The sequence below is a fragment of the Macaca mulatta genome, chromosome 2 (genome assembly GCF_049350105.2).
Source record: "Macaca mulatta isolate MMU2019108-1 chromosome 2, T2T-MMU8v2.0, whole genome shotgun sequence".
In the NCBI taxonomy this organism is placed as follows: Eukaryota; Metazoa; Chordata; class Mammalia; order Primates; family Cercopithecidae; genus Macaca; species Macaca mulatta.
Window position 1 is genome coordinate 49,469,141 of NC_133407.1, and position 65,251 is coordinate 49,534,391.

At 37.4% G+C, this 65,251-nt stretch overlaps 1 protein-coding gene and 1 long non-coding RNA gene across 6 annotated transcripts; one reads left to right on the plus strand and one right to left on the minus strand.

Annotated features, from left to right (window-relative positions):
• The first annotated feature begins 18,670 nt into the window (after positions 1–18,670).
• On the plus strand, positions 18,671–25,455 carry LOC144339508 (uncharacterized). The gene is made up of 2 exons (XR_013414519.1): positions 18,671–19,948; positions 23,900–25,455. It is a non-coding gene; the product is annotated as an uncharacterized LOC144339508 (long non-coding RNA).
• A 6,385-nt stretch (positions 25,456–31,840) lies between these two features.
• Positions 31,841–60,455, minus strand: PLSCR1 (phospholipid scramblase 1). 5 transcript variants are annotated; one of them, XM_077990826.1, is made up of 11 exons: positions 60,306–60,446; positions 54,803–54,878; positions 52,104–52,209; positions 51,942–51,967; positions 48,867–48,947; positions 44,375–44,592; positions 41,047–41,089; positions 38,260–38,480; positions 37,972–38,133; positions 33,446–33,607; positions 31,841–32,543 (listed from the first exon to the last, which is right to left on the minus strand). In XM_077990826.1, exons 3-11 carry the CDS (start codon positions 52,109–52,111, stop codon positions 32,487–32,489), a joined length of 978 nt encoding a protein of 325 aa, XP_077846952.1. In that variant the 5' UTR covers positions 52,112–52,209; positions 54,803–54,878; positions 60,306–60,446; the 3' UTR covers positions 31,841–32,486.
• Between the last annotated feature and the right edge of the window lie 4,796 nt (positions 60,456–65,251).

Genomic DNA, 65,251 nt, shown 5'->3' on the forward strand with positions numbered 1-65,251 from the left:
CCAAGGTTGACACAGACATTTGAAGACATACTAAGAGGTGGGAGGAGGGAAGAAAAAAGGGAATGGAAGGCAGGAAGGTGGAGAAAGAAATTGAGAAAATAAGATACAAAAGGGAAGAAGGAAAATCAAGCTACCTGAATTTGAATTCTTCCTTTTTTACTTCCTGTGCCTGTGACTTGTGAAAAATTACTTGACAATCTTTGTGCCTGTTTTCTAATAGGTAAAATGAGAGTAGTAATGGTGTCTACCACATAGGATTTTTATGATGATTAAGGAAGTTAAAATATATAAAGAATTTAGAATGATGCCCGCCATAGAGTAAGCGCTCAGTAAATGTTATATACATACAGATATGTATATACACAGCTACACAGTATTTTGTTTGTGTGTTTTTTGTTTGTTTTTTTGTTTTTACACAAAGAGGATTATTTTACACAACTCTTCTCTGATGTGTTTTTCACCTAACTATGCATCTTGGAAATCTCTATCCCTCTAATACAGAACTGTATCATTGATCTAATAATCTAGGTGCTGTTTCTAAGTTTTATCAATTATAAATTATGCTCTAGTCATCATCTTTGCACATATCTTTCTGTATACAATACAAAAAACCATATCATTTTATTCTTTTACCAATAAGTCATGAGATTGATAATTTTTCCACATCTCTTCAATTCTCAAATACCAATTCTAAATGTTTCCTACTGTGAATGGCAAGTATTATATTATTTTTTGTTTGTTGATTCTGATTGTTAATGAGAATGAGGACTTTTTCATATGATTACTAATTATTTTACAGTTTTATTCTGTGATTTGTCTGAAATATAATGCTCATTTGTTGTTGTTATTGGATTGGGATTTTTTTCCCTCTTGCTGATTTGTTAGTGTTCTTTATATATTGTGGGTATGTTAAATAATATACAATTCTTTTTTTTTTTTTTTTTTCTTTTGAGACAGAGTTTCACTCTGTTTCCCTGACTGGAATGCAGTGGCATGATCTCAGCTCACTGTACCCTCCACCCTCTGGGTTCAAGAAATTCTCTTGCCTCAGCCTCCCAAGTAGCTGGGATTACAGGCATATGCCACCATGCCCTGCTAATTTTTGTATTTTTAGTAGAGATGGTGTTTCCCCATGTTGGCCAGGCTGGTCTCAAACTCTTCACCTCAGGTGATCCACCCACCTTGGCCTCCCAAAGTACTGGGATTGCAGGCATGAGCCACCATGCCTGGCCAAGATACAATTCATTTGCCCACTGGGTCTCTGGCTTGAACCTTATTTGAGGTTGCTTTCACCATATAGAAATTTTTATTTTCAGTGATTTTTACTTTGATTTTTTTCATTTTGACTTCTGGTCTTTGAATCTTATTTTAAACTGCCTGCTGTACCCAGGACATTTTTATATTTCTTCCTTGATGTCTGTTCATTTCCTTATTTCCAAGTAGTTGGGAATGTCTAGTTGTCTTTTTATTATTTGTAATTTTATTGTAGTGCACGCACATGCTGTGTATGGTTCCAGTCATTTGAAATTTTTAAGACTTACATTATGACCTTTTGGCACACAGTCAATTTTTATAAATATTTTATATGAGAAATAGGTGTATTCTGCAGTTGTGTATGAGTGATGTATTTTTGTTCTAATGGGCTGGGTCAGTTTATTAATTTTGCTGTTACTTTAACTAAATATTTGGCTTGATTGATCTATCAATTATTCAAAGAAGTATTAAAATTGAGAAAGTATCTATTTATATTTTGACTTCTTTTCATGTAGTTCATTAGGGCAACTAAAAGAAAAAACTATAGCCTGGGTAGCTTATAAACAACAGAAAGTTATTTCTCATAGTCCTGGAGGCTGACAAATCCAACACCAAGGTGCCAGGAGATTCAGTGTCTGCAGAGGGCCTATATTCTGACACATACATGGCATCTTCTTACCGTGTCCTCACAAAGGGGAAGGGACAAGGGGTCTCTCTAAGGTGTTTTATTCTTTCTTTTTTTTTTTTAAAGGGTATTAATCCCATTTATGAGAGTTCCATTCTCTTGACCTAATCTCACAAAGGCCCCATTTCCTAATATATCACATTGGTGATTAGGCTTCAACGTATAAATTTTGAGGGGACAAAAACATTCAGACAATAGCAACATCTGTCTTAGTTCCTGTTGCAAGAGCAAAATAGCATAGTCTGGGTGACTTAAACAACAGACATTTATTTCTCACAGTTCTAGAGTTTGAGAAGTCCAAGGACAGGGAGCCAGTAAAATCACCATCTGTTGAAGGCTCTCCGATTGGCTTGTAGACAGTCCCTTTCTTGCTAGGTCCTCATGTGGCAGAGAGAGGAGGAGCTCTGGTTCTTCCTCTCCTTATAAGAACACTGATCCCATCATAGAATTTTAACCTTTCCTTAATTTGGCATCACCAATCCCTCCTTCTCTCTGGGGTACTGTGGAAATAAATTGGATCTCTTTATTATATCTGTCTAGACACCCTTTGTGACTTCCTGTGTCTTGCAAAATGATTTGCCACATCTACCTTTTTTCATATTCTCAAATTAGTTGAAATCTTATGTCCTGCTATACAATCTCATCTTTCTGTCATACTTGGCTTATTACAGCCTTGGGTTTTGTTTGTTTTGACTTTCATCACTTTCATTGTATTATAATCCTGAAGAAAAGCACTATCTTTTTTTTTTTTTTAAGACAGTGTCTTACTCTATCATCCAGGCTGTAGTGCAATGGTACGATCTTGGCTCACTGCAACCTCTGCCTCCCGGGTTCAAGCAATTCTCCTACCTTAGCCTCCCAGAGCTAGGATAACAGGCTCCTGCCACCATGCCTAACTAATTTTTGTATTTTTAGTAGAGATAGGGTTTCAGCATGTTGGTCAGGCTGGTTTCGAACTCCTGACATCAGGTGATCCACTCATCTTGACCTCCCAAAATGCTGAGATTACAGGTGTGAGCCACTGTGCCTGGCTGAAAAATACTATCTTAAATTAGAACACATCTCGGTATAACATAAACACACTGTTGGTTGACTAACCAAAACTCAGTATCTGCTCTTATGTGGTAAAATACTGGTTTTCAAATTTTAGTATCCCTCAGATTCACCTGGAAATCTTGTTAAAACTTTATATGTGTTCCCCACATTCAGAGTTTCTAATTCAATATATTTGAAATGGGGCTTGAGAATTTCCTTTTCGAATAAATTCCCATGTGACGCTGATGATGGTTTTCCAGGGACTTCACTTTAAGAACCATTGCTAAGTGTTCTATTTTGTTCAGTTCTTGAAGAACAATGTGTTCATAAAAGGAATGTCCTAACCCAAAGAACAAATATTGGTTAGTTGTCAATCATAATGAATCCAAGCTCCTTTCTCTGTTATTGGCATGCATTTGGTTATATTACTTACATTTGGCTAAAGAAGAGTCATATTGGGAATTTCTAGGAGTTTCCTGCTTACTTTTGTATATGTATGTGAATGTATTAATATGTATCTGTGATGTGCGTAAGTACATGTACATGTACAGCCCATATGTACACTTATGTGAAGACTGACTTATGGCTATAGAATCTATGAGGATGTTTATTTTTGTTCTTTCCACAATTTCATACTCAAAACATGCCTTTTTTTTTTTTTTTAACCTGTTGTCCTCTTCTACATGGAGGGTTTTATTTCTTTTCAAAAGCTCCAAGACTTCCACAGCACCGAGGGGTAACTGGTATAACACAGCTTTATGGGAAACAGTAGCAGAGGACGATTTCACTTTGCATCATGGTTCTAACATGTGAGTTAAAACTCTGGGTTGGAAATTCTTTTCTTTAAGAATGTTGAATATTGGCTCCCACTCTCTTCTCACTTGTAGAGTTTCTGCTTAGAGGTCTGTTTTTATCTGATGGGCTTCCTATTGTAGGAGAACAGGCTGTTCTTTCTGGCTGCCCTTAGTAGTTTTTCCTTCATTTCAACCTGGGAGAATCTGATGATTATATGTCTTGGGGTTGATCTTCTCATGGAATATCTTAATGGTGTTCTCTGTATTTCCTGAATTTTCATGTTAGCTTGTTTTGCTAGGTTGGGGAAATTCTCCTGGATGATGATATTGTGAAGTGTGTTTTCCAGCTTGTTTTCATTCTTCCTGTCTTCTCCTGGTACTCCAATCAATTTTAGATTCAGTCTTTTTGTAAAGTCCCATATCTCTTGGAGGCTTTGTTCATTTCTTTTCACTCATTTTTTTCTCTATTCTTGTCTGCATGTCTTATTTCAGTAAGGTGGATTTCAAACTCTGATATCCTTTCTTCTGCTTGGTCGATTTGACTATTGATACTTGTGTATGCTTCATGAAGTTCTCATGCTGTGTTTTTCAGCTCCATCAGGTCATTTTTGTTCCTCTCTAAACTGGTTATTCTAGTTAGCAATTCCTCTAACCTTTTATCAAGGTTCTTAGCTTCTTTGCATTGAGTTAGAACATACTCCTTTAGCTCAGTGTAGTTTTTTATTACTCATCTTCTGAAGCCTACTCCTGTGAATTCATCCATCTGATCCTCCGTCCAGTTTTGTGCCCTTGATGGAGAGATGTTGCAATCATTTTGGGGAGAAGAGGCACTCTGGTCTTTTGGGTTTTCAGTATCTTTTCATTGATTCTTTCTCATCTTCATGAGCTTGCCTAGTTTCAGTCTTTGAGGCTGCTGACCCTTGGATGGGGTTTTTGTGGGGGCCAATTTGTCGGGGCCATTTTTGTGGGGACCATTTTTGTTGTTGTGTCAGGTCCCTCTTCTGTAGGGCTGCTGAAGTTTGCTGGGGGTTCACTTCAGGCCCTATTCATCTTCCATTCCTACTTCTTTACATGCTTCATAACTTGTTGAAAGCCATATATTTAGAATAATATAATATGACAACTCTGGAAACTGTATTTGCCTCTTCCCCAGGCTTTGTTGTTGGTGGGGTCTTTCCTATTGTGCATTTGTTTGGTTACTTTCCTCAACTAATTATATTAATCTATATTCTTCATTATGTGTGACCACTGACATCTCTTCAGTTAGTTTAGTGGTCATTCAATAAATGGATATCGTTTTCCTTAAATATGCTGCATAAGTGTATCTCCCAGCCTTTTCCAAAAGGTCCTTTGTGTGTTTAGGGGCACTATTTCAAAGATCCAATAGATGATTTGCAATACTGGCTTAGCTTTCTCTCATTGCTTGCACAGAAACTTAAGGTCAGCCAGAGGAGAGAGATTATTTCTTTTTCAGGTCTTTTCTGGGTATGTGTACAGTTCTGTACAGGTATATTTCCTTCTAAATTTTCAGGAATATGTCAGAACTTTTAAAAGCCCCTATTAATATCTCATTCTCCAGATTGTCTTTTTAAGAGTTTGGTCAGCTTCTTCTATGCCCCAACTATTATTAAGGCCTCATTCAATTGTCATGTTAAACAATTATCACTAATTATTTCCCAAAACTGTTATATAGCATGGGTAGGGGAGGGCAGGGCCAAGATGGCTGACAAGAAGCAGCTGCAACCAAAGGATCTCACCGAGAAGAACCAAGACAGTGTGTGAATCCTGCACTGGGAACCAAGATACCCCCAGGTTCTATCAGGACTGACTAGGCAGTTGGTGTGACTCACAGGAGCAAGGAAATGCAGGGTGGTGCATTGCCTCACCTGAGAGCTACATGGGGCAAGGGGAGCTCCCATGCCCCAGCCAAGGCAGGCGGTGAGTGATCATGCTACCCAGCCTGGAGATCTGTGCTTTTTCCATTGATCTGTGCAACCCATGGATCATAAGATCCCACTCATGAGCCCATGCTACCAGGGCTTTGGGTCTCAATCACAGAGTTGCATAGATTCTCAACAGCTATTTAGTTGGCATCTGCCTAGGACTGCTAAGTTCCCAGGGGGAGGGGAAGCCTTCTTCCCTGCAGCTGCCTGCTGCCTAAGACAACTGAGCTCCCCAGGAAAAGGACAGCAGCCCACACTGCAGCTGCCAGCCACCTAAGATACTGAACTACTGGGAGGAAAGGGTGGCAGCCATCACTACAGCTCCAGCCCACCGTATTTCCCCTGCTGGTGCCTGGGAGACTCAAAAGGCATTCCCCACAGTGCAGCACACCAGCTGTGACAGATCATGGCCAGATTGCCTCTTTAGGCCACACCCTGATGCATCCTTCCTTACTGGGTGGGGCCTCCCTGCAGAAACTTCAGCAACTCCAGCAAGGGACTTAGGGCCAAAATTCTGGTCTCCCTGGGCCTGAGCCCCTAAGGGGAAGGGTAGCCATGGTCTCCATGGACTAGCTGACTTAGTCTGTCCCCCTGCTAGCTCTGAGGAAACCAGGCAGCCCAGATGATTGAGATTCCCCCTAGAAGAGCACATCTGTTTGACAAAGGGACAGCCAGAGTGCTCTGTTAAGTGGATTTCAGATCCCGTGCCTCCCAACTGGGTGAGAACCACCACCAACAGAGGTCACCAGGCACCTTACACAAGAGTGTTCCTGGAGTTCCGTTCCAAGATGGCCAAATAGGAACAGCTCCAGTCTGCAGCTCTCAGAGTGATTGACACAGAAGGCAGAGGATTTCTGCATTTCCAACTAAAGTACCTGGTTCATCTCACTGGGACTGGTTGGACAGTGGGTGTGGCCCATGGAGGGTGAGCCAAAGCAGGTCAGGGCATCGTCTTACCTGGGAAGCACAAAGGGTCAGGGGATTTCCCTTTCCTGCCAAGGGAAGCCATGACAGACTGTACCTGGGAAAAGGGACACTTCCTCCCAAATACTACACTTTTCCCATGGTCTTAGCAACCAGCTGACTAGGAGATTCTCTCCTGTGCCTGGCTTGGCAGGTTGCACACCCATGGTGCCTTGCTCACTGCTAGCACAACAGTCTGAAATCGACCTGCAAAGCCACAGCCTGGCTAGGGGAAGGGTGTCCACCACTGCTGAGGCTTGACTAGGTAAACAAAGTGGCTGGGAAGCTTGAACTGGACGGAGCCCACCGCAGCTCAGCAAGGCCTACTGCCTCTATAGACTCCACCTCTGTGGGCAAGGCATAGCTGAACAAAAGATAGCAGAAACTTTTGCAGACGTAAATGCCCTGTCTGACAGCTCTGAAGAGAGCAGTGGATCTCCCAGCATGGCATTTGAGCTCTGAGAATAGACAGACTGCCTTTCAAGTGGGTCCCTGAACCCTGTGGAGCCTAACTGGGAGACACCTCCCAGTAGGGGCTGACACACACCTCATACAGGCAGGTGCCCCTCTGGGATGAAGCTTCCAGAGGAAGGATCAGGCAGCAATATTTGCTGTTCTGCAATATTTGCTGTTCTGCAGTCTCCACTGGTGATATCCAGCCAAACAGGGTCTGGAGTGGACCTCGAGCAAACCCCAGCAGACCTGCAGCTGAGGGACCTGACTGTTAGAAGGAAAACTAACAAACAGAAAGGAATAGCATCAACATCAACAAAAAGGACATCTACACTGAAACCACATCTATAGGTCACCAACATCAAAGACCAACACAAAGATGGGGAGAAACCAGAGCAGAAAAGCTGAAAATTCTAAAAACCAGAGCACCTCTTCTACTCCAAAGGATTGCAGCTCCTCATCGGCAATGGAACAAAGCTGGATGGAGAATGATTTCTACAAGTTGACAGAGGTAGGCTTCAGAAGGTCTGTAATAACAAACTTCTCTGACTTAAAGGAGCATGTTCTAACCCATCACAAGGAAGCTAATAAAAACCTTGAAAACCGGTTAGATGAGGTTTGATGCCCTGAAGGATTTGACTGTGTTATAAGTTGGGTTTAGCAATTGGCTTCATTTCTGAATGCTTACATGGTGCCAAGGCTCTGATCAGCACTTCTCAGCTGTATGTTCTGACATTACTGACCTGGAAACAGGCCTTTAGTTTTACGTGCTGGCCCCTTGAGATCAAGTACTCACTGCATTGGAGAGGCTGAGGTGTTCCCAGTCCACTGGCAACAATACTCTGCAGAAAACTAATGAAGCTATTCAGGACTTAAACTCAACACTTGACCAAACAGATGTAACAGACATCTACAGAACACTCCACCCAATAACAACAGAATATACATTCTTCTCATATCCACACAGCACATACTCTAAGATCGACCACATACTTGTGCATAAAGCAATTCACAACAAATTAAAAAAAAATCATACTCACCACAGTCTTGGACTACAGTGCAATAAAAATATAAATCAATACTAAGGAGATACATACAAACCCTACAATTACATGGAAATTAAACAACTTACTCCTGAATGACTTTTGGGTAAAGTATCAAAAAAAAAAAAAAAATTGAAACTAATGAAAACAAAGTTAAAACACACCAGAATCTCTGGGACACAGTTAAAGAAGTGTTAAGGGGAAAGTTTATAGTGCCAAACACATACATCAAGAAGTTAGAAAGTACTCAAATTAACAACCTAACACACCTGAAGGAATTAAAAAAAAAAAAAAAAAAAAAGAGGAAACCAATCCCAAAGCTAGCAGAAGAAAAGAAATAACCAAAAACAGAGCTAACTGAATGAATATGAGATGTGAAAAACCATACCAAAGATTAACTTAGACCAAAACTTGGTTTTTTAAAAGAAAAATCAAGCTTGCTTTGATAGACCACCAGCTAGATGAATAAAGATAAAAAGAGAAAATCTAAATAAACTTAATCATAAATGACAAAGGGGACCTTACTATGGACCCTACAGAAATACAAAAATACTCCAAGACTGTTACAAACACTTCTACATACACATACTAGAAAATCTAGAAGAAATAAAATAAATTCCTGGAAATATATGACCTCCCAACATTAAACCAGGAAGAAATTGAAATCCTGAACAGACCAAAAACAAGATCCAAAACTGAGTCAGTAATAAAAAACCTACCAAGAAGAAAAAGCCTTGGACTAGCCTATTTCTGCAAGATACATGAATAAGAAATAATAACAGTCGTATTGGAACTATTGCAAAAAATTGAGGAAGAGGGCATATCTTCTAACTCATTTTAGGAGGCCAGCATTATTCTCATACCAAAACCTGGCAGAAACACTACAAATGAAAATCTTCAGGCCAATATCCCTGTTGTAAAGCCCCTCAACAAAATAAGCAAACCAAATCCAGCAGCACATCAAAAAACTAATCCACCATGATTGAATAGACTTTAATCCTGGAATGCAAGATTGGTTCAACATATGCAATTCACTAAATGTGATTCATCACATAAACAGAACTAAGAACAAAAACCACATGATCATTTCAATAGACATAGAAAAGGCTTTTGATAAAAATTCAATATTCCTTTGTGTTAAAAACCCTCAACAGCTAGGCAGTGAAAGAATATACCTCAAAATAATAAGAGCCATCTATGACAAACCCACAGTCAACATCCCACTATTAACAAAAGAGCAAATGCTGTAATCATTCCCCTTGAGAACCAGAACAAGACAAGGATGACCATTCTCACCACTCCTGTTCAAAATAATATTGGTGTAATTCCAACAGTTTGGGAAGCTGAGGAATTGCTTGAGCCTAAGAGTTTGAGGCCAGCCTGGGCCGCATGGCAAAACCCCATCTCTACAGAAAATGCAAAAATTAGCTATTATTGTGGCATACACCTATAGTCTCAGCTACTTGGGAGGCTGAGGTGGGAGAATCATCTGAACCTGGGAAGTTGAGGCTACATTGAGCCATGATTGCACCACTGCACTCCAGCCTAGACAACAGAGAACAATCTGATCTCAAAACAATAAAAATTTTACTGGAAATCTTAGCCAAATCAATTAGTCAAGAGAAAGAAATAAAAGACATTCAAGTAAGAAGAGGGGAAGCCAAACTATCTCTCTTTGCAGATGATATAATTCTATGCCTATAAAACCCCATAATATCGGTCCAAAGACTACTAAAACTTAAAAAAAAAAAAAAAAAAAAGAGTTCAGTAAAGTTTCCAGATACAAAATGGATATACAAAAATCAGTAGTATATCTATACATCAATAATGACCAAGCTGAGAGTCAAATCAAGAGCACAATATCATTTACAAATATCCTAATAAAGAATAAAATACCTAAGAATACAGCTGACCACAGAAGTGAAAAAATCTCTACAATGAGAATAAAAAAACTCTGCTGAAAGAAATCAGAGATGACACAAACAAATGGTAAAATACTCCATGCTCATAGCTAGGAATAATTAATATTGTTAAGATGGCCATACTGCCCAAAGCAATTATAGATTCAATGCTATTCCTATCAAATGACCAATGTCATTTTTCACAGAATTAGAAAAACCTATTCTAAATTTTATATGGAACCCAAAAAGACCCTGAATAGTCAAAGCAATCCTAAGGGAAGAGAACAAACCTGGAGACATCATGCTATCTTACTTCAAACCATATGATAAGGCTATAATAACCAAAACAGCATGGTACTGGTACAAAAACAGGCACACAGACCAATGGGCCAGGTTAACGAACTCAGAAATAAAGCTGCACACTTATAACCATCTGATCTTCAACAAAGTCAACAATAAAATGCAATGAGGAAGGACTTTCTATTCAATATTGGGTGCTGGGACCACTGGCTAGCCATATGCAGAAGATTGAAACTGGATCCCTTCCTTTCACCATATAAAAAAGTAAACTCAAAATGGATTAAAGACTTCAATGCAAAACCAAAACTACATGCCCTGGAGGAAAACCTAGGAAATACCATTCTGGATATAGGCCTTGGCAAAAATTTTATGGAAAATACTTCAAAAGCAATTGCAACAAAAACAAAAATAGACAAGTGGGACATAATTAAACAGCTCCTGCACAGCACAGCAAAAGAAACTGTCAGCAAAGTAAACAGACAACCTATAGCATAGGAGAAAAATATTCACAAACTACCTTGCATCTGACAAAGGTCTAATATTCAGAATCTATAAGAAACTGAAATCAACAAGGAATTAACAAATGACCCCATTAAAAGTGGGCATTTTTATGTAAATGTAAGTGGGAGCTAAACACTGAGTGTACATGGACACAAAGGCAGGAACAACAAACACCAGAGCCTACTTGAAGGGGGAGGCTTGCGGGAGGGTGAGAGTTGAAAAACTACCTATCAGGCAATATACTTACTACCTGAGTGACAAAATCATACCAAACTCCAACAACATAAAATTTACACATGTAATAAACATTCACATGTATCCCCTGAACCTAAAATGAAAGTTGAAAAAAAAAAGTAAGCTTGTGTTTTCAGCTGAGTAATTTTATTAGGAAATATTCTGTTTATACAATTTTGGTAGTCCAGTTAATTTCTTTCATTTCTTCTTTCTGTTTTTGTCTTTCAGTCCAAGGTGGCAATTTTTTTTTTTTTGTTTGTTTGGCAATTGTAAAAACTTTAAGAACATTGTGTCTCTAAAGTATATGTCACTGGATTCATTCAATTAGACATTATGTTGACATATATGATAATGTATAAGATAATATGTTTATGGTTTTGGGAAATATGACACACACATCTTTAGGTGGAATTTTTCTGTTGATTACATTATGGCTACTGTGACTACAAAGCTGTTGGTTTGCAAGTCTTCTGTGAATCTGGGGGTTGGGGGATGGAATTAGAACAAGTTGAAATTCCACAGCTCACTGTTCTTATGATAGTTTCACAGTTTTCAAAATGACCTTTATATTGTTTGAGATCACTGCTTAATGTTCAGAGTTCTAAAATTTTGGTTTTGCCCATTTTTTCCTGGATTCTTACTGCTTTCTTTGAGGCACAGATTTTTGGAGCCCTTACTCTGAATTTTTTTGTGCATGTGAAATTGTATATAGACAGAGACTATTATTTGAAATGAAAACAAATAAGAACTACATCAAATCTATGTACATTGGTAAGTACATAAATATTTCATATACATGAATGACAATGTACTTAATTTAAAAATCCCAAATATGTATTTATTAATTTTTATGTTTTATTAAGTATATTACTGTTTTCCATATTGTCTACATGTGTGCATATATAGTGCATATATGTACACATGTTTTAATACTTGCTAATAAGTATAACTATATTGATTTTTAAACATACATGTCACCAGACAAAATATATAATTATGCCAGACAAACAGGTGGTCTTCTAGTTATTTTGCCAAATAATCTCAATGTTACATTGTTGTATTATTCATAAATCTATTTAATTTGATAAAGTAATATATTGCTGTCAGTGAACCTAAAATACAAACACTGTTTATAAACACTCATGGTTTAAATACTTTCTAAATCACAGATCTTCAAAGAATAGTAATAATCACACAATTATATTAGTTGGAGAGTTCTCCGAAGTCTCAGAAGGAAAATGCATTTTGCATTATGCTTCACCCAAATATATAGGTGTCTTAATTTTGGGAAGAAAATTCAGACTTTCCATCGTGAGGTCTCATACTTATGAAACATTCTCTCTCCAGAAGCGTTTTCTAGTGGGTTCACCTAGTAGAAACCTGCAGATCATTTGTAGGTTACCCTTCATCCCAGTTTCACAGATCAAAATATGAGCCTCAGAGATGTTGTGTTATCCATTAGATTTATATATGGAAGAGCTATAAAGTGAATCCAGGTATCCTAAAGAAGAGGAATAGCAGGGATAGTTGACATAGACAATGGATTAGGAAAGAGGGGTATCAATTAGAGTAGGAGAGAAGAGGGTCATTCAGGGTCAGATATATTTCATGTACATGGTGATTTTCAAGTTAGATGTGAGGTGAATTTGGAGGCTTTGTTACACTCCAACTATGGCATTCGTTTTTGTTCTCTCTAGAGAGGAACATGAATGTCTTCTTCCTAGTTTTGGATACTTTGTACTGAGTGGTAGCTTAGAGATTCGTCCCAAACCTGGAGTCCTAGGCAATGTCTCTAAAAATACATAAAAATATTCTTTTGTATTATATGTGCAGCAATGAAGCATCAGCAAAGTAATAAATTCTGAATACTACAGTTTCCCAGTCCAAAGGACTGAATACACTCTGAAATTAATATGTTAAAGTCCTAACTCCCAGTGGTTTTAGGAAGTAGGGATTTTGGCAGATGATTAGGTCACAAGGGAGGAGTTCTCAGAATTGGGAGTAATGCCCTTATAGAAATAGATCCCAGAAAGATCCCTCCCCGTTACTGCCCTGTGAAGTTACAGTAAGAAGTTGGTCATCTGTGAGGAAGTGAACCCTCATCAAACACCAAATCTGTTTAATTTTGGGCTTCCCAGCCTCCAGAAGTACAGAAACCAAGAGAAAGAGAAACAGAAACAGAAACCCCCAGTTTATGTTACTATAGGTCACCCAGTCTATGGTATTTGTTACAGCAGCTCAGACTGTTTAACATACCGAGTATGAGTTTAAGGCCCCTATTAGGTAGTTCATGAATGGGAACATATACATAAACAAAAGGGAGTACGTAGTAGTTATGGAGACCAACATTTGAAGCACGTTAGTCTCTGGAAACTACATGTCATTGGCTACCTGGGAGGCGAATTTGAAAAGGCTTCATTCTCCATTCAGCCCACAATCCATAGTCTCTCAAAATTATTGCTAGGAAGAATCTAAGATGGGCAGATACAAGCAACCACAACAATATACATTCCATTTAGAACTTTGAAGCTAACTAGTTCTATGGATAATTGTATGCATACCAGGATATAAAGCTTATAATTCTCCCATGGTTTTGGAATGGCAGTAAAGGCTCAAAGCAGTGGCCATGCTTCCTGCAAGCAGTGTGCCACCTCAAAGCAGTGTTCACACCTCATAGCAGTATGTCACACCTCCTATATTCCAATAATTGATCAATTGGAGCCAGTTCCACATGAAGTTTCTGATACCTAAGGCTTTACCACTACACGTTAAACAAAAAAATGGAACAATAAAATAATTATATGATGGTGCATAAAATGGTTTCAGAGCATTGTACGTTGTCCTCTGTTGTACTAGTTTCATTACCTTGCACTTTGTGCAAGAGGACACTGTTACTGAGAGATCTTCTCAGTCATATAGAAAGAGAGAAAGCCTAAGTGGAAAGTAAATTAGAACATTATGTTTTGTAGTAGGGTTTGAGTAAGAGGAAAGTACCTCTTTGGTATCTCAAAATAGGAGGGAAAAGTATTCATAATATATGAAAGATGAAACAACCTGGATACATTTCGATTACAGGCTCTAGAAGCAGAGTGGTAAGGATACTATGGTAAGTCACTCTCTTTTGTGAGCCGATTTGCCAAGCTTAGCTATGGACAGCACAATAGCCTTGGGTGTTTGTAATCCCCTCTGAACAAAGTGAAGGGATCTGGCCTCCTGTGAAGGTACATGGGCATGAAGTTACTTCTTCCACTGACCATGATGTCAGTGAAACCCAGGGTGGTGGTGGGGGAGTTGCATTTCCTGTGAATAAGGGCACAGGTTTCGCACCTCACAGCAGCAGCTGGTCAAGACAGATAAGAACCTACTGGCATTAATCAATGGAAACAATAAAGGGTAAAGGCTGCCACTTCATGAAAGATGAGCTTAGCCTGTCCAAAATAAATTGTGTAACTTCCCCATGGAGAAGACAAGAGAGGTCAAATAGATCACAGGCAAATAGCAGTCTCATAAACCCTCAGCCAGATTAGCATGTTGGAAACCTCCCCTTTATCTGGATCAGTAAAGAGCAAATTAGCCTCCCAGAACTGGGTCCTCTTGTACCCACTAACTTAGGATATAGGTTTCAGAACACTGACATAAAAGTGATGAAATGAAATATGGAAACAACAGTGTCTCACTCCCACAACTAGTATATTCAGATTTTTTAAAGAGAAAGTGCCTCAAAAGCTTCTTCACCCAAAACTGCCCTTTTACTTTTCTCTTTTTTCAGTCACCGAAAAGAATATTCTATGTTCTCTGTTTTTACCAGAATCATGAGGTAATATAGACACCTCAAAGTCCAGAATATACAATGAGTAATATTAATATAATGAGTTTTAACATTAACTTAGTAACATTAAAACTTCAGTTTTTGTATTTATAAATTATACTGCAGGGTTTCTTCTGGTAATAAAATTCTCTGATAGTGCATATAATCCCAAACACTCTTTTTTTTTTTGAATTCTAAAGGAAGTGATCATATTTTGATATATAGATATTAAACTGAATTAAAATTGTAAGCTTACAATTTTAGACAAAACAAAAAAACTAAAATTTGGAAATCTAAAATTGGAAAGCAGAGCTGAAGCATGTGTCTGTTGTTAAGTAAGTAGATACACACACAAATAAATGCTTTTCATTACATATCAAGACCTGAAATTATGTCACAAACATGCACCAGTAGTTGAAGAGAGCTCTTACCTCCTCAGAAGGAAAATGCTAGATTAGATATATCCAATACCAAGAATGAATAAATATTCTTTTAAAAAATTATTCATCAGTTAGAGTACTACCTACGTTATATGAAATTAATAAAAAATGGTTTGCAGCATAATGTCATCTAAGTAGAACTGAAAATTAATGGTGCATTAATAACAAAAATAAGAAGAATAATGGTAAAACATGCTTACTTTATCCTAATAAAAACTTTAAAATGAAGAAGTTATTATCCTAATTTTAGAGGTAAGAAAACCAAAGCTTAGATAACCTTTATTAATATTTTTGTTCAAATTGAGCTACAAAGTTCAGGTGCCTGAAATCAAATCCTTGTCATATTTGGATTTCAGAAGCAACAATGATTTACTTTTACTTATTTCTTATGGTCGATAATATAATCAAATTTAATTATCCAGCACTTACTTTTGCTACAGATGGATGAAATCAATTTATTATTAGAAAAGTAGTTTGATTAATAATTTTCAAAATGCCGTTCAGAGGCAAGGAGGTGAACTGGGTACTTATTTCTTCAATTGGAAAAGCTGGATCAGTTACAGATTTCACATGAGTTTTATGACCTGTACAATAAAACAGAATGGTGCCCTAAACCAAGAAACTAACAAAAATGGACCACCTTTTAGATGAATTGGGCTTCACAGTTCTGTTTGTTTAAAGCTGATATCCTGTGATCTTGAATGGGAGATGTGGGAACATTGTCTGATGACTTGGCAGAATCCTAGGACATACTGTTTTACAATTTGGCCACATGGAAACACCTAGATTATTTTATGTTCTGAGACACTCTATACATTAACAGTGAAAAGAATTAATTCCTTCTCTTAAGAATGTAGTTGCTTCAATAAAACATACCTATATTTTCAGCAAGATAAGAAAGTGTAATATGATTTTATTACATTTTATTACATTTGGTGAGTTCATGGGTTTAAATCAGACAGTAGCTCGAATCACCCAGTTTTTCAAAGTTCAAATACTAGTTCCCTCTCACTTTTTATAAAAGAAATAATAGCTGGGTGAAGTGGCTCATGCCTGTCATCCCACTTTGGGAGGCCAGGGCAGGCGGCCTGGGAGACCTGAGGTGGGGAGTTAGAGACTAGCCTGACCAACATGAAGAAACCTCATCTCTACTGAAAACACAAAATTAGCCAGACGTGGTGGCACATGCCTGAAATCCCAGCTACTCCGGCGGCTGAGGCGGGAGAATTGCTTGAACCGGGGAGGCAGAGGTTGGGGTAGGCCGAGATCGCGCCATTGCACTCCAGTCTGGCCAACAAGAGTGAAACTCCAAAATTAGAGCATTATGTCCCTGGATATGAGTACTTCACTGCCAGTTTTACCACAAAGGGAAGTTCAAATAAATCTTTCACATGTTATCTTGCATTTTAACTTATGCACATCTATACGTAAGAAAAACTCAGTTACAAAATACAAGCTCGCTCATTAGTGTTTTGATTGGCCCTCCTCTTCCTTACATTATTTACTATTACTATGCCACTAATAGTTATTAAAGTTTTCATATTACATGGCTTTATATTCTTTCCAATTATACTGTTAAAGGAAAATACTCTTCATTAAAATAAAATCTCAAAAATCTCATATACATACACAATCACGCGCCTGGAAGCCAGAAAAGTTTTCTGTTTATTCATTGTTTTATTTTTTTTCCCAGACCTTTACCAAGGTGAGCAGGGGCCAGGAACGGGCACGAAGGAGGTCATCCAGGAAGGCTTCCTGCCCCAAATGAACAGTGATTACATACATATCTGTCAGACAAGGGTGAATGAGTTAATTAGTCATTTCAAGAAATTAAAAAATCCCATGTTTATGAAATAAATATTTTTTAAACATGCCAATGATGGCAATTTAGAAATGTTATATGAATATTAAACATCCTGCATATTCATACTACATGATTATTTAATGTCTTTTTAAATGCACAGTAAATGATAATTTTATATATCTATTAAATTATATATGTGAATGTGGATGGATGTATATATACACACATAGAGGAGTAAATTTACTGTTTACCTTTTCAAAATTCTTTACCAAACAAACATTGGATGTCATTTGCTAAGACAATGGTTCTGAAGTCTGGTCTCCAGATCAGCAGAATCAATATCACATTAGAAATTGTTAAAATGCAAATAAATTCTCTGGGAAAATCTGATACCCACTCAGTCAGAAACGCTGTGGATGGGCCCAGCAATCTTTATTTTATCAGGTTCTCCAGGAAATTTATATATATTGTAAAATTTGACAACAATCCCTGTGCCAAAAGATCCCTAGCTTATAGGTTACGTGTCATGGATATACCTGCTCCAAATTTTAACTAGAAATGATATTTTAAAATAAGTTTTAAAGGCAAGTGGTTAAATGATTTCAGAATAACTGAACTCTGTATCTTAATTTGTTTTGTGTTGTTGTAACAGAATACCACACACTGGGTAATTTATAAACAAATAGAAATGATTTCTCATAGTTCTGGAGTCACAGAAGTCCAAGATCAATGCATTGGCAGGTTTGCTGTCTGGTAAGGGCCTAGTCTCCACTTCCAAGATGGTACCTTGAACCCTGCATAATCTGGAGAGGAGAAACGCTGATTCTTATGAGACAAAAGAACAGAAGAGAGAAAATCTGTTCCCACAATCCTTTGTATAACAGCATTAATTCATTCATGGGAGCTCCATCCTCATGACCTAAACACTTTCTAGTAGGCCCCACCTTCTAATACTGTTGTACTAGGGGTTAAGTTTCAATATGAGTTTTCAGGGGACAAAACATTCGGACCATAACATTATGCAAGTATGATACTCAGATATCAAACAGACTTTCACTTTAAAGGGGAAAAGTGAGTAACATAATAATAGATAATGTCATTGTGCTGCTTGCTATCAATATGCCAGACATGCCTCAAAGGAGTTTTCATATCAAAACTCATAAAATTCTTAAAACAACCCTTTGAACTGTATTGAAACTATTTAGAAGTATGGCCTCTGCGGACTAGTTGGTTCCCCCTGTTAACAGGCCTATTTTACAGATGGGAACATTAAGACATAGAAAAGTTATGTGACTTGCCCAAAACACAGAACTGCTCAGAGGAAACTGAAGCACAGAGCTCAAATGCGGCAGAGCTGAGATACTAATTCTAATGGGACATTTCCACAGTCTCCACTTTCAATCATGAGAAAATGCTGATGTTTATAATAAATCATTTTAAAGACTTAAATTTTATTCATGAACCATTCTCTTCTGAGGAGCATTTTATGGATATGACAAAACTACTGGTAGGTGGGTACAAATGGAGACATTTAGGACTAGTTAGGCCAGACTACATTTGAGAATTTGGCCAGCAAAGTAGCCTGCTTGTGTGTTTTTAATTTGAGAGACATTAGCTGGGCTGCAGTTTTGGTTCTCTACTGATACGGTTTGGAAGTATGTCTTCTCTCAATCTTATATTAAAATGTGACCTTCAGTATTAGACGTGGACCCAGTGCAGGGTGTTTGGATCATGAAGGCAGAACTGTCTTGAATGGCTTTGTGCTATCCTCGTGGTAATGAATGAGTTCTCACTCTATTAATTCACATGAAAGCTGGTTGTTTTTTATGCCACCTTCTCCTCTCTCTCTCTTACTCCCTCTCCTACCATGTGACATACCTACTCCCTCTCTGCCTTCCACCATGAGTAGAAATTTCCAGAGGCCTCACCAGAAGCTGAGCAGATACTGGTGCCATGTTAGTATAGCCTGAAGAACTATGAGCCAAATAAATCTCTTTTCTTTATAAATACCCAGTCTCAGATATTTCTTTATAGCAATGTAAAACAGACAAACGCACCTACCTTCCCTCATTCCTGGATGTCTTATACCTGTAGTACTATGCATTTATCTTACTTGTCTGGCCCAAGCAGGCAGTTGAGTCATGAGTCTTGGTTAATAGGTTTAGTCCTAGTCAATATGAGTCCTAAAACAAAGCTCACAGAGACATACAAGTTCATGATGGGATATATCTCCTTTATTTTTTTACTGGCATGGGATTACTTTGTTCCCTTCTCACCCCTACCCATGTGAGGAGTTTCTCTGTGAGAACTTCACATCATTCTCCTTAAAGTCAGAATGTAATCTGCTATGAGTTATGGCGAACAAGAAAACAAATAGAAATCTGTAGGAGTTGCCTGATAATAATTCAAATCCCCAGGGTATACATTTTCCATTTGAGTCACAGATCAGAAAATGATTCAATAAATACAGTTGATGCAAATCTCAGGCAGATTTTTTTTTTCTTTTTTCTTTTTTAATAGTCTACTAAGCTTTGTTAACTGAGATTCCCTGTTCTCCAACTACCCAACCCATAGGTGGCCTGCAGCACCTGGTAAACAGAAAGGATAGATGTAATTGAAGGACTCCTTTTATTGCAGGGCAATTGACAAAAGTGACTAGAAAATAAATTCCCACCATTCCCAAGTGAACGGATTTCAATCTGGTGGAACAGGCTAGACTACATGGAACTATACTGATTCTGATGTGACTCAGCAGAGAGAACAAAAGGCCTGAGATACTTAGAAACTTTAGTGAGTATACAAGTCAAGATGCTTTACATATCTCAAATTCTTTTTTTACTTTCTCAGCCTTCATTTGTGAAACAAATTTCTCCTAAGACCTTTCTTTAGTGGGGCACCAGTAAGTCCACCGGTGGCTACAACTGTAAATACGCTTGAATTCAGTGCACATGGATTTTCCTTATTATAACATCAGCAGTGTGTGGTTGGTGACTCATTTGCAGAGTCTGCGGGAGTGCAGGGGCTCGTGCAGACTCAGCTGTAACTGAGACTTAAGCCCAGCTTGGCTAGACACCCACTACATTTTTACCTCACTACACTGTTGTGGGCTCAAGACTGAGTCTCGCTCTGTCTCCCAGGCTGGAGCACAGTGGCGCCATCTTGGCTCATTGCAAGCTCCACCTTCTGGGTTCACGCCATTCTCCTGCCTCAGCCTCCATAGTAGCTGGGACTACAGGCTCCCGCCACCACACCCGGCTAATTTTTTTTTGTATTTTTAGTAGAGATGGGGTTTCACCGTGTTATCCAGGATGGTCTCGATCTCCTGACCTCGTGATCCGCACCGCCTCGACCTCCCAAACTGTTGCGATTACAGGCGTGAGTCACCGAGCCCGGCCGAATGCAAACAGTCTTGATTCTGCTTCCTTTCCCTCCTTGTTTTTTGTCTCTCTGACTATATTCTCTTTGATAGCATATTTAATATTTACTCAGTTTAATTAAGCATATTTTAATTTACTTGTAGGTTAAGTTGATCCCTAGTTTTGTTACTGGAAAGGGGTCCTGATCTAGACCACAAGAGAAGAGTTCTTGGACCTCACTCAAGAAAGAATTAGAGGCAAGCCCATAGACTAAAGTGAAAGCAAGTTTATTAAGAAACTAAAGGAATAAAACAATGGATACTCCATAGACAGAGCAGTGGCATGGGCTACTTGACTTAATATTCTTATAGTTATTTATCAATTATATCTAAACAAGGGGTGGATTATTCATGAGTTTCCTGGGAAAGAAGCGGGTAATTCCCAGAACTGAGAGTTCCTTCCCTTTTTATATCATGTGGGGTAACTTCCAGATATTGCCACGGCATTTGTAAACTGTCATGGTGCTGGTGGGAGTGTCTTTTAGTTTGCTAATGCATTATAATTAGCATATAATGAGCAGTGAGGAAGGCCAGAGATCACTTTCCTTGACATCTTGGTTTTGGTGGGTTTTGTCTGGCTTCTTTATGGCAACCTGTTTTATCATCAAGGTCTTTGTGACTTGTATCTTGAGATACCTCCTGTGTCTTCCTTTGACTAAGAATGTCTAACCTCCTGGGAATGCAGCCCTGTAGGTCTCAGACTTAATTTATCCAGCCTCTATTCAAAATAGAGTTGCTCTGGTTCAAATGCCTCTGACAGTTTCGTATGACAGTGACTCTCCCACCTGCATCAGTTCATTCTATAAAACATTACTTATTTAGGCACCACTTGTATTAGCTAAGTAGGTAAAATAAGAAAGTATTCTACAAATTATATAAACTAGTCATTTGTTAGGCCCACAAAACTTCAATACTTAACCCTTACCCTTACAACTTCAGCTTTGTATCTTTTTTTTCTATTAAAAAGCTTTAAAATCAAATGATTTAAAAACATGCATAGTATATCCTAAAATATTTTACATTAAATTAAAAATGTTGAGTAGGAATGTATGTTAATTACAAGATTAGATACATCTTTAAAGTCTTATTTTTCCTCCCACATTTCTTCTTTACTACAATATAACTAGCTTGTTTACAAACAAAACCAAGATCACTAAATAAATAATATATAGCTGTTAAAATATTAAAGGCTGATCTATTTTTTCAGGATATTAAATGAACTTTGTATCTTGCTCCTTCCCTTTGCCTGTTTTATGTTCCATCAATAAAATGCAGCTGTTTAAAGAGACCGGACCAGAATAATATTCAAGAGGAAATACGTTGTCAGGAATGTTTGAAGGGAATTGTTTATACAAAAATATTGAACAATAGAATAGGAGAGGAAGCTTGAAAACAGATCTACAAATCCATGAAAAGTTAATAGCTGGCAAAAGTAGCATTACAAATCAGTAGAAAAGATGAACTCTTTGCTGTTATTGGAGTGATTAGCTATTTATATACAATAAAATTGGATATCTACTCATAACATACATTTAAAAAGTTCCAAGTGCAATAATGACTTGTGTATGAAAAATAAACCTGCAAAACAAAAGAAAAAAATACAAACCTTGAAAAAATTGATAAATATGATGATTTAAAATTTCTCTATACAACAAAAATATTATTTCACAAATAAAGTGAATTGAAAGCCATATCCTGAGAGAAGATATTTACAATGCATACAAACTTATAAAAGATTTGGTTGCATAAAAAGAAACTCCTACAAATTAATAAGAAAGTTGACAGCAAACAAATACAAAAATTATTAAAGTATGCAAAAAGATGATTCACATTAGAGGAAACATGAACGTCTAATTAACAAATGAAAACATACTCAACCTCACCATTTCATGCAGATGAAAACAAGAATGAGATTCCCAGTTAAAAATATTGGAAATTCACCAAAAACAAAACATAACCCAACAATACCAGATCTGATGGGAGATGTAAAGCTGTAGTGATGGTCATACACTGGTGTTCAGACAATAAATTGGTATTATTTATTTGGAGAGCAATATTACAATATTTCATAATGATGTTTAGACCCTTAGAAGCAGCAATTTTACTCATAAGGATAATGATAAATGCTTTTTTTTGACATGAGCAAAAGGATACATGTACAGAAATATTCACTGAAGTTGATTATAGAGGAAAGTTGGTATATTATTCAAGGTTCTCCAGAGAAAGAGAACCAACAGGGGGAAAAAAAAGTGAATATATACCGTGTGTGTGTGTGTGTATGTGTGTGTGTGTGTGTGTGTGTGTGTAAACAAAAACTGTGGGCGGTCATTGATTTGGAGTGAGCTCACGCACTAGACTCCAACAAACCAGATTAAACCACAGCAGAGTCACTCATGCCAAATGTCACGTAATCATACTGCAACTTTAAGGAAGCAGATAGATCCCAAGCAGACCATTTTTTTTTTCCTGAAAACAGGAAATTTCAATCTGATTGAGTCAGCATAATAAGGAAGTTGCTCTGCTTTAACCCTTACAAAAAAGTAACCTGAAGTAACCTAATGTTAACCAATCATTTTTTTTTTAATTGTTCCATTTCCTTGTTCCCACTTTACAAGGTCCATTGTCCTTTCATTGTCTAGTCAATGAGAATGATGAGAGTTTATTTCCTGGTGACGTTTGTAAGTTGGCCTACAATAAGAGGAGTAGCATCAGCCTTCAATTACATTGCTATCCTTTCTGTTTACCAGGAGCCACAGGCCACCTGTGGATTGAGTAGCTGGAGAACAAGGAGTCTCAGTTAACATAGATTAGTTGATTATTAAAAATAATTAAAAAAAACTGCATGAGATTTGCATCAGGTATATTCATTGACTCATTTTCTAGTCTGCGACTGCACTGTAACGTACTTCATTTTCAGGAGCCATTGTTTCTCTAATGATCGTAACAAACTTTTTGCTAGAATAAATTCTTTAAGACTGAATTCTGGGCTGGGCGCGGTGGCTCACGCCTGTAATCCCAGCACTTTGGGAGGCCGAGACGGGCGGATCACGAGGTCAGGAGATCGAGACCATCCTGGCTAGCACAGTGAAACCCCGTCTCTACTAAAAAATACAAAAAAATTAGCCGGGCGAGGTGGCGGGCGCCTGTAGTCCCAGCTACTCGGGAGGCTGAGGCAGGAGAATGGCGTGAACCTGGGAGGCGGAGCTTGCAGTGAGCTGAGATCCGGCCACTGTACTCCAGCCTGGGTGACAGAGCGAGACTCCGTCTCAAAAAAAAAAAAAAAAAAAAAAAAAAAGACTGAATTCTGATTCTTTTGATTATTTCAGATTGACAGAGCTAAAGACAATGGAAACAGTATCAATAGAAAGAAAGCTACAGGACTTCTTACAGGCCACAGTACCAGAACATCAAGCTATTTGGCTGCAGATGTGTACTACTCTTCAAGATAAGAAAAAGCAGTAATCCTGAAGGCAATTCGGAGGTCATCAGGTCTGCCTCCTTGGTTTTCAGTGGGGGAGAGAGCCATTGCCTTGGTTTCAGCAGGCTAGACAATGGCAGCCTGGAGCCTGGAGAATGAGAATTCCACTCAGCTGAGCCTTGGGAGTGGATGTGACTCTCACATTGCAGAGCTTTGAGGGCACAACCCCCACCCGAAAGAGCCTTGCAGGACATGGGTCTCGAAGACAGAGCATCAAACTAAAAAGAATTATTCTTGAGCCTCAAGATCTAATGGCATTTGTTTGCTAGGTTTTGAACTTGATTTGGATATGTTACTCCTCTCTTCCTCCCAACTTCTCCATTTTGTAATGGGAAAGTCCATTCTATGCCTGTCCCACTATTATAATTTGCAAGTACATAACTTATCTGGTTTCACAGGCTCACAGCTGGAAAGAAATTTTGCCTCAGGATGAATTTGTACCTTGAGTCTCATTCATATCTGATTTAGATGTTTCTTAAGTGAGACTTTGAAGTTCAGAGTTGATGATAGAATGAGTTATGGATTTTGGTACTATTGGGATAGAATTAATACATTTTACATGCAAGAAAGACATGAATGATGGGGGCCAGGGCTGGAATGTTATGAACTAAATGTTTGTGTACCTCTCCTGCCAAATTCATATGTTGAAACTCTCACCCCTAATGTGATGATATTTGGAGTCAAGGCCTCTGGAAGTTAATTAGGTTTATAAAGGTGGGGGTCTCATGATGGGATGAGTGTCCTTATAACAGGAAGAAGAGAAAACAGAGCTTGGACTCTGCCATATGAGAACACAATAAGAAGCTGGCTGTCTCCAAGACAGAAAGAGGTCCCTCACCAGAAACCAGGTCTGCTGGTACTTTGATTTTGAACTTCCCAGGCTCCAGAACTGTGAGAATCAAGCATCTCCTGTTTAGGACAGCTTATGATATTTTGTTGTAGCAGCCTGTGCCGACTAAGACAAGACTGAAGAGATATGGGTGTCAATGACTGGTGAGTCCACAAAAGGAAGTGAGGAGCATGGTATGTATTTTCTCTAAGAAAATGTTGATCATCTTAGAGAAGATTTACATCAACATGAAGAGACCTATGGTAGAAAAATACAGAATTAAATGCACTGCAGGTGAAAGTTCAGATGAGTGCCAAAAAAAACTTGTTTTTGGAAACTGGAGGAATGGAGATCTTTTCCATGTCATGGCAGGCAGCTCAGCTGAATTGTATCATGCAGTAAATGTAAAGTTACTTACTATTTTATTCTTTTGAAATAAATAAGTATCTTATAAGAAGCTACTTTGAGACAATGTAAGTACTGCATACTGCTTTTCCTTAAAGGATCATCACTAATTTTAGCAGCCACTGATGTTTCCTTGCTGGAATAAAATTATTGTGATGATGACTGTCAAATGGTCTTTTCCTACCTTCATCATTTCTTCTATATTTTTTAGTTGACTTCTACTGCAACAAACAAACAAAAACCCCTTTTCTTTCTTCTTTCCTTTTCATCTAATCCCTCCCTTTCTTCTTTCCTGCTTTCTCCTTTACTTTTTGGAGCAGATAAGTTCTTGAGGGAGCCATGAATCATATCAAAAAAGTGTCATATTATTTTAGCTACTGGATTGATGGTGACTATTGTTTTCCTTGTCAGAAAATAATTACTAAAGAAAGTAAAATATAGACACTCTCTTAACTGATCTTAATTTACCCAACTCCTTGGATTGACATTTCCTATTCTGTCGGTAAGACCTAATTATTAGCTCAAATTATGCTGAATGCGCTTGACAATTACATCAAGAGAGTCCCTATTGATTCTCTAGTTCTAGGGTACATCTACTCTCTCAAAAGTTCTACACCAAATAAAGGTGATTTGTATTTATTTGTAAATCAGTTTATACGAAAGATTATTGTAGTTACAGAAAGGAAATATTTTTACTTGCTTTGATTAAATATTAACATAAAAGATTGTTTCTATGTAAATCATAGTAAAAATTTATTGTTTTACACTAAGATACCTTTGAAAGTGTCTTAGAATTCGGACTCTATTGAAACAAAAATAAACTGTGTATTTTTATACAAGAAAGACAATGCAGAATAGTAGACCCACACTTGGCCCTTGCCCCTACTTAAAAGACTGATAAATAAATAAATGATAATAACAAAATAATAAAATTTACCCTTAATTTATTTTAAGTATATTCATCTTTTTTACAGATATGCTTCTTCATCTTTTATTGACTTTTTTACTTACACAACTAATTACTAATACCAATCTCCTCAGATAAATGAACTTTGGTTATTTTGATAGCTTTCAGGACCTGAAATGTATTATCAGCTCACACTGTAAATTTGAAAGATAGATAATTCAACAATTTTAGGCCATCTACCATGTATACAAGTTTTTGGTGATGAGGGAGATACCAAATCACCATGAGAAAATTTCTGTGTAGACAAAGTAACTTTTCCATCTGAAAAGGCTAGACTAGTTCCTAGAGAATAATCAGGTAAGCCATGCTGCTTGGGGGGGGGGGGGGAGGAGCTTTAGAGAAGTCCGCCACCAGGATTCCTAGAGACTGAGAGAGAGAGCTATGAGGAGGAAAGGACACTTGATCTTTCCCACCTCAGCCTCTCAAAGTGGTGGGATTACAGGTGTCAACCACCACGTCTGGCCCCAACCTGAACTTCTTAATGTGACTAGGGCACTGTATGATGTAGCCACTCTTTAGATGTCCCACCCCCTGCATGTCTTTCACTCATGAAGGAACACAAAACCAGTGGCCTAACCACATTTCAGACCCCTGAGGTGACTTCTGTTTATGTTCTTTCCTTTCCCTGAAATAATCTTCTCACTTCCCTTTTGTCCAGCAAGCTTTCTTAGTTTAAAAGTTACTTCCCCTAATTTCCTGACCATTAAAACTGAGTTCAGTGTCCCTACTAACTCTCTCCATAGTACTCTGAATCCTATAATCACACATTCCATAGGTATAATTGACCTTAAGCACCTTGTAGAAAATAATTTTTGTTGCTTATTGAGACATCGTACCTAGCATAACTCTTGGCCCAGTGTAGAAGCTCTGTATGTACTTGTTAAATAGTTGATGAGCAGTTTCAGTGCCCCTAAATCAATCAGCTTTACATTTTTTATATTCATTTCCTCAATTATAAAGTTTACAAATACATTTATGTGAATTATTTGAGCGAATCTATCTTATTCATAAAAACCAAAATAGATTTGCAAAAAAAAAAAGACTTTTGTGAGTAAATTATCTTCTGCTTGTGACTTGCAATAATGGGGAGAGAATTCAGACAGTATGATTGAGCAGAAATGTGCTTAGTAGGTGCCATGGTTTAAAGGCATGTGTCCCCCCAAATTCATTTGTTGGAAACTAAGACCCATTTTGACAGTATTCAGATATGAGGTCTTTAGGATGTGATTAAGTCATGAGGGCACCATTCTCACGAATTGGATCGGTGACATTTTAAAAGGGCTCGGTTGGGTCCCTGTTGACCTTCTGCCTTCCACCATGTGAGAATGCAGCAACAAAGTGCCATCTTGGAAGCAGAGAGCAGCCCTCACTACACACCAGAATCTGTTGGTGACTTGATCTTGGACTTCTCAGCTTCATGAACTATAATTAACAAATTTTAGTCATTTATAATTACACTGTCCCTGTCTAAGGTGTTTTGGTATAGAAGCCCGAGCGAACCGGGTAGTAAACTAAGATCTAATTAACTCTGTAAAGTCAATATAACTGAGAATTTCTCTAAGATATTTCCAGGTGGTTGCAGTCTATTGGCAATGTCTGATTAAAGCTGAAATTTTACCTAGCAACTAACTCCTTTGCTGAAATAAATAGGTCAATGTTTGTTCCCTATCACTGCCAGACAGAATAACCTCAATGTGTTAATGATGGAAAACTCCCAGAATCCACAGGTAGAAACAAATTGTCCTTAGTAGGCAAGCAGATCAATTTTGCAAATCTAGTCAGAATTCAATGTGGGTAAATTTATAATCTGCATTTTGGCATAAATCTGATATTTCCTACCGTATAAACATTAACAGTAGATTAACGTTAACTTGAATGCTTGATGTGTGTGTCTATGTGTCGGGGGTTGTTAAGTGCAGAGCTCTGTGACCAGCTGTACTTATTGCTTATCATTCTATGGCCCTCTCAGTTTGTAAATCATGAGTTCAAACCCTGTATTGTCAGTTGTTTCATCTGGTTTCTGGGACCCAGATTATTGTTCCTCTCTCTCTCTTTTATTTTCTTGAGAAGCAGTTTCACTCTTGTCACCTAGGCTGGAGTGCAATGGCGTGATCTCGGCTCATTGCAACCTCTGCCTCCCAGGTTCAACCAATTCTCCTGCCTCATCCTCCCCAGTAGCTGGGATTACAGGCGCCCGCCACCATTCCCAGCTCATTTTTGTATTTTTAATAGAGACGGGGTTTCACCATTTTGGCCAGGCTGGTCTTGAACTCCTGACCTCTGACCTCAGGTGATCCACCTGTCTTGGCCTCCCAGAGTGCTGGGTTACAGGAAAGAGTCACTGAGCCCAGCTTCTGTCCCTCTCTTAAAATGGCTTGCCACATTTTGACACTATAAGGCTAAGAAAAAAAAAAAAAAAGGACTCTAACGCAGAAGCCAGAGACTGTGTTCTCCCCATGCCTTAATTTCCTTTAATCTACACTTCTGTGAGATGAACATCATTCCCTAGCTTGGCATCTTGCATAGACATCTTTTTTTTTTTTTTTTTTTTGAGGAGATAGTATTCTTCCTAGGGTTTAAATGAATTTTATTTGCTATTCAAATCATAACACAGAAATTTAATTTAGCCCAAATCTTCCTCATTGGCTTTGAGACACTTCCCGGTGTTTCGAAACCCATTGATTTTTATCAACACATAGCCCTTTTCATTTTTTACACTGGTTCTACTGCAGGAACCTGCTCAGGTCTCTGAACCTGCATTAAAATACTGAATCTTCACACTGACCTTATAAGGTAGATAACATAATCAATTGACAACGATACTATTGACTATTGAGGGAAATGAAGGCATAAGGAGGAGCACAGAGCTTGAAGAGACAGTGCCAGGTGCAGGAACGTGGTCCTAGGAAACTCAGGCAGTGTATGCTGGGCTAGGGACAGGAAAGGAGAGAGGCAGCATATGGAGGGAAACCCTGTACACTTATCTGGCACTTTAAGCACTCGGAGCACTTCATTGTGCCCAGAGACATTTTAAATCATTCCATTCTTACTGATGGCAGGGATTCTCTACAGAGTCTTTTCTAGTTACCCTAAAGTTACAGTCGCTCTTTTAGCCCAAATGCAGTTAAAGCTTTAGTACTTATGCCTAGAGTAGCTAGCTAACTTGATGCTGGGAGCCCAGACACCGATTTTCTGGCAACTTAATTGCCTGTGGCTGGTGCTTTTTGTTTTTTCCTCTCCCAGCCTTGTCTCTGCTTTCACTTACACGCCCCTCACTCTTCAACCCTCCCCCAAGAGGTACATAGGAGAGGTACTGACATCCCTTAAATCTTGTCTTCCTCCTCCCTCCCCATTCTCCCCATTCCTCACTGACCACCTACCTAGAACTTTCTTCCCAAGACCAAAAATACAGCTCCATGCTTATCCATTGCAGCTTTTCCTCCTCAACATTTTCCCTAGTCAGGCACACGCAGTGACTTTCCATTCACTGTTATAACTCACATAGCAGAAATAAAAAAATATGCAACATTTCCTCAAATCTCATTAAGATTACAGTTAAACTTTGAAAAACAATTCCTGGTATTTTCTTAATTATATATCGATTTTTTCATGTGTGATTATTTTTCTCTATGTAATTATGCAATGATAAGATATTTGTCTAGTATAGGTTCTGCAGAAAATATGTGGGGTTTTGCTCAGATCTTCTTTGCAGAGTTGAAGAAAAAAAATGTTTAGATCAGTTTAGCTTTATTTTACTTAACCAAAGATTCAGAATCCTGTTTAGAGAGAGACAAATAATGAAAGTAAGATGTAGCTGTCACAGAGATAATGTCAGTACTCTAAGCCTTATTTTGGGTCAGTTTTGACACATTAGGGCCAGTTTGGAAATCCTATTTCCACTCTCTTCTGTAACTGGCGTAACAATGCCATTGGGATTCAGCTATGCAAGTACCTCCACTTTTCTTGACATGCTATCTCTACCAAGCACACGCTCTGAGTGAGTTCCATGGGTACACTTCATCACTGGAATGTGGCATCTGGCGATTTGTTTAGGCTTGTGGGAAATCATCTAGACTTGGCTTTTCTTGAAGATCTCCTGCATACTAATGTTCTCACCACTTGCCATTTGGAGCTATTGAGGTCTAGGGCACTAACACCATGAGGAGAGCTGCTGTTATAAGAATTGTGCTGACTATGAAAGAGAGACTCTTCCACATGCCCTTATTGCTTAAGCACACTTTTCCATTGCGTGAGGAATATTGTGGGTTGTTCATGTCATCTTTCAACTCAATCTTCATTACAAAAGAGATTACTAAATTCTTACCAGCTTCTGACAGGTGGAAAACCTAGTTTCCAACTCTGGTACAGATTTTACTACAAAGTGTCATGTACTTGCTCCTTTTTAAAGGAGATTTGAAAGGAAAAGGCAGTTAAACATGATGGGGACAGGAGGCAGAGAAATTCTAGGCAGAAAAGGGTGAGTCCCCAGTGAAAACTCTACCTCCAAGCTGAAATGCCTGAAACCCTGGCCCAAAGTGAGAATTTATATCCATGTTTTTCTCCTTGAATGTTGCCTTTTCCTAAACTGCCCATGGCTCTCCCTGCCCGCAATCCTGTGCCTACAAAGACCCCAGACTCAGTCAGAGAGGAGTGGAGACTATGGCTGGACATTGGAGAGAAGCAGCTTGACTTCAGAGGGATAGCTTGACAGTGTAACTTCAGAGAAGAATCCAGCTGGAGATGGCTAGACTTCAGGGGAAGATCACCTACCCCACTGTCCCCTTTTCAGCTCCCTTTTCCACTGAGAGTCACTTTCCTCAGCAATAAAATCCCCGCATTTACCATCCTTCAGTTGTTTTTGTGACCACATTTTTCCTGGACGCCGGACAAGAGCCTGGGAGCCATGAGTGCAGATATAAAAGGCACTAACACTCGCCCTTTGCCCTTGCTGGTGGAGGGCAGCTGTCCCACGTGACAAGACAAAGGGCTCACGGAGCTGTTAACACTTAAGCTGTCCACAGACTGCAGAGGTAAAAGAGCACCGTAACACACCTTCTGGGGCTTCAGGAATCGCAGGCAACCACACCTGGTTGCTACCACAGGGCGTGCACGGAGTTTGCTCTTGCCCGTGCCAAAGCGGTCAGCCAGTTCCAGTGCTTGTGCACTCCAGTTCCTGCCTTGTTTGCCTGCGCACTCCCTCCCAGGAGGAGTTGAGAGTGGCAGGCTGAGTAAACAAGACACCCCTTCTCGAGTCCCAGGAAGGGGTCAGGGAAATATCCTGCTTCAAATGTACCATCATTTAACTGAATGAGTGTTCAAAATACCATCTGAACACATTTTGTTTAAAAACAAAAGTCAAATATACAAAAAAATCAAGTTTTTATTTCAAATATTTGAATCTAATAGATCATTATTTAGGTTTATTTTCTGTGAATATATATATATAATATTATATTTAATTAACATCTGAAAATTACCATTTTCTAGAAAGGATAGAGTATAAAAGCTATACATTTCATATATAAATATTAACTTTCAAAATTTATAATAGTACGAGTTTTAGAGTGAAGGAGTGTTTAAAATGTGCCTTTCTTTGGACAAGAATCATTTTGTTCTTTATTTTGTTCTTTATTTAACAATAATTTAAAAACTGGTAATTTAATATCTTGTGAACATGAATGTATCATTTATGGTACAGCTTAGCTTCTAGGAGAAGTTAAGTGTAGCATGATTTCTTGAAGATTAAAAAAATACATTTAACTTTTTAAAGATAATATACATATTGAATATTATTTGAACATAACAGTAAAGAAAATTATCTTTGAACTTTTTTGAATATATGGCATTTGCAAAATAACATTAGCTATTATGCATGAAATAAATTGTAACTAGATTTAAAATATAATTTATATAAAAATTAATAAGGCCTTAGTTAATATTCGGTAGTAAAATGGACAGTGGATCAGAGATCATAATTCAAAGCAGTTTTTTATAGGAAGTTTCATTAATAAATGCAAAAACTCAGATGCCCTTTTTCTCAAATTCACAATGAGTATTAAAAAATGTACAAAAACCTTTATAAATCAGTTATACAGAAGATAAACTATAATTTGAAAAGCAAAAGTATACAACCAGAGCTACAGGCATTACAGCTTAATTCACACAGGTATGAGTTTAGATAGTCTCAATCAATTTACGGACTTCAGATTTCCTGAGGAGACTTTCACTAATCCACTACCACACTCCTGATTTTTGTTCCTGGCTGCCAGTGCTTTCAAAAAACATGAAATCCTAGATAAAAACAAAAATATACAAATGAATTTTCAGCAACAAAACAGAGATCAATGATCAGATGCAGAAATACTAAGGGATCTAGTGAAACACAGTAACATATCTGTTAAAAAAATTAAATGTAATAAACACAGAAAAGCTCTATAGTTATATAAGTTCTACCTTTAGCTTTCCATTTTAATAATAAATTTTATAATTCTATTCATGTATTGATACCTGTATGAATTTAATTAATCTTCCGGTCATTTTCTCTAAATGTGACTTTTTCTCTATCCCCATAATTCTCATCTGTGGCTGCATATTGGAACCACCTGGAGCACTATATGAACTTCGAAGTTTGACTCAGTTGAACTGAGGTATGGACTAGTACTTACAGTTTTTAAAGGTCCCTAAGTGATTCTAATGTGAAGACAATTTCAGAATCACTGGTATATCCGATTATCTCCTGTAATTCGGTAGTTAGGTCTACACACTTGAGTGAATGCACACTCTTACTGTAGTTCATACTCCCATATTAGATGGTTTAATTTAATTACTATGAGTCATGGTCAAGTTTCCTTGTTTCACTAAATTTTTTCCACATATGCCCGCTTTCAATTTCTTCAAAGCATGTAGGAGATGGCTGATTTAAGGGGAGACTAAAATCTCTCCTCAGTACGCCTCCTTAGTCCCTCTCTTGCCATGTGAATATTCATAGACTCTTCAGACAGAAACTAGTCACCCCAGAGTGTCAGGATCAAATAGAATTTCAGAGCTAGGATTAAATGGGAATCCTGATTTAAAAATCTATAAATTTTAAAAAGTCATTTTGAATTATACACTTTACTGAATCATTTCAGAATGATTAGTAGAAAGCATATAGAGAAAACATCTATAATCAAGATTAATAAGAACAGACTTACAATGAGGAAACAGGCACCAATCATTACAGCTTTCATTTTAACATCAAGGTCTAAAGGGAACTGGATTCCAAAGTTATCAGCATCTGTAAATGCCTCTCTCAAAATTCCAGTCCAGTGCTTGGAAATTTTGCCAACCACACACTGTTCATCAAGAGATTTAATCTAAATTGAAAAAAAAGTATTACATATTTTTAGGAAACTTATAGCAAAAGTACTTTCAAATTTGAAGATGAAACAAATATGGTATTAAAATTATGTACCATATGTAACCATGAACATGTAACCCTCATTGGATAACTAGAGGCTCCGGTATCTATTTATAGATATATGAAAAAAACTGTTTCATTATATAGATAAATTATATGAAAGTAGTTTTTCTGAAATATTTAACAATTTCTATTTCATATTAATAGACATTAATAAATTATTTGAATTGACCCAAAATAAAATTTAGGCAAAAAAAGATATAAATATGAAATGTTTATGTGATGACATTTCTAGAAGCCATCAGGAAGGTAATGAACAAAATTCCTATTAGACTTCTGCTTTAGGAGAAGCACAGTTTACACAGACCGAAAGGTTAAATATGATGAAAAGGCTTATTACCACCCACTGTGAGTTACCAAACATGAAATGCTAAGCGCCTAGAAAAGATTAGCAGTTTGGAGTAAAGGCAAATACCAGTAAGTAACTTGATGAAATGCCTCACGACAAGGGCTGAAGTAACAGTGGGTAACTAGTGGGGTGTGAATAATAAAAGACGAAGAGTGTATAAACAAATGAGCTCCAAAGTAGCAATTTTCTAATTTCACAATTCTGCCTGAGGAAAGCCCAGGGCCATCATATAGGGTTGAATGGACTGTGCTCAGACTAAGGCAACTCCTCTAGGAGGGCAGGTGGGGACTGAATGTAGCTGAAATTCACAAAACTAGGCGCATCTATAGTTGTGTTTAACAGAGGAGTGTCCTTTTCAGCTAAATATATGTGGGGAATCTAAAAACACTTGACTCACTTTATTTTAGTACAAGTGGAGAGTTTGTAAAATACCAGAAATAAACATCTAATATGAAACTGATAGCATAATACTGTTCATCAAATATTCATTTCATTCCCTCTCCTTCTGTATGGCCAGTATACTTCCTGTTCCTTCATAATTAGGCTTGGCCATGTTACTTGTTTGAACAATGGATGTTAGCAGATATGACATGAGTAGTGTCCTTAAACTGGGCTAAGTGCTTTGGCCTGGCTTATGATCTTCAGTGACAAGCCACTAGAAAAGCATGACTCAGGTAGCTGCTGCTGCTACAGCCACAGAACAAACATACCTGGAGCAGACTGAGGTTAACATGCAGCCCAAATCACTACTTAAATACATCCACTGAAATACAGTTGACCTGCACACCCCTAAGCATGAGCATAAACGCTTGTTGCAAGCGGCTGAGTTTTAGGGATTATGTGTAATGAAATACTACTGTGGAAAAATAAATGAATACAAATCCTTTCTTGTACGTGTTAGTATTTTTCTGCTAATAGCTGTCATTGAAGCATTTGAAGCTAGTAATGAAAACTCTGGTTTATTTTTTAATTCTGAAATTTAAAAAAAATGAAAAATGCAGCTGACAACTTACTAGCCACTGTAAACCTAACACTATACAAAGATATTAACATTTGCCCTTTTTGATTACTACAGCAAGAAATTTAAAGAAGTAGAGAATACATTTTTTTATGGCAAGGATAAGAAATGCAAATAATGATCTTCAACCAATAAATTATCAGGACTAGATAATTTTTAGCTAAATTGTAGACATTTTGGAATAGAAAATTACTGTAATAAAATTTCAACATTTGGAAATAATAAATTGGTATTGTATAATGTTAAACTTTTAAATCCATAAACGTAATACTAATTGGTAAATCATTCTAAAAAGAAAACCATAGATTCATCTCACAATGCAAATATAAATGCAAAATACTGAAATATAACGACAGTATATAGGATCTAGTTATGTAGCAAAGAAATATAAGTGTATCGTGAGTATATTAATAGTTGCTGGTAAGCTATTTTATTTACTTGCTAATTATTTATTTATTTACTGTTATTACACCCAATTTTCATGTAAAAAAACTAAAGCAAAGAGAAGTGAAAGAATTTGTTGAAAGTCACACAGGTAAGTGTTATGAAGATGGGTTTCAAACCTGGGTATCTGGCTCCAGTGTCTATACTCTTGACCATTATGATTGCCTGCTTTTTAAAAACATATTTATTGAATACTAATGAAAATCTAGTTGAGAGGGCAGGAAAAAAAATCTGTGGGCTGTAGTTGACCATATAGAATTTATTACCACTCAGGATCAATTTCTGTATTTTGAGATTCCTGAAACACAACAGTGGCAGGAATTCAAGCTCATAGACAGAAGTGACTTGGTATGTCAGTTTCGTGTGGCCATATTTTTCCCCTACCAAGAGTCCTTGAAGGAGACAGACTCTCTTATTATCTATATTGGATAAAAGGTCTACTAGGCTCTCTCTTACTCACCATTGAGATAACCTTCTTAGAGATTCAATTACTATCTGTTTGCTGAAAACTCTCCATTCTTTTCCTCTACATAACTAAAATCCAACATGACTGTAATTCAAGTCATTAACTTCCCATATATATTTTATATAATCAACTAGAGCCCATTGATTACATTTTGCTGGTCCCTGACCTAGATGTGTATTAGTATTTGATACCTTACTTTTTAAAAAGCAGACTATCATAATGGTCAAGAGGACACAAATCAAGTGTTTTTCCTCCAAGATTCTTAACTTGGCCAATGTAATATCAGAATAATAACACATCAAGTTTATCTCCAAAATTTTTTTCATCCTCAGTTGACATCAAATCCATGAATTAGTTCCACATAGTACACCGATAAAATGCCTCTTGAGTTATTCTCTGTTTTAGAATGACTCCTGCCCCTGCTGTGGAACAGGATTTTATCTCTTTTATTACTTCAAGTTTCCATGCCCAGTGGCACCCTGGTGGATTTCCTGTTCCTTAGTGGTCCCTCATACCAATAATTTCTGCTTTGAGGTGTCACAGTTTCCATTGTCAACCCTACGGAAAATTCTTCAAGTGACTATTTCTCAATTCTTTCCATGAGAGTACCTTGATATCATCATTCTGGATAAATAGAAGAAAAGTTAATTTATTACATGGAATGGATGCTTCAAGGTATCCATCAAGGAAGGCTGCTACATGAAACATAAATTCTTTAGTATCAAATATAAGGATTACACAATGCTTTTCCAGTGTTTACATTTATTTACTAAAAGTAAAATATATGCCAGCCAAACTTCTGTCAATATTGTTCCTTGAATGAGAAATTACTTTTCACTTCTCTGGATGTAGGATAGAGATTCCATCCCTTACATGAAGAACTGCTATTATGCATACCCCTATATAAAATTTTATACATGCATATTATGCACACATATACATACACACACTATACAATCCCTTTATAAGAGCCTTTTTAAAGTTTCTACATCACCTCCTCCTTAGAACTGCAAATCTCTGTCATTAGATTATTAAGTCAATGAGGGAAAAGGATTCATCTTTACATAGCTGAGGTCTGACAGAGGAATCAAATACCATATGATTAAAGAAGGCAGACAGATCATGTAAAGGAATGACACTGGATATTGAAAAACCTCAGTAAGGGGTGGAGACAGTGATAGAGTTCCCATGTCATTATTACAAGGGGCAGCCCCACACATCTTTAGTAGATTTTTGCCCTTTCTGTGGAAAGGTGGGACCAGTTAACCCAGTTTTCTGATTTTCCAAGAGAAACAAGAAATCAAGATTAAGTCATAAAACCTTCTGATTTTTAAACATTTGCAATGAAAAAATTTGGATGTAAAAGTAGACCATCTGTTGTTGAAGAACTACTGCAATGAAATTCTACAATATATTACAGTAAATATACAAATATTAATATGTTGCAGCTTCCAGTGACCTAATTTAATATAGGGAAAAGCAGAGAACACAGAGAAGCATAATTGGGTAGTATATATTATACTAATTTTCTCAAAACTATCTTTGCATAATTGGGTTTCTAGTAGGAATTCAAAGATGTCAGACATTCTGAACATGGCCTTGAGCACTGGCAGCTGATATTTCAGATTTAAGAAGGATCCATATGCTTTGGCAATCAGACTTAGATGACAAGGTTAACATTCTGTTTAAAATGGATAATATACAGTGTCATCACACAGAAACCACCACATTTAAGTGTTAGATGATTTGCTTATTTTTATTTGACTACATAGGTCTGCTTCTCTTTTTTCCATTTATCATGACCAACAGTGACCTTTAATCAGAGTGATAACTATCATTCTGACCAAAGTTAAATATATGAGCAAATTATCTTGCTGTTGAGACATTGGCACACAATACTTATTTAATGCATTTATAATATCCTGCAAAATTACATTCTTCTATTAGGAAAGCAAATCTAACAAACATTATGACATCTCTTACCTCAAAATCAACATCTCCACAACAGCTGCACACAACACATGGACCACTTATTTTTAGTACATCCTCTCTTTTCTCATTTTGAATTGTAAACTTTGGTAGACATGGGTGCCAGGTCTGAATAACATAACCTACTGGTACACCAGGAGGAGCTTGGATTTCTATCTACAAGGCAAAATAATATATGTAAATGTAATAATCGTAATGCCTATGTTTGATGAAAGGTTCAATGACAGGGTAGAAATTCTTGCTGAACTACTTTACAAAATGCCCTGGTAATTGCTCACTGACCTCCTGAAGGCAGCAGGGACAACAGCAGCTGTTACATCTTAGTGGTCTCTCCAGAGTTATGACTTCTCGACCCATATTATCAATAATCCTCAGGGTAAAAGGTCTAGATGGCCCACAGCAATTTCGGGTACAGCAATCAGTATCTTCTGCTGCAAAGTAAACCCTCTGTCCAAAGCTGTTCTTAATTTCATATTTGTTATTAGTTTCAAAACCTGTTAAAACTAAAAACATAAAAGACGAAATCATAATCACCTCTATGTTAAAAATATTGAATTTATCCAAAGATGATATAATATCTAGCTATGCCAGTTTTAGATGATACTCCAAGTGGCATAAGGAGAAGGAGAAGACATGATGTTCATAGATGATCCAGGCAGAGAAAAATGGCCAAAAAAAGGAGGAGGAGAGATTACCAATGTATAGAGAAATTAAGTCCTTATGTGAGACACAGGAAACAAGTTATATTTTCCTAATTCCATAAATGTCTGTCAGAAGAGAGACTTTTCTGCTGAGGGTTGGGACAATGCTGTGGGTGGGCACAGTGGTGCTAGGTGCATAGATAAAATGTCCACTAATGCATGATAGTTTTTGTGTAATGTGGAGGGGAATATAAGAGGATTGCTGTTTATGTGCTATGAAATTTTATATTAAATCAATCGGTTTGAGACTGTCTCATAAACCATACTTATGTCTTATTTTTTGCAATGCTTTTGAAAGAAGGCAATGTACGTGCATAAAAACCGAGGGAGTGAAAAATGAAAGGTGAATCAGAATGTCACAGTGGACCCAGGGCATCCTTATTCAACTCAGCAGTAGTTGTTCAGAAGTGGGAGGTGGGTATTAGACAAAGGGTGTTTGGCAACCAACACTTCATCTCACAGAATATCTAGACCATGGGAATCTGCACCTTAGCTGGGCTAATCTCTTCATGAGCGAAACAGATGGCTGCAAAATGCTGACGCTCACATGCTCTTGTATCAAGGGCTTTCCGTATCTAACTACACACTGGAAAGAAACCTCTCCGTATTTAAAGCCAGAAAGGAGCAATAACTGTTCCACTTGTACATAGCCCTCAGTAACTGGGGTCATGGATGTCAGAAGCCTGACTACAATAATGAGTGATTAAAATAAATATATGGAGGAAAAGTCACTCTACAATGCCTATGTGGAAAGACTCTGAGTCAGAGAAAGATGGCCTTCACAAGTCTTAGCACTATGAATGCCTTTAAGAGTCCTTGGTGGGACACAGACAGACCCTGTACTCTGCATTTATAAGAACCACTTCTGATATCAACATTTGAAATAGTCAAATGTTTAATGAGAAAAAAGTTAAGCTGATTTTGAGAGGGCATTTATTATCTAATTAATTGTTTCATTAAGTAGCTTAATCTCAAAAATCTCCAGCTTATTTGTAAAACAACATTGCTTTACATAACCTTTAAGTTTCTTTTCATTTACTTAAAAATACAAATTGTTTATGTCTTTATTGTCTTCTGTGTTTTGAACTGAGAAAAAAAGTAAGTGCCTATTTTATGCTCAGATTCTAAAAAACTGAGTAATCTTCGTCTTTTTTATATCACTCACGAAAAAATAACATAGACTTTCAATTTTGGAGAAAAAGAAACAAAAAAACCTTGAGACATTTCTTTTTTGAAAAATAAGCATAATTAAAACTATTAGATTTGGAACTTTCTATTTCATAATTAACACATTATTTAACAATATCTATAAAGCCCATAAACCTACAAAAAAAGATCAATAGTGTGCTGTGTAATGTTTGGTTATATGTCTGTTTGGATTTTATAGCCTTATTAATATATACTATAAAACATAAAAAATTCAGAATACAAAGCTGTCTTCCAGAGAAAGCTTTGTTTACATACACTAAAAAAAAAAATCAAGTAAATTATAAATATCTAATATTGTGCTTTATAAATAACTTCAATGTAATAGATGACAACTGTATATTTTAGCCAAATCCATTATTTTGCTTATACAATCCATGTTCTAATTTTTACCAGTGGAAAGAAACTTTGGAGACAGGTGAAAACGAATTTAACAGACATATTCCTAAAAACTGGCAGTTTTTTTACTAAACCTTTTATATCTAGAAGGAAAACACTATGGTTCATAAATCTACCCGGGGTCTTCTTCCCCTGGCAGTCATTATAAAACATTACTGGCTTCCTAAGTTTATTCCTGCACCTAAGGAGCCCTGGACCCAAGGAAATGCCAGGCCATTCAGCAGGAGCAGGAGTGCTCTTCTACGAAGCCAAGCCTGCAGGCTAGTTGGTCAGCATCCTCCAACACTGCAGTGTCCTGCATCCGACCTGGTATACAAAAGTTTTATAGCATTCATCTTAACTCCCAAGAGAAACTGTGGGCACAAATGATAATTTTCCCAAACTTCCTCATCCGAATAAAAAAGATAACTTTCTTTAGAATGTGGCTCTGTGCCATTCTTAAGCTGATCACAATTACGGAGAAAATAGCTTAAGTGGCAGAAGTCAGAAAAAAAGTGATGTATGAAGACAGGAGCAAAATAAGGGTTTTGATTATTTTTCTTCTAACTTAGTGTCAATATCCTGAGGGCAGGTGCCCAACATAATAGCATTTTACCTTTTGATTCCTAAATTTTAGAAACGGATTGCTGATGTTTATTACTGTAAATAACCGGCTTAACTGTCCCATATAAGTGAGAGTGTTATATTTGTGGAGGTTTATGTGCCTTTACCTGCATAAACTTCTACTCTGTATAGAAACAGGATTAAAACAATGAATACATACCTTCCAGAAGTTCAATCTGCTGATGAATCAGTATCTGATCTATCTGTCACAGGAAAAAAAAAAATGAGTGGTAAGTATATGTCAAATGAAGGTTTTTATAAGCTAACCAAATTAAAATTCATGTATTTATATTTTTTAAAGTACATGTAATCAGTTATCAATATTTAATAGCTTATATTACTTTTTAGTATAAAACTGAAGTTAATATTTTTAATTAATAAAAGATTTATTGTGTTCATTATTAATGTGGAAAAATTCAGGTCAAATATAATTGATTTACACTGGAGTATCTTTAACAATTAGTAAATTGAGGTGGCTCATGCCTGTAATCCCAGCATTTTGGGAGGCCAAAGTGGGCAGATCACGAGGTCAGGAGATCGAGACCATCCTGGCTGACATGGTGAAACCCTGTCTCTATTAAAAATACAAAAAATGAGCTGGGTGTGGTGGCAGGCGTCTGTAGTCCCAGCTACATGGGAGGCTCAAGCAGGAGAATCACTTGAACCCAGGAGGCAGAGGTTGCAGCGAGCCGAGATTGTGCTATTGCACTCCAGCCTGGGCAACAAGAGCGAGACTTCGTCTCAATAAATAAATAAATACATACATACATACATACATACATACATAGATATAAATGGCCAGTAAGTTTATGAAAAAATGCTCAACATCACTAATCACCAGAGAAATGAAATCCAAACCACAATGAGATATTATCTTTGTCCAGTTAAAATGACTATTATCAAAAAGACAAAAAAATAACAAATAATGGTAAAAATGTGGAGAAGGGGAAATCTGTTGGTGGGAAAGTAAATCAGAGCAGCCATTATGGAGAACAGTGAAGAGGTTCCTCAAAAACTAAAATTACAGCCACCATATGATTCAGCAATCCCACTACTGTTTTTTTTAAAAAGGTATTTTTTCAAATTTTTCGAAATTTTCAGAACAAAAATTTTAAAGGACAGAAAATCAATATGTCAAAGAGGTATCTGCAATCTCATGCTTATTGCAGCATTAACAGTCAACATATAGAATCAACCTAAGTGTTCAATAGATAAATGAATAAAGAAAAATTCATTCTTGATACACACAATGGAATAAAACTCAGCCATAAAAATGAATGAAATCCTATCACTGGCAGCAACATGGATGAGCCTAAGGGACATATTATTATTATTATTACTATTATTTATTTATTTATTTTTTTGAGACGGAGTCTCGCTCTGTCGCCTGGGCTGGAGTACAGCGGCCGGATCTCAGCTTACTGCAAGCTCCGCCTCCCGGGTTCCCGGGTTCACGCCATTCTCCTGCCTCAGCCTCCCGAGTAGCTGGGACTGCAGGCGCCCGCCACCACGCCTGGCTAGTTTTTTTGTACTTTTTAGTAGAGATGGGGTTTCACCCGGTTAGCCAGGATGGTCTCGATCTACTGACCTCGTGATCCGCCCATCCTGGCCTCCCAAAGTGCTGGGATTACAGGCTTGAGCCACCGCGACCGGCCAGGGACATATTATGTTAAGTGAAATAAGCCAGGCACGGAAAGAAAAATACTGAATGTTCTCACACATAAGTGGAAGCTTAAAAAAATTGATTTCTTAGAAGTAGAGAGTAGAGGCTGGGCACGGTGGTTCACGCCTGTAATCCCAGCATTTTGGGAGGCCAAGGCAGGCGGATCACAAGGTCAGCAGTTCGAGACCAGCCTGACCAATATGGTGAGACTCCGTCTCTACTAAAAATACAAAAACGAGCTGGGTGTGGTGGGGCGCGCTTGTAGCCCAGGTACTTGGGAGGCTGAGGCAGGAGAATCGCTTGAACCTGGGAGGCGGAGCTTGCAGTGAGCTGAGATGGCACCACTGCACTCCAGCCTGGGCAACAGGGCAAGACTCCATCCAAACAACAAAAAAAAGTAGATAGTAGAATACTGGTTACTAGAAACTGTGAAGGGTAGAGAGGAGAGTTATAAAGACAAGTTGGTTAATGAATACAAAATTACATTTAGATAGGAGGAATAAATTCTAGTGTTCCACAGCTATGTAGGTTGACTATAATTAACAATTTATTGTATATTTTCGAGAGGATCTGGAATGTTTTCGACACTAAGAAATGATAAATATTGAAAGTGATAAGTATGCTAACTATCCTTATTTTTCATTACACATAGTACATGGGCATTAAAATGCCACACTGTACTCTATAAATATGCACAATTATTATGTGTCAAAAACAATTTGAAAAGTAGAAAACAGTCTTCCTTCTTGAGGAGGCTCAAGAAATATTGATAACTTCTTTAGCCATCAAAGAGATTTTTTTACAAGTTTCAAATTTGTATTAAGCATACTTAATATCAGCCTTTGTCATATGTGATAACATCCTTTATGTATTTTATGAGACCCTGATTTTTAAAATATCTATTTCTGTGTATTTCTTGCATAATACAATAATGACCCAAAATTCCTATGATTGTGCCACTTAAGTGCATTGTGGGAAATTAAGTTACTAAAGATAGTGCAAGAAAGAAGTGATTTATGAAATGAAAACTGGCTGGACACACGGAGTTTCTTGTTTCTATTTGATCTACCTGATTTTTAACACCAAATAAATGTTAAACCTCTTATTGCTGAGATTAATTATAATTCAGTGCAACAAAATCCAGGACTTTTTACTCCTTTATTAATGGCATTTATAAAATTGGGTCTTCCAAAGAACAAAAGCAGCATCATAAAAATGCAGTTGTATTAGTTACAATAAAAAGGTGAGTTGTATTACACATAAAATATTAACCCCTTGTTTGGTGCCACTTATTGAAACTCAAAAATAAACTTAATTTAAATTTTATTTCAAATTATAAAGCAATTATTCAGTATTGAGATTAAAGAGCACTTTGCTCAGTACCAAAGTTTGGGGATTAAAAAAACAGTCTCAACTCTTTAGGTTCTCACCCCAGAGGGAGCTATATAACTTCTCTGGACCTCAGTTTCTTCTTTTGAAAAATGGAGATAACTGTAGCACCTATACATCATAGACTTTCTATAAGGATTAAATGAGTTAATACATGTATCAGGCATACAACAAAGACAGGAAAACAGTGTTAATTAAATGTTTGTTATTGGCCATTATCATAGATTGTATTTAAGATCACAGAAAGTACAATTTTCTAAGGCATTTGTGTTTTGCTTTAAAACTGAACCTGACCTAAAAGAATGAGAGTAATCTCTTAGCAGAATATATAGTTTTGCCATTTCAGACTTTGGTGAATTATTCATTTGTTAATCTGGTTAAGCAAGCTGGAAGCACAGTTCTGTTTTTTATGAGTATTTTGTGTCTTTGAAATTACCTGACTTAAATATTCTAATCCAGGTGGACAGTTTAATGGAGGCGGTGGTGCTGGCATCCATGGTATCCCTGCAGCTCCACCTGGCTGATTATATACTGGCTGATTATACATTGGCTGATTTGGGACAGGAAAGCCAGCTGGGCCAGGACCTGAATGGCCAGCTGGTGGGGGTGGGTAGCCAACCTGGGGCCCAGGGTAGCCATTATATCCTGGAGGTCCTGAAATACAAACAAGTGAAATGATTTATAACTGCACCAAAGATGGAATCATCAACCATTTTAGGGTTACGCCATATATCTATAAGTTGACATTTCAGCATAGAAATCTGTATCTGTGATGTTTAAGATATGCTTTTATCTTTCTGAGATTTTTCAATGAAATATCTGTGGTTGCATATCCACTTCTGTTTTGAGGATAGCAGGCAGTGAATAGCCTTACCCTTACCATTCAAAACTCAGATGGAAAATATGCTTTAATATCTGAGAAAATGAAAGTAAATAACCATGATCTACAGTCACCTACATAAAGATTCTGGCAAGCCTCAAGGGAAACAGACATGGCATTGGTAGAAGGCCCAAAATAATGGCTTTGAGTCAGCATTTCTAGGGCCAAAGTACCTTGTGAAAAATGATAATTCTGAAATTCTAGCAAATGACTTATAATGTATGTATAGAACTGGGGGTAGTTTTGCCCCCTCTCTGCCAGGGATATTTGACAAGATTTGCAGACTCTTTTTGGTCACAACTGGAGGGGAAGATAATACTGCATCTGGTGGGTGGCGGCCAGGGCTACTGCTACACATCTTCAAAGACCCAGAACAGCTCCCTAACAATGAAGAATTGTCCAGCCCAAAATATTATAGTGCCACTGTTGAAGGTGAAAGCATGTCATTTCTTTCAGTACATTCCAGATACCTGCTTGAGTTAATCCTTTGCATTATGTTTTAATCCATAATGTATTGCTTTCCTAAGTCCTTCTTCATTAAAAGAAAATTTCATTGTAATATTTAGGTTAGAAATTTAAATTTCACAATTTAACATCCTTTGGTCTCTGGAAAATATAATTTGAGAAATAAGGATGGGAAAAAATTGTAAGAGGCAGAGTAGAGGCAGAAATTTAATAAGAGTAAGTGTACTTCATATTCTCTATGAATATGTGATTACAATGAAGATTTATATGCCTGTTTGGATGGTCCACAAAATTCCATAGCAGTGGAATATAATTTCAAAGGACTGTGTTTCTCAATATTTTAACATTAAAGCCTATGCAAAATGCAATACTTAGAATAGGAAATGTATACATTCTTTTAAATGGAACATTTATGACAAAATTCATTTGCCTTTAAAAAATAAGGCTTAGATAAACAGATTAAACCTCACAATAATGCATCATAAATAAAGTTTTTATAATTTATTCCTTTATGATGAATGAATATTTACAAATGATCCATAATGTGACTGGCTGTGTTGTAGAATATGAGGACACAAATCTCAAGGAGGCATCCTGCTGTCAGAGAGCTTACAGTCAACTTCTGAGAGAAAGAAAACACATTTAGAACAAAAAAAATTCATATGAATGTGATGGAGAAGAATGTATGTCAGGGAGGGCAGGGCATGAGGCAGTTACTTTAGGTAAATATAATTTCCATCAAAGTCTAAAAGATGAGAAAAGCTTTATATGAAGATCTAGTGAGAAATGCTTCAGGAGGAAAGAAAGGCAAATAGAATACCTCTGACTTTGTAATGAATCTGACATGCTGTTAGCAAAGCAATAGGAAGCTGTTCATCAAAGGAGGCCTTAGTAAGGAGTCTGGATTTGGTTCCAATTATGATTGGCAAGTACTGGAGGATTCTGAGCAGAAGAATGAGTTCCATGGTCTTATTTATATCTTACAAAATTTTCAGGAGTAGAAAAGTATTAGAATTTACAATGGAAGACACAGATGCAATCCCTGTCCATCATTGTTTAATGAGAGAGACAACTTTAAATCCCCACTTATTCTAGGGAGCTATAATACCAGAGTAATTAATTGATTAATTAGAATAAGAGATAAATGCTTTCAAGTAAGAGACCACGGTTTTATGACTAGAGATGCCAAAGGTCGCTATTGAGATGGGAAGAGAAAAAGGGAAGGAGTAGGAACAGCTGCCCTGAGGGGTCACCTTTACGCTGAGATCTGAAGGATGCACAGGAGTTCAGGAGGCCAGAGTCATAGAAAGAACATTTCAGAGCAAAGTCCTGGGACAATAACTAACATAGGCCTTTAAAAATCTGAAAAATAGCCTGTCTAGCTGAATAGCAGCAAGCCAGGCTCAAGAGGAGGTTAAAGAGAGAGCATGGAAAAGGCCATCCTGGGTTTAGTGTTAGCCTTTATCCTAAAAGTAATAGGACACTAATAAAATAGGGGTTATACACTCTCTGTAATATGAGCAGATTTACATTTTTAAAGATCACTGGCGTCAGCACAGAACCCAGACCATAGGCAGACCAGTGGGTATGTGGAGATGTGATTTAATTTCTCACATTTTTAACATCATCATAATTTCCCCCAGACTCTGAAAATATGATTGATTACTCATCAAATGAATGAATTAAGCATAAAGAATTACCTGAAATTTGAATACTAGTATCATTTATGTAAAGACTAATTGATTTAAAATATTTTAAATATGTTAGCAAATACTTGTCATTTCTTATTTGCAAGCATTGTGCTCAGTGTTTTACATATACTCTCATTTACTCTACAAAGCAACCTACATTGAAAATATCACCCTCATTTATAGATAGGAACACTGAGGCTTTGAGGTACTGCAACTTGTTTAAGACTACCACATAAGTATCAGTAAAGAAGGCAGAACCTAGTTTACCAGCACATTTACCTATACAATTTTTTTTTTTTTTTAAAGCAGGCAGAACCTGAAGTCTGATCCAAACTCCCTATGCCTCAGCTTTCCCACATACACAATGGGGATAACTAACAATATTTACCTCATAAGAGTTTTCTGAGAATTAAATGTATTAATCCACATTAATTCCACATTTAAAACAATAACTAAAGCATGGTAAGCTCTCAATTTTAAATTATCCTTACTGTTAGCATCATTGTTATCTTAAGACTTGTGCTATATGTAATCCTGGACTTGAGAAACAAAATAAAGCTGTGGAGTGATATATATGTATATATATATATATATATATATATATATATATATATGCAAACTCTCAAGTCTGATTATATCTGAACTGTATTATTTATGTATATCCACTTTTAATTTAGTGATAGGGTGGATTACGTAATTCTCTTAAGTGCCTTGGATGACTATTATAGACTTACTAATGATTTTCCAAACAGCAACCCTGTAAGAATTTGGAGCAGAGGTTCTCAACCCTGGCTTCACATTAGAATGACTTCGGGTGTTAAAAGATTACTATTCCTTAAGTTCCACCACCAGAAGCTATGATTTAATTTTTCTGGAATAGTGCCCTGGCACTACTATTTTGAAGTGGTTCTGGGTGATGATACTTCAGTGCAGGCATGGTTCCCATGAGCCACCACCTGAGAGTCTTTGAGCTTATCTAGCTCATATTCTTTTAGTTGCAAACATCTGGATGAGATCCAGGACGCAGGGAGGTTTCTTGCTAGGCAATTAAACATGACACCAGCTCCTAAGCACATTTGTTTACTCAGGGAAGAGCATACAATGGGTACATCCTTCTATCCAACCCACATTCCCTTTGATCCTAAATCCCCAGGATGCTCTTTCAAGATCTGGGTAGCCTGCCTGCTTGTAAATCTGGACATGCTATGGCCTTTGCTATTTTTAAAGTTCTAGTATTTTGGATAACTGCATTTGCCTAAATGAAAATCTCTGAATTCTTTCAGGCATTGGTTGAAAAGAAAAAATGTACTCAATTGCATACGTAGTCAAATGACTCAATTATTTTTCTTAGAAATACAGGGCTGAATCAGTATATATACAAAAATAAAGCTTTCATATATATTATAAAATTAAAATGAGAATTATTCCCACGTAACTGAATTTCTATTACTTCCAGTTTTAAGCAGTCTTATCATTTTGATGTGACTCTCACTGAACACATGCCAAGCTACATGACTCAATTTATCAGAAATAAATTTCCTAAATGTGATTAAATGATCATAATTTTCAGAACAGATGGAGGATCAATAAAATATTTTACTTAACATTTGTGTATTGGGATGTGCAGTCTTGTATTTCATTTGCTAAATTTAAACCTAATGCTGTTTTTACTAGCTTTCTTTATACCTTTACTGTCCTCTATAAATAAAAATTACTTCTATGGAAAATGTATAGCCAAATAAAAATAATCAAGAACAACTAGGCTGCCAAAATTTCATTAATATAGTTTTAAAAAAAGAGCAACTAAAATAAAAACAAATGCACAATTCTCTCTCTCTCAAGAGAGACTGATTGATTAACTTTCATTTTTCTTCTTTAATCAACTACTTTACCTTGGAACGCTGTCGGTGGATACTGAGGAGGATACCCAACTGGCAAGTTTGTTTCAGGGTGAGAAGCATTCATCTGTGTGTCTGCAATTCAAGGAGAGGTAAATAGATGTCTGATTAAATAAAATACATATTAGAAAGAAACAATGTATTGTACTCAGATAATTGTCACTTGTGTGGTCTTATGCTATATTGAAATAGGGGAAGTAAAATTTTCACTTAACATAAGCTATGCCTATTATCAGAGCTAATTTGCGATTAGCAAATTTGTTTCAAACAAATTTTCCTTTAGATAAAATGAGACAGCTAAGTTACTGGGGCTGAATCACCAGTTTTTGAAACATCCCTGATGAATGTTCAGTTCCATGTTTTGTTGACAATAAAATAAAGATAGCTTTAAAATTACATATAGACTACGAAGAAAGAGATAAATGAAATTAATGGGATGTGAGGATGGTAGAATTATGGATGATTTTAAAGATATCTATCATCACTGCTGTAAGAATTATTATTTTAAATATTTAAAATAATGAATATACTTCAGTATTTATAAATTTTATGCTTACTCTGGAACTACACCAATAAAGTTGAACCATATGAAATTCCCCAAATATGACTGTTTTTGACCCACAAAAGCCATAATGTTTAATTATAATACACTAGCATATTAAACTTTGTTACTTGCTAAGAAGGCTTGAGTAACCTTAATATATGCACAAATGGTTCAGCCTCCTAAATATTAATATTCATGTCCATCTAGTCATTCAGTTACCTACCACAGCCAGCCTCTAAATATTTACTGAGCATGTCCTGTGTCACCCTTGAATTAGGCTCTGTGGCTACAATGGCTCTGCTTTCATACAGCTTAAGGTGTAGCAGACACTACACTTATGTCCTTATCTGTTTCCTTATGAATTACTAACTGTAAATTCAAAATATTTTTTTAGAATCATGGAGGCATGGCATCAATATGGAAGAACATATAGGTCAAACTTTCACTGTAACATTTTTTTTGTATGTGTCTCTATTATGAACTTTCAAAGACCACTCAACTTGCTAATCATGTGGTTTTATCAGGAAGATTGGATTGTTCTCCTCACCCCCTGCCCCGGCCTTTCTCCTTCATAAATGGCTTCATCATGACTTCAGCAGAATGCAGTGCATGGTGATTGTGTAAAATCAGGCAAAAAAAACTGCTTTCCTTCTCGTTCAGGACTAGCCTGGCCAACATAATGAAACCCCATTTCTACTAAAAATGCAAACATTTGCCAGGCATGGTGGCATATGCGTGTAGTCCCAGCAACTCAGGAGGCTGAGGCAGAAGAATCACTTAAACCCGGGAGGCGGAGCTTGCAGTGAGCTGAGATGGTGCCACTGAACTCCAGCCTGGGCGACGACAGAGAGAGACTCCGTCTCAAATAAACAAACAAACAAACAAACAAACACAAAACAACAACAAAAAACACATGAAGGCTTTTCCCTGGAAAAACACTGCAACATACCCTGTGATCTCTGAAACTCCCCATCATTCTTTCCCATCCATTTTCTTCTATTTCTCAGCATTAAGTGACTGACCTAACTCCCTAGTTCTCTAGCTAATAAGGCCCTGCCTGCAGCCCCTACTCCAAACTTAAGTTGGAAACAACAGCATCAGACTCAGAAGAGATTTCAGGAAAATACTCTCCAAGTGTGAAATAAAGATCTATCCTTGACAGGTATGTCACATTGTGATACCTCTTAATAAGCAACATTGTTTGAATACTAGAACATAGAACACACACACACATACACATATCCAGGAGCAGACAGACTCAAGAAATCATGAGCTCACAATCTCTGGGCTTTTGGTACCAAAGCAATGATTCTGATTTCAGGCATTCCAGGGGGAATTCATACAAGGAGAATGAGTGAATGGGCAGGTGTTCAAGTAGAACAAAGAGCATGCTAACTATGGTTTCATTTTTGCATTTTTGAAATGCAACTTAAAATGGCTTATAAATAGTACAAGTCTATCGCATTGTCTTAAAGATATTTTATTTTTATGTCTACATGTATGTATATATACATATATACACATTTATTCACACACATATACACATTTTATTTCTATTTAGGCAAATGCATTCATATATACATACAATTATATATACAAAACTGAAAAGTTAAAAGTTGACTATGACCATGACGAGATAAATTTTTGCAAATTCAGTGGAATCAACTTAAAGCTTGTGGCAAATAAAACAGTGTAATTCTATATAAATTTACATTTAAAAAGCTTTGAGTTTTGTAAGTAAAAAGAAAACCATAAAACTTCACATGGGAAAAGTGAGGAGTCTAGTCCTAGAGATTATTTCATATATTTAATAAGGCTGACACTGTAGCAATAGATAAATATTTTTTTGTTACCTCAACAAAGATGAAAGAGAGAATAAAGAAAAGCATTTTAGAAAAACAGGATTTAATTTTTGAATTTAATTTTCCCTATGTAGTGGGAATTTTGAACATAATTTTCCCTCTGTAGTGGTGTCCCTCTTCAGAACCTTAATATCTTAATAAGACAAAGTTTTTATTACTTGCTTGATAAATATCCATCTTACTTAGAATTTTCTTGAGAAAAAAAGCCAGAACATAATGACTGGTATTTATTTAAACATACAAACATGTGTCTGTGATGAAATATATGTCGAAGTGTATATCTGAGGAGTTTATTACAATGAACTGAAATCTTATTATCTGTTAATTAGTATGACTGAATAATCTTTATAGATAGAAAATACATAGAGAAAAGAGAATATTGTTCTGGTTTGAATATATGTTACAGAACCTATTTCCCAATAAATCTAGCATTTCTTAGCTTTCCAAAAGGTTTTCTTATTTTTAATGAAGAACCTGGTGGTAGTGGTATTGTTGTACATCTTCTCTATAGTCAAAATACTGAACTAGACATTGTATTCTGGAGCATAAACAACAGAAAGCAAATTATATACTTTCAGACGCTGAATAAAACATTATGACAAATAACAAGTTACCAACAGATTAACATTATAGGGAGGAAAGTAAATATTTAAAATAACTTACTTTGTTTGTCCATGATTAAAACAGTTCTGAAAAAGAAGATCTGATATTAATACACTGTCTACAAGGCCACAAGTCAAATGTTAACCGTTGAAACAGGATACTGTAAAACTATACAGTCACACTCATAGGACATTCCTCTTTATTCATCCAGCCCAGCCTTACCTGGTCATTTAAGCCCTTTGTGCTTGACTGCATTCCCCTTGCTGTGTTTCTGAGCAGGAATTTAGAAATTGTTGGTCAGCTCATGATGGTGAACACATTCTAAAGCCTTTTGGGAAGAGGGTCCAGTGAGGCAGAAAGCCATAAAGACACACTATGAGCTAAGACTCCAAATAGTAACCAAGCTAATAACATCAACCTTCACAACTTGCACAATCTAAAGGAAATGCGTGGTTCAGTTCCCAGTCTCCGGACTTAGGCCCCAGGAATGTTCTAGCAGGAAAGCAAAAAATGTTAAGTATCAGGTTACACTACTGCAATTTAGGTCTTGTGGACCTGTTCTTTGCAAATTTGAGAAGGCCTGAGACTATTCTGTGCATTTGGAGATTTTTTTTTTTTTTTTACTAGAAAACTCACTCTCAGGAGTCGTCACAGCCATAGCACCTTGACCACCCAAGTGAAACGTTGTACTTGGTATTTATACAGAAACTTAAATAGCAGCAAACATTCTACCTAGTATTTCTGCCTTCCAGTGCCTTGATCCGATTCTAGTTTTTCCCAGTACTATCCAGTCACTACTTTTTCCATCTCCTGTAGATCCTGATGCTCTTCATCCCTTTTAGCAACAATGCATTAGGCAAAACTCTGTTACCCAACATTTTTATCTTGGACCCACGCACATTAACACAAACTGCCCTTCCTCTTCCCAGGCCCATTCCTGTGCTGGCTACCCTTTAACTAAATTCTCTTACTGTGCAATCCTAAGTGGTTAGTAAGTCAACCGATCCCTTTACATGCTCAACTAAAATCTAGAATTCCTGAGAAGAAACCACCTTCCTCCCTGCTGTTTCAGAATTATTTTTTGGCCAGGTGTGGTGGCTCTTGCCTATAATGCCAGTATTTTGGGAAGCTGAGGCAGGAGGATCACTTGAGTCCAGAAGTTTAAGACCAGCCTGGGCAACATGGAGAGACATTGTCTCTACTAAAAAAAAAATTAGCCAAGCATGGTGGCATGTGCCTGTAGTCCCAACTACTCAGGAGGTTGAGGTGGGAGGACTGCTTGAGCCTGGGATATTCAGGCTGTAATGAAGTATGATGACTTCCCTGCATTCCAGCCCGGGTGACAGAGCAAGACTGTGTTTTAAAATAAAAGTTTTTGTTTTGTTTTTATTATTGCCAACATTAAGCACAAAATTTTATAATCAACTTAAAGTCTTAAGAACATTCCAGTTATAGTCACCTCTTAATTACACATACTCAAGATGTTGAGCAATGGTTGAATAATTCAAAATGGGTTTATGTGGTCCTGAAATAAATCAAAAGATGTGTTTGTGTTACTGATTTAACTTCCCAGATTTTCTTAGGACAACAGGAATCCCAGTTTGCATTAACCAGTCAGAAATTAATGCTGTAGACCTCATCAAGCCAGAAAGGTAGAAATATTAAAATTTATACTTTTTTTTTGCCATTAATCTATTCGGTGAACAATAAGCTAATAAACACATGTAACCAAAGTAGACTAAAAGTTTTGAAGACATTTGTGTTTTAGATTCCATCATAGGAAGAATTGTATAAAGAAGACTAAATTCATACATATAAGAGGACATGATTTTTGTCAACCTCACATTTTTACCATCAAAGACTATACTTTAAAATGCCAATTTTCTTAAAATATGCTAAGAGTACTTTAACAGATATATCAGAAAAGATGAGTAATTCCGGATTAGAAATAGGTAGTCCCCTCTAATTAATATACTGGACTACACATCTCTAAAATCTTTACCTGCCCCTTACTTCTTATAGGATACCTCTCTCAATAACATGCTTAACTTAAAAAAAAAAAAAAGGTTCTATGGCCTTTAACCAATTTTAACAGAAATTTTAAGAAACTAGTGTTTCAGTTATTCTCACTTTCCCTACAATGTCAGAAAAGCACTAAATAATGTCTAAGGGCAAATCCTAAATAAAATGTACGAGAAGAAACATAGGCAAGTTTTTATTTATTTATTTATTTATTTATTTATTTATTTATTTATTTATTTTTTGGCAAACAGACTACTCAACTGAAAAAAATTCATAGTTCTGGACTGCAGATCTATATATCTGAAATAAAAAAAATTTGTCATAATTTTAAAAACAATTTTTCTTAGCATTTAGTTTGTTTTAGGCTTTCAAGTCCCATGCAAGCCAGAAATAAAGGATGTGCTGCAAAGATAGGGAATTTATAAACCCACGCTATGTATTCTGGTAAACAGTGGTCCCCAACCTTTTTTGGCACCAGGGACCAGTTTTGTGGAAGACGTGGACGGGTGGAGTTGGGGATGGTTTGGGGATGATTCAAGCGCATTGCATTTATTGTGCACTTCATTTCTATTATTATTATATTGCAATATATAACAAAAGAATTATACAATTCATTATAAGGTAGAATCAGCAAGAGCCTTGGGCTTGTTTTCCTGCAACTAGACAGTCCCATGTGGGGGTGATGGGAGACAGTGACCAATCATCAGGCATTAGATTCTCATAAGGAGAGCATAACCTAGATCCCTCACACAAGCAGTTCACGATACGGTTCTTGCTCCTATGAGAATCTAATGCTGCTGCGGATCTGACAGGAGGTTGAGCTCAGGCGGTAATGTATGCAAGTGATGGGGAGCAGCTGTCAATACAGATGAAACTTTGCTCACTCACCAGCTGCTCACCTCCTGCTGTGCAAGCCCAATTCCTGACAGGCCACGGACTGGTACTGGTTGGTGATTCAGGGGTTGGGGAGCCCAGCTGTAAAAAATAGGTGGAGGATCTTAAGCAGGGAATTTCAAGTCCTTGCCAAATGAGTACCAACCAATTATTATATTGTCATATAATATAATAATTATGTAATAAAATACCAACACATGGTATTTGCCTTTCACAAGGTCAGAGATGATTCTCTTCTTGCACAGAAATACAGGAAAGGAAAAGAAGCAGATTTCAAAACAATGACAATTTCTTCATATTGGCTCTTTTTCTTCCCACTTGGTTACATTGTTCTTCATCTTAAAAGGTAAGTTAGTAAGGATGAGACCTACTGGCAAAACTACTGTAGAATAAAACCTGGGTCTTTGCTTTACTATAGGTTTTAGAATTTTAGCATTTACGTAATACCTAAAGCATTGAAAAAGGTATATAATAAGCTCTGGTGCAAAATGTTAAGTGTTCCTTGTACCTATACATGTGCCAAGTAGATAAAGCACTGTGTGCCAGGTCATTAAAGTCATCCACTATGTGGATGCCTACATTCTTGTTTGCTGTTATAATGATCCTTTGGGTTTTCTCAAGGTTAATGTGTCTATTACAAGATACATGTCACTCAGTTTGGGGAATAACTGGGTGTGCCCTGAATAAATTAATTAATGAGTTAATTAATTTAGCATGATAATTCATAAATAACGGCTTCTGCCACACTTACTTTGTTTTTCATTTCAGAAATACTTCAGAGAAAGAGAAAATCTTTATGCTATACCAAAAAGTGCATTAAAGTTATGTTGTATATTGCACCATTGGAATAATAATTACTCCAGGATGAACACAGAACTTCAAATATAATCTGATTTTTTTCTAACTCTGTTAACTAAGACTTTGGAGGAAACTGAGGCATCACACATTATTTGCATACAAGTACACCTCTGTTAAAACTTTTCTATCAGAAATCCTAAGTTCTCATTGTTTCTCTGGACCATTTGACAACTGTAACCTCTACCACCATGAAGAGGAAGAAACAGCACAGGGGATTTCCAGTTCTGGCTTCACGATTCGTATTACAGTGAAACTCTTTTGACCCATCTCTTGAGGTCCTGAAATTTTTATCTTACTGCTTTCAAAAAGTATTAAGTAAAATCTGGAACCCAAAGGGGAAGCATACTTAATTTTGACAGTTCCTAAAATTTGTTTACCCACACCAGATTTGGATTATTTATTTACATTTACTTGTTAATTGGCTAAGAACAACCTCCTTCCCTCATTCCCGCAAAACAGAGGATAAAGCATTTCACATTCTCTTCAAGTCCCAAGATAGGGATATATGTTTTGAATTATTTTAGCAAAATGCTACTGCTCTGAAAACAATCACAAGAATTCTAGGTCCCTAACTTCCTCCCGATAACTGAGAATATAGATACTAGACTAGAGGGAAGGGAGGAATTTCAAGTAGGCCAGGAGATTACACAGGTAAGTCATGAATCAAATAACTTTCATGTCATTTGGGTTATGTTTGTATGCAAACTTTGTACATTTAAAAATGTTTAGTTAACATCTAACAAGGAAAAATATTCATCTTTTGAACTCGGGTTTTGGTAAATGTTAAGCTTAGAAAAAACTGATGCATTTAAGCAAATGGGTGGGGCAAGCAGCTGGTGAGGCTTTTGAGTATACAGCACATCATACCTGTAAGCTATGGAATGAAACTGAGGGGACTGAGGCTGATTATAAACGCAAAGTACCTTGTAACAAGGAGTCACTCCATAAAAATCCTCTTGCGTATTTTATGCTTAACAAACAAAATAAATATGCTTAAAACCAGTTTAGGATAGCCTTTTATAGCATTTTATAGTACACCTTGAATAAAAATGTAGATGATACATCAACTAGGACCAAGTGAGATGGCAGTGATCAAGTGTTCTACAAAACTAAAAAGTAAAAAAAAGAGACAAAGGAAACAAATATTGAATCAGTTACTGTCATTTGATTGCTTTACTGCTCTGAAAAGCCTTTCCTGACAACCCAGAGCTCCCTCACAAATTTGAGTTGTTTCCTTTCCTCCTAATAAATGGTGAAACTAAACCCATAGAAATAAAAGTGACTTTAATAAATGTGATACAGTTCACTAACTAGCTGAATTAAGATGATCAATAATTCATATTCTTTGCATCGATGTCTCTAATTCACTGAAAAAAGGAAGACTGACACCCTTCAGTGAAATTTGTTAAAAGACTCTTTTAAGGTATCTTTTTTATGTAAGACAGAAAAGGCTTCAATTTCAATTTACTCTTGGACCACTTAGCTTTAACTAGGTCAGGTGCTAACTTCATGTGTTGGAAACTTAATTTCCAATGCAACTGTGTTGGGAGGTGGGGCCTAATAAAAGATGATTAGTTCATAAGCACTCTACCTTCACGAATAGATTAATGTTGTTATCTTGGGAGTGGGTTAATTATTGCCAGAGTAGTCTTGTGAAGTTCCATTCTCTCTTGCTGTCTTGCCCTTCCACTTTCCACCATGGGATGATGCAGTAAGAAGACCCTCACTAGATGCTGGTTCCTCCATAGAGTCATGCACCACAACAACAGATCACATATATGATGATGGTCCCATAAGATTATTTTTACTGTACCCTTTCTATGTTTAGATACATAAATACTTGACATTGTATTATATTTGCCTACCATATTCAGCACAGTAACATGCTATACAGGTTTCTAGCCTAGGAGCAATACCTTATTCCACACAGTCTAGGTCTAGTAGGCTATCTGCCATCTCACTGGTCATTCCTTTGCTGGAATGAGCCAAGTTCCCCCCAGCCCAGGACTTCTACCTGTGAAGTTCCCTCTGTCTATAATGCCCTCCACCACTACACACACACACACACACACACACACACACACACACACACCCCCAGCCCAGGACTTCTACCTGTGAAGTTCCCTCTGTCTATAATGCCCTCCACCACTACACACACACACACACACACACACACACACACACACACACACCCCCAGCCCAGGACTTCTACCTGTGAAGTTCCCTCTGTCTATAATGCCCTCCACCACTACACACACACACACACACACACACACACACACACACACACACACACCCAGCCCAGGACTTCTACCTGTGAAGTTCCCTCTGTCTATAATGCCCTCCACCACTACACACACACACACACACACACACACACACACACACCCAGCCCAGGACTTCTACCTGTGAAGTTCCCTCTGTCTATAATGCCCTCCACCACTACACACACACACACACACACACACACACACACACACGTCTATAGACTAATTGATTTGAGACTTCCTTCAGCTCTCAATCTGACTCTCCTCAACACCCCCCACGCCACCACCCCAGCCTAAATAGAAGGCTGGCTATACCATCCAGGATTGTGTAAGTAAATTCTATGATGTTCTCACAACCACCAAATTGCCTCATGATGCATTTCTCAGAATGTATTCCTGTCTTTAAGCAACACATGATTATGTTGGACTTCCTAGTCTCCAGAACTGTAAGAAATAAATTTCTGTCCTTTATAAATTACCAAGTCTCAGGTATTCTGCTACAGCAGCAGACAACATATGGAGACATCATTTTTTTCTAATGACTTATTAAAAGAACATATGGAAAACTGAAGAGTGCAACTGTTAGTTCTGATTAACTAAAAAGTGTTTTGGCTTTTTAATTTAGCACTATTCAGGGTAGTGCTATAGAGTGTGTATATACACAGATACACATATATACATATAGAAATACTTCCTATATAAATATTCACTAAATATAAAGCTGGTGTGGTTTTTAAGGAATTAATTGAAGGCATAGAGCATGCAAAGCACTATACCAGGCACTAGAGCACAATACCTAGACACTAGGGAGACAGACAATTAAGAATGTAATAGATTATTATAAACACTCTAAGTGCTATCAATAAAATTAATGTTGCTACAAGAAAGGGTTACAGGACACTAACTTAAACAGTGGTAGGGGGTTTAAGAAAAGTCAGACTGGGAGCTGAAGGAAATCTCAAATCAACTAGTCTACGGAGGTATGGTGGGTGGGGTGTTGGAGGGCATTATAGAGACAGGGAACTTCATAGATAGAATTCCTGAGCTGGAGGAACATGCCTCATTCAAGGAAAGGAAGACCAGTGAGGTTACAGAGCAGAAGAGGGAGACATTCTTAGAGATGAAGACGGAGAGGTACATAAGCGTCTGCTCGCACACATTTGATGTCTCTCCACCTGTACTCTAAGCTCCTTTACAGATCTAAAGGCAGTTTGATCTATAAACCAGCTATTTCACATGCCACTTTGCTATCCAACTGCAGAAATCCATTCATTTCCCTTTATATGTCTTTCATTTCCCTGCATTTTCTCGTTGTTCAAAGCCCTACTATGGTTGTAAACAGGGTGGCATTAAGGGAAAAGTTTGCTCTTAGGAAAAGTTCAAGAAAGGAGGCCCCAAACTGCCTGACACGTTTAAGTGTCACTTGTAGTAACCATGTATCTCAATGTGATAAGCCAGAAAAAAAACAACGACTGCCTGTTCCTGGAACTGGGAAGTGGCCATGCCAAGACTTCCAGGAATAACAGTGCATGAATGAAACCACATGGGAACCGGAGAGTCAGCTTGGAGAAGCAGGAACTTTGTCAAATATTTAAAATAATAAAAGCTCACTTTCACTGAGTACTTTCTGTAGTGCCAGGCACTGCTCTAAGAACTTTACATTAACACATATAATACTCTGTAGCTCTTTTAATAGTTACACAATTTCAGAGATGAGGCAATGGAAAGAATATATATTAAGAAAGTGGCTGACAATCCACAGATGTGAAGCAGTAGAGGCCAAATTTCAAGTCGGGGAGCCTGACTGGAGCTAATGGTCTTAGGAACCGTGCTAGATACCGCCGCTATCTTTTCCAAGCTAGTATTGTAGAGGGTTTAGCATAGATGTGGGCTCCAGGCGGACTTCAGTGAATACTTACTGATAAATGCCAGCTTGCAGGCTGTATTAACCGTCCCTTCTAATAGCCCCACTATGCTGGCACATGCTCCCGAGCCCAGTCTCTGCCCAGGATTCAGCGCCGCTCTCTGCCTGTAGAGCAGTGTAGCTAAGGGGAAGCCGAGCCCCGCGAGGCGTTTTCAGGCAGGACACCCCTTTTCATTCGAATGATTCTGGGTGAGCCCAGGTGCCGCTGGGCCGCCTGGGGCCCCTTGCCGTGCATCTGCTCCACTTACAGGGTCCCTTTCAGAGGTCTCTTGCATTTCTGGCCCCAGCCTTCACCCCACATCCTCCACCCCCAGAGCAGCAAACACAACCGGCTGGCCCTCGCGCCCGTTCCCCGTAAGTTGGCCCCCACACCTGATCCCGGCCCTGGCCCCAGCGCAGGCTCCGCGCAGTTCTCGCGCCCGAGCCCCGGGGAGGCGGCAGAGAAAGCCGCTCGCGCACCTGTGGCTGCCGCTGTTTCCGCTCCCGAGAGAGCCGAGGTCTAGAGAGCCGGGGTCAGGCGGTGGCTTCCTCTCCTGCGCCTCTAGACTGCAAGGCACGGCTACTGCGCAACCTTCTCGGAAATCAGCCGGAACAGGGTCTGCGAGTAACCCTTGCGCCAACAGCCGCGGCTACTGGTTTAGTTTCCTGGATCTTACGTACACAACGCGGTTTCCTTTTCCTGGTTCCCGCGTTCGCGCCGGGGGACCCGCGGGACTATTGCAGGATGAAGAAGCTGGAGGAGGGACTGCACCCACCACCAGTTGTGAGGCCCCTCCCCTACCCCCGACTTGCTTTCTTGCTCATTGGAGAGACTCCAGAGACTTTTGACCGGTGGTTAAGGAGAGGAACTGGGACTCTGTCACTAACTGGAACTGGAAAGTCATCAGCTGGGGAGTGGCCTCCCCCGGGAACTTTCTTTACTCTGACTTTGACCTCCATCCCTCGGAAGCCCGTGGCTTTTCAACGCAAGGAAGCAGAGGCAGCTTAGACTACAAATGAGGAGTGGTCAAAATTGTTTTTTTTTATGGTGCCTTTTCTTTCTTGCTGTCTTGCTCTTTCTTTCCTTCTATTAAATTATGTGATATTATTTTTTATTTTTTTAGGCAGTTATTTAAATGTTTTTAAGAGCTCACCTTATTTTTTAATAAATATTGTTCCTTTTTAAACTAAAATAGTTTTTATTGTCTGTATTTAAGTTATGCGTATGACATATCCATCAACTCCTATAATTACACATTTCCCCCCTTGGGGCAAGAGCAGCTCTAATTTACTCATTTAGCATAAATCCTGAATACCACGATCATTAACTATAGCCCTCATGTTGTACATTAGGTCTTCCCATTTGTTCATCCTACATGTTTGTAACTTTGAATTCTTTGACCTAAATTTCCCCATATCTCCTGACCCTACTCCAACCTGGATGACCCTGGATAAACCGGTGGTCCCCAACCTTTTTGGCACCAGGGACCAGTTTCACGGAAGAGGATTTTTCCATGGACCAGGGTCGAGTGGCAGACGGTTTCAGGATGATTCAAGCATATTGTATGTATTGTGCACTTTATTTCTATTATTGTTACATTGTAATATATACTGATGCTGTCAGTGCAGACACATTTGATGACGTGGTGGCCTTCAATAATTGCTTCTATGTGTTCTTTGTGTTCATGTTTTCATGGTTTCTGTTTTTTTGTTTGTTTGTTTGTTTGTTTTAACAAAACAAAAAAACTCCAAAGGCTTGTCTTTTAACGCAGGGTGCTTGGTCTCCATGTGGCAAAGCAGTTTTGCAGGTTTCGAGGCTTCATTGCATAGTCGATCATCACATATTATACAAAGCAGGGTTGGAGAATGTGAACCACCTGTTGCAGTGAACCTGTAATTTAAGTAGGACTCTTGGCATTTTCCTTTAAATGTGGCTTTATTTTTGTTAGCAGTTTTAGAGTCTTCTGTTGTCTCATCATTGGGTTTTCCCCATTTTCAAAGAAGCTGTCCAGTAATGTTTGTTTTTCACTCACTTTGGCTAGGCTAGGCTTAGCTTGTGGGCTTAGCAAAACTGTGACTAAGACAAGTGCACAGTGTGGGAAAGAGGTGCGGATGGAAGTGGTAAAATAATGGGTGAGCCATGCACAGACTAAAATAAGTGTTGGATTGTGACTGAAAGCCTGCCACCAGATGCAGCTGTACAATTGAAGTACATCAATTTTCCACTATAAAGCCTGCCTCCGGACACAGCTTAATTGTCACTTGTCACTTGCTCCTCACTGATAGGGTTTTGATATGAGTCTGCAATCAATGTATTTATTATGGTCTCTGTGCAGTCAAAACTCTCTGCTAATGTTAATTTGTATTTGCAGCTGCTGCCCAGTACTAGCATCACTGTCTGAGTTCCACCTAAGATAACCAGGCATTAGATTCTCATAAGGAATATGCACCTAGATCCCTCACATGTGCAGGTCTGTGGCCTGGGGCTTGCGGACCCCTGCTATAAACCACTGCTGTATATATTTGACCTTTTCTTAATTTCATGTAAATGAGATTGTGCAAAATTTTTCTTTCTGTGTCTGGTTTATTTCATTTAGCATAATGCCTTCCAGGTATATCCATGTGATAGCACCTGGCAGAATTTCCTTCTTTTATAAGGCTGAGTAATATTCCATCGTGTGTGTGTCTGTGTGTGTGTATACACACACAATGGAATATATGTATCTTTCTTTATACATTTGTCCATTGGTGGACACCTAGATTATTTCTATTATCTTGACTATTCTGAATAATGCTACAATGAACATGGGAGTGCAGCTATCTTCAGGAGATGGTGATTTCATTTTCTTTTGGTATATACCCAGAAGAGGGATTTCTGGGTCATATGGTAGTTCTATTTTTAATTTCTGTAGGAACCTCCATACTGTTTTCCATAATGGCTGTACCAGCCTACATTCCCACCAACAGTGTACAAGGATTCTCTTTTCTCTACACCCTTGCCGACACTTGTTATCTCTTGTCTTTTTGATAATAACAATCCTAATAGGTATGACATAGTATCTCATAGTGATTTTGATTTGCATTTTTCTGATGAATAGTGATGTTGGGCACATTTTCATATACCTGTTGGCTATTTTTATGTCATTTTTGAAGAAGTGTCTATTCAGGTCCATTTCCCATTTTTAAATTGGGCTATGTCTTCTTGCTATTGAGTTGTATAAGTTCTTTATAAATCTCGGAAACTAAACCCTTCTCTGATAACATGGTATGCAGATATACTTTTTTCCAAACTATAGGTTGTCATTTCATTTTGTTGATTGTTTCCTTTGCCGTGCAGAAATTTTTGGTTTGATGTAGAAATAATATTGTTAAAATTTTCATGCTACCCAAAGTAATATATAGATTCAATGCAGATTTGTATGAAACCACAAAGGACCTCAAATAGCCAAAGCAATTCTGAGAAAAAAAAATTGAAGTCAGAGAAATAACACTTCCTAATTAAAAATTATATTACAAATTTATATAAAACAGAATGGCACTAACATTAAAACAGACAGGTAAACCAATGGAACAAAATAGCTCAGAAATAAATCCAAACATACACGGTCAACGAATTTTTCACAAGGGCCCCAAGAGAACACGATGAGGAAAGGATAGTCTCTTGAATAAATGGTGCTGGGAAGACTGGATTTTCACATACAAAACAATGAAATTGGACTGTTTTCTTACACCACACAAACAAATCAAAAACAAAACGGATAAAAGACCTACATGTAAGACCTCAAACCATTAAACTCCTGGAAGAAAATATAAGAGAAAAGCTCCTTGACATTTACCTTGGCAAAGATTTCTTGACTATCACACCAAAAGCTCAGGCTACAAAAACAAAAATAAACAACCGAGACTATATCAAATGATGTTTTAAATATGTTTTGGAAATCAAACCAACCAGATTTGCTTAGAATGTTTAATTTTCCAGCCCTGCAGCTGGCACAGAGACATGTAATAAATAAATATTTATTGAACTGAAGTAATAAAAATTTCCTTTAACATTTGTTACTTGCAAAAGTAATGTGATTTTTCAAACAATAAAGCTGCAAATGCAGAAAAGAAGTGAAATCTTGTCCTTTTCACTCCCTAGTTTTATTCCCATTATCTTAAACCCACGTTTGAAGATTTACTAAGAGAAGTGAGAGGAGAGAACAGGAAGGTGGAAAAGAAATTGAGAAAACATGATAGAAAAAGGTAGAAGGAAAACAAAACCACCTAGGTTTGATCTCTTTCTCTTCAATTTACCATCCCTGTGACCTCATGAAAGTTACCTGACAGCCTCCGTGCCTCTTTACGAAATCTATCAATGAGGGTAGTAATAGTATCTACCTCATAACATTTTTTGAAGCTTCAGGAAGTTAAAATACATAGAAGGTTTAGGGTGGTGCCTGCCACAGGGTAAGCATTTGCTTTGGGTTTACTGATGAACTTCTGCTGCAGAAGGGCAGGAGGCTGTAAAATTCCAGTAGCTTTCATTTTCTATATTTTTCAACCTCTCCTTCCCTGATGAATAGTGTATTTTTGACCCAAAACTTTTCTGTCAATTTTACACAGAAGAATTCTCCTATCCTTTGCTTAGGGTGGTACCACATTGTCTTCGTGGAGGTAGTAAGTTAGGCTGGGTTAATTGGCTTGTGACTAGACCTTCAAGCATCCTCTATTTACTTTCTAATTCATAAATTTGTTTTTTTATTTGACATCACTAAGTCCTCAACCTCTTTGGATTTCTGTGGTGTTAAAGTAGATCTCCTGAATCTTATGTTCCTTTTTACACACTTTAGGTTATGATTTTCTGAGTCTTGCAAAATCAGTTTCCACTTTTGCCTCTTCCTCCCATTTTCTCAATTTTTGCAATCTCACTCATTACAGTAAATTCTCATCTTTTCATAGTCTTTGTGGCATTTACTGCTTTTGGGTTCTTTATTTTGTTTTAACTGTCTTCATTTTCATTTTATTATAGTCTCTGAAGAAAGATACCATGTTTAATTAGAAAACATCCAGGTACCGTATAAATTATTGTTTGCCTAAATAAAGCTCACTATTTGCTTTGACATAGTAAAATAGTGGTTCCCACATTTTAGCATGCATAAGTATCACTTAGAAATCTAATTAGAACTAAATTTGCAGAGTCCCGTCTTTAGAGTTTCTGATGGTGTAAGTACAGGTTGTGCTTTGAGAATTTGCTTTTCTAACAATTTTCCATATGATGCTGATGATTGTTTTCAACAGACCACATTTTAAGAAGCATTTACTGAAAGAACTCTATTTTTTTCAGGTATTGTGGAACAATGCATCATAAGAGGAGGGTCATAGCACAAAGGATGAATTTTGAGTAGTAGACAATCATAGTGATTCTATTCTCCTTTGACTGTAAC

Coding starts and splice junctions, on each gene's coding strand:
- PLSCR1 (XM_077990826.1), bottom strand. Junction 48,948..51,941: donor TTTAATCATGGACAAACAAA/GTAAGTTATTTT, acceptor CTTGAATTGCAG/ACACACAGATGAATGCTTCT. Junction 33,608..37,971: donor GTGGAGATGTTGATTTTGAG/GTAAGAGATGTC, acceptor TTTTCAATTTAG/ATTAAATCTCTTGATGAACA.